This window comes from Spea bombifrons, chromosome 1, assembly GCF_027358695.1.
Source record: "Spea bombifrons isolate aSpeBom1 chromosome 1, aSpeBom1.2.pri, whole genome shotgun sequence".
Lineage (NCBI taxonomy): Eukaryota > Metazoa > Chordata > Amphibia > Anura > Pelobatidae > Spea > Spea bombifrons.
The window spans coordinates 115,273,623-115,345,711 of record NC_071087.1 but is presented as its reverse complement, the minus strand read 5'-3'; the positions used below and the strand labels follow the sequence as shown (position 1 = coordinate 115,345,711).

The 72,089-nt window shown below is 39.3% G+C and overlaps 3 protein-coding genes across 3 annotated transcripts in view; all 3 read right to left on the bottom strand.

Annotated features, from left to right (window-relative positions):
* Window positions 1-34,347: 34,347 nt before the first annotated feature.
* LOC128470150 (olfactory receptor 11A1-like) lies at window positions 34,348-36,473 on the bottom strand. Its single transcript, XM_053452017.1, has 2 exons — window positions 36,450-36,473; window positions 34,348-35,292 (listed from the first exon to the last, which is right to left on the bottom strand). The coding sequence occupies exons 1-2, from the start codon at window positions 36,465-36,467 to the stop codon at window positions 34,348-34,350; spliced, it is 963 nt and encodes a 320-aa protein (XP_053307992.1). The 5' UTR covers window positions 36,468-36,473.
* Window positions 36,474-45,315: 8,842 nt separating this feature from the next.
* Window positions 45,316-60,183, bottom strand: LOC128500393 (dehydrogenase/reductase SDR family member 4-like). Its single transcript, XM_053469535.1, has 8 exons — window positions 60,032-60,183; window positions 54,069-54,246; window positions 53,575-53,676; window positions 53,361-53,431; window positions 50,768-50,819; window positions 48,996-49,130; window positions 47,293-47,345; window positions 45,316-45,523 (listed from the first exon to the last, which is right to left on the bottom strand). Exons 1-8 carry the CDS (start codon window positions 60,145-60,147, stop codon window positions 45,409-45,411), a joined length of 822 nt encoding a protein of 273 aa, XP_053325510.1. The 5' UTR covers window positions 60,148-60,183; the 3' UTR covers window positions 45,316-45,408.
* Window positions 60,184-71,325: 11,142 nt separating this feature from the next.
* The window catches only part of LOC128470048 (olfactory receptor 5I1-like), a 924-nt gene continuing 160 nt past the window's right edge, over window positions 71,326-72,089 (bottom strand). The window contains exon 1 of the mRNA XM_053451912.1: window positions 71,326-72,089. This exon is cut by the window's right edge and continues 160 nt beyond it. Coding sequence (XP_053307887.1) covers window positions 71,326-72,089 — 764 coding nt within the window.

The window sequence follows — 72,089 nt, the reverse complement described above, 5'->3', positions numbered from 1 at the left end:
TCAGAGATTTCTATTTTCAGAGAAGATGAATTTTTTAGTCCATCTTTATGTATGGTAACATTTTATTGATATTCTTTGTAATGTATGTAAAGTTGTTCCTAAAAATTTCAAGTGGCACACATTCTCCTTTAAAGTACTGGTAAATGATATTAACATTCAATTAACTATAGTGGTACTAGTATTAATGGTTTTAGTAATAATATTTGAATATTACACATTTTGATTATTATAATTCAAGCAAAAGACATATTGTATACATATAATATACACAATTATAATATTATCATAAGTGTTATTTAATTGGAGGTAGTATATAATGCTATGTGTCAAAAAAGGGGCAAGTTTGGCTATCTAGAATGTTTTAATTCCTGCTCTAAGGTTTATCGTGCTTACTTTTTTTAATGTAACATATAATCCTCAAACCTTCTTGTTTTAGGTTATGACCTCTTGCCTTAGCATTCGTCCTCACAACCTGACCTTAAACTATCACTTAATGCAACTGAAGGTTTCTCTTATAATCTATTATGTACCAATTAATCGTAGCAGACTGTGGCAACGTGTCTAAAGAGAAAGCTGAGGGGATTCTTACAGAGCTTACCTTTTAGGTGTTCTTTTGCAGAAACGTCAACAGTTAAATTACTCTACACTTCTGTTTTTTTTTTCTTTAGAATTCAACAGTTATCTAGCAAACAGGAATTTACTGTCTTGCCAAATTTATAGCACAAGGAAAGAGAGGCCATCCTTAAGCAGCCTCAAGGATTTTAACCCTGCCACCAGCCTGACACTGATCAAATAAGACACACAGACCTTTTAAATGAGGCCAAAAACACAATGAAAGACAAACACCCAGTTTCTCTGATGATATTCCCATTTTCATAGAAACATTTATATTGTGTTATGCAGCTTAGAATTCTCTATTAGCCCTGAAATCTATTAATTGAGCATTTGAAGCAATATAAGGAAAAACATAATTACATACACATACTATAGTAGCACTCAAACATACATACGCTGTTAAAATTGTAAGATAAACTGGTGATTGATACTGTTATTACACTTACACAAAATATTCATATATTAACCTTTAAGCAAATAAACCTGTGCAGATCTGTCAATTCTCTGTTATGTTTTTTTCTAAATGTTTAGTTACACTACACAACACAGAAAGATTCAGAAACCATTTTCAGTTTCTATGACAATAACATAATAATAATAGTGTGTGTCATGTGACAAGCATCCCCCAAAAATGTTATTGAGTCAAAATGTAACATGATTGAATAATCAATTTTAGGGTGGCTTTGGGTATTCAAGCATACCCATAATTATGTTTTTTAATGCTGTATTTAGTTTTACAAGTGTGAAATTTAGAAGGATAGGTTTAATGTCACAATTGTCAGAGACAATAAAGGGTTCATAGGGAGTATTTTAATACAAGCACCCTATGGTACCCGCTGATCCTTGTTGAACCAACAAGGAGACAAAGGAAAGAGAACAATGTAAGTTTACAGAACATTTGTAATTATGTGTAATATATATATATATATATATATATATATATATATACATACTGTACAATACATAATATGCTTCAGAATTTGTATTTTTTATGTCCTCATGATATGCCATGACAGTTTGGAAAAACAGGGGTTTAATAACCCTTGGCATCTTAATACTACATGATAGTTTTGCATCTGCAGGGCTATGCACTTGCTGATGCACGGGAGATCAGGTTACACTTTATTTTCTTGGCTTATTAAATATGTGCCAATGTTGTGATTAAATTAAAATATACCCACCAAAAATATAATTTGCGTGTGTGGTTTCAGTTCCATGTCCACTATTAAATTGATAACACCTGCAGATCAAGTAATTACAAGAGAAATTAACTTTACTAATATAGGGTAAAATAAATCAAAAAAAGCTCTAATGTTTTTTGTAAAATAGAACTGGTCTTCTTTACATTCACTGTTTGTGTGAGACATGGGACCTCCTAAATATTTTTACTTAGGATTCCTATACTCATGGAGCTACCTCTGATTAAGTGCTTTGAAACCTTGCGATAAAGTGATCTGTCAAGCTACAAAGAGGAATAATGTCAGGAGTCACAATATTAAACATCTCTGTTGCAGAGCTCACTTTAGTGAAATGTACGCATTGCTATAGGCTACATCAGTGCACATGCAGCAGTATTACTGAAAGCTGCTTATTAATGCCACACTTTATCAACTGCTCAGTATAGCTGTTTATTACATGAACAATGCTATTATACAGATAACAACAGAATTGGAATTGTTTTGCGTATTTCGTGTATTGATTAATTACTTTTTAGTTTGGCATTTAAGGGGCTTTTTAGGGGTATTTAGCAATGAGGGTATCCCGACTTCAGAAATATAAATATATCCTGAAAAGGGAACTCAGATAAAACTGTTTTTTCTTTGCATGTGTCCTGATTTGGTTAGGCCCAAAACTCTCTGGATTCGAACCAGAGTCTAGAGCTGAAGCACAGTTTCTGGCCATTTTTTCTCTTTCTCCAGGAAAGTGAGTGGCATTTTCCTAAATAGGCTATCTGGACTAAGCCTCTCAACATGCACAGATCTCCCTGCCTTTACACAAAGCTACTTCCCCAGAAGAGAAAATGATCCTGGTAGCCTACACTGGGAAGCTCCCAGGTATGGCTTTGTCACACCACATTTTGCTTGGCAGCTTCGTAGTATATTATTAACTTTTTAAAGCACAAACATGAATATAGACTACAGCTGAAATATTAGCCAACATAATGTTAACTAGATATGATTAATCTGAATATATCAATAAATAACACATTAAATGAAAACACAACTGTTTTTTGTAGCTTCTTTTATTCTATACTTATGAAATGAAATCTCAGCAGCAAGGTTTCAGAAAAGTACCTCGACTTTCACACATACAAGGGCATAAATATCAAGAGCATTGGAATGACTTATGGAATGTCTACAAGTAGAATTAAACTTTGACCTGATAGGTGAATCATCTTTTTTTCATGCAGCCTTACGTATTTGTCAACCTAGATATTGTGTAGGAATATAGGTCAAAGAGCTCAGATTTTGTTGGTTTAAATTCAAGTAACTCTAGGGATATTGCTAGTTGACCTTCTTTGACTTTTCATAGATTGCATTTTACCAGAAATAGTTACATGAAAGAAAAGAACTGTATGGATCGGACAGCTGAAACTGTAGGTTTGTATTAAATGCCAGGAAATGGTATTATTGTGCTGGAGACATATGGAGCCATATTAAAAAAAATCTCAAACAACACTAGTCAATGTAAACATAAACATTTATGAACTCAACCTTGTAATATACAAAGTCTTTGTAGTATTTTTGTACTTGTGCAAATTGGCACCAGGTACACAGTTGTGTCTATCAAGTGGTAGACTTAGTTGACCTTAACTCAATTGACAAGAATTGACTGCGGTCACATGATCTCTCATGTTAACATTCTCAAAAACATATTTGCTAAGTTGTGAGTCTGCATGCAACTTTAATTTGTGAGCCCCAAAGAAGGCCATGTGAGCTGAATGAAAACTTCCACATCCTTGCCTAAAACACCCATAATTTAGCGCAAACAACAAGCTCCCAACAATAAAGAATAATTAAATATATGAACGTCAAAAAAAAAAAAAAAATGAGGGGGTGATTACCATTAAATTCTATGTTTCTATGATATTTTGCCAGCTGCATTAATGACAGCCCTGCTTGTCATCTAGAAATGTCACATGTAAAGTTCTGCTTTGCCATATGTGGGATGTATAACTAACTTATTGATTGTCTATTGTTACACAGCGCAGACACAATAGGCTAATGTTTTGCATATAGGGAAAAGAAAAAAGTGTCGGTGCGCTAAGCTAGTCTCAGGCTCAAATAATACAAATTGAAAAAGAAAGAGTGATACTCAGCGCTTAAAATGAAAATGCCAGATATCTGGTGTAATGACACAACTTAAACAAGTATAGTACCTTGGTGCTGCAGAACCAACACACTGACCACAAGTGTGTAAAGGATAATACACAAAACAAAGAAATAAAGTGCTGCGCAAAATTTACAAACAACACCACAATATGTGCGAAAATTAAATAATACTTAAATTCATTAAAGTGGATTCTTCAATAGGTTCCTCTGTTGAGAAGCCCATAGAGCCCCTTCTGGGGAATGGAGTTTCTTCTTTGTACCGGTGTACCAGAAAAGACCGGAGGAGAAAGAGTTAAAAAAGTAGTAGCTTTAATATAAATAAAAAAATATAGTATCTTACATATAAGAACACTTTAACGCTCCCGTGGGAAGGACCGGAATAATGCTGTGTTATAGCAGGAACAGTTTAGTTCTCTCAGGATTCCTCTGTGTCCACTTCCTCAATGGGCGTATTCAGCACAACGCGTTTCACCAATCGGCTTCCTCGGCTTCCTCAGGTGCAACACCTGATGCACCTGAGGAAGCCGATTGGTGAAACGCGTTGTGCTGAATACGCCCATTGAGGAAGTGGACACAGAGGAATCCTGAGAGAACTAAACTGTTCCTGCTATAACACAGCATTATTCCGGTCCTTCCCACGGGAGCGTTAAAGTGTTCTTATATGTAAGATACTATATTTTTTTATTTATATTAAAGCTACTACTTTTTTAACTCTTTCTCCTCCGGTCTTTTCTGGTACACCGGTACAAAGAAGAAACTCCATTCCCCAGAAGGGGCTCTATGGGCTTCTCAACAGAGGAACCTATTGAAGAATCCACTTTAATGAATTTAAGTATTATTTAATTTTCGCACATATTGTGGTGTCGTTTGTAAATTTTGCGCAGCACTTTATTTCTTTGTTTTGTCAAATAATACAAATGTGTAATACGAGGCCTACCAAACAGGTGTAAGCATGCTGCAAAAACAGTGTATTGGCTGTACAATGTATACAAGAAACAAAAACTGTCTGCGCTTCTTACCCTAATAAAGTTGGCAACAAATATATAAACATAATATAAATGAGAGGTTTTGGTTATATGAATTGGCCAAAGCATAATTAAGCTCACCCGCCACGTCAAGGCACACTCTCAATAGGGTGAGAACCTGCTCTCACCTCCTACATAGTGGGCACACAAAGCAGTTTATACTGCTACCAAAACCTTATTAATGTGTTGGGGGAGGTGCAATTAAAACTAAGTAAGGTTAGCATGTTAAATGTATGAGTGACCAATGTGGTCATGCAATTACAATTATCAATATAACACGTAATATTTATAGTAGTACAGTGATGTTTTGCATATTCATAAAAATATATTGTAGTGTAATGTACCAGCAAATACGTATCTTTGTTTCTAGAGAGCTGTCTACTTTGTAACATAAAAGAACATTTTGATCTATTATTATAAGAATAACTTCACCCATGCTCATTCTGTCTTAATTTCTCAGCAACAGCCTTGAACTATATTCCCTGTACAAATTAACACCAAAGTAAAAGTACTTTCTATTTCCATTCTGCCACAATCTGCAACTATGAACCTGAATTTTAGAATGGTAGAAATGTTTCATTCGTTTAGATATAATTCAAGACAACTCGACTTCGCAGTTCAACTCAATTTTCTCAAATTAAATAAAATTTCAATGTGTCAGTCACAAGCAAATGAACTGGGCCTATTTCTCTTACCCTTTCTGTGGTCAAATTACAAATTTTAATCTATATGTAGATAATGGTGAACAAAAACCCTGAAGAAATGTCAAGAGTGTGGAGGTTATTACGAGCTAACTTTTAATTACTGTCCATCATTCTTCGAAAGCTGCTATAACCTAATAAATGAAGTGGCAACATTCAGTGAAATGCAACACAGAGCTTTTAAATGATTGAAATCAAAACTGTCTCCCTTTAAAATGGTAAACACCAATACTTATAGAGTTTAAAACATAATATACTGCCAGATTCAAATAAGGATATAAGCATCATAAATATACTCAGCAATATACTTTTGCATTTCCGAATAAATAACTTTATTTTTCTTTTGAACCATTTTCCAAAACTATAATAATTTATTAGAGAGCTTTTTGCACTTCTGTGATCTTGCATGAATATAAGACTTGTGCACAAAGTGTAAAATTGCTTCAGACAAATGTTTTGCTTTTTTATTTATTTTTTAAAACACATTATGTTGTTGGATGGTTTTTTTTCTTTATGTCAAAACAAAATGCCACATTCTGGGCTCATATTTCAACAAGATTTGCTTCAAGCAGCAGCATCTTAAGGCTTAGGAAGATATCCAGGCCCAATTTTGCATTGCAGGACCACTAACACCACCAACAATAGTAGCTCTGCCCCAATAGATATACACATTCAGCAGAATGCTATGAGATTAATTTTCCATTCATTTTGGAAATAATGTTTCCATAAACAGAGTGAGGAAGGTGATAGAGCAGCAGCAGGGCAATAGGCAGGCAGAGACATCTAACCAAAAAGGCATATGGGACTGAATTTTTCCAAAAAAAATTACCATTTTGATAAATTGTTCAATCTGAGTAAGGAAAGTGATACAACAGCAGCAGGGCAATGGGCAGGCATTGGCAGAAAGACACATGCAGACACATTGCATACGGAGCTGAATTTCCTTCACAAAATTGACCATTTTTATGAATTGATTCCTCAATGTACTGCCATTCAGGGACACTTACTTTGACAAGTGCATTGCATCAAAGCAATGCTTGGCACTGCAGAAAACATATTTGCCAGTGCACTTTTCAGTATTCATGTAAACATTCACTGGCTACAGAAAAAGGTTGCACTTCTATGCATGTTAGGTATCTCTTTTTTATTGATTTCTCAAGAAGCAGGAACATGTATAAATTACTAATCTTATATAATAAACTGCAAACAATTTTATACATTTCTTAATGAATAAATCATTTGACAATTTCAACATGATGTGCCACGTGACGATTCTCCTGAGAGCTCTTATTCTGGGACAATACATTGTCCTGGATTGAGGCTGATCGTGACCATAGACAAGGAGTCCTATTGTGGGACTGTCTCAGGCTATCCGGGACAAGTGGTCACCCTAAGTTAAGGTGATGGAGTAGCAGCACTAGAACCACAGTTTGAATCTTGTGTTGGGTAAACTAATTGGGGCAGATTTACTTTGACGAAAGCCATCTGCTTTACCAGGAATGGGGGGCTATGTAAGCTGGTGGGTGGGCATGAAAGCCATTGCTGGGCCACCAAGGAGAGTACTTGCCAATTTTAAACTTCGCCCCAGGCGGCGTTAAGTCTTCGGCCAGCCCTGCCTAAACCTAAGAACTGGTTGTGCCATCTTTGCCAGCAACAACTGCAATCACGTTTTGCGATAACTGGCAAAGAGTCTTATAATGCTGTAGATTAATTTTGGCCCACTCTTCTGGCAGAATTGTGTTGGAGGGTTTTTGTACGGCTGAAATGGCCAACATGTACACATAACAAATCAGGAGATCAGAGCATACCCAAATTTGGTTAATTCATTTATTTAGAAACTCAGGGAGAATCACTTTTTCACATAGGGTCACGTAAGTTTTTTTTTGTTCTAAACATGGTCATTTTAAAAACTGCTTTTTTTGTGTTTACCCAGGTTATCTTTGTCTAATATTAAAATTAGTCTGATGATCTGAAACATTATGCAAAATGTGAAATATTTATACATTGTTATTATTAGTGTCTGACTCCACCTCCCTTTTACTGAGAATGTCCTGTTTTTGCTTCATCTCATACACCCTATGGACGAGCATGTGTTTCAACCTTCAGGTGTAATCTGTCCTTCAAGTTTACCGGTGCCATTTTTTCCCTGGCTTGTCAGCGCCATCTTTGTGCCCAAGCAATTTGTTATTGCCATGTTTGTCCCCAGACAATTTGATATTACCATCTTTGTCCCCAAACAGCTTATCAGTGCCATTTTGGGCCTCAGCAGGTTGTCAGTGACATCTTTGTCCTCATACAGCATTACACTAAATATGTCTCTATATATATGTCTCTATATGTCTCACTAAATATGTTTTGACTGTAAAGAAGCTGCCAAGTGAGAGGGGCAAAATCATAGCTAGCTCATTTTGCGCCCGAGGCAATAATGGAAAATTGCCCCCCCACTATATCTTCACAGAGGTTATATTGAGGAAAGTAGATAAGTTAATAACAAGAAAATTAATGCTATTAGAACTGCACAGAGTTACCAAAAATATTAGTTAAACAAATTGCCCCACATTCAGTGATTTAGTCACATTTTGACATTTAAGGTGGTACAGCATAACTTCTATCAATATGTACTGAGCCTGATGGTTTTATACCACAATACCCATCATCACAACAGTATAACGCCTATAATTATATAGTGACTCTGATACTGAGTGTGGTACAATGTATCTCTTATCATTATATAACAAAACAGACAGTGGTGCAGCATAACTCTATACATCACTATATACTGTGCCAGTTGACGGTGAGACACCACAACTCCCATCATTACATTGAGGCAGATGCTAACGGTGGTACAGCATAACTCCCAATATGACATCAGTATATTAATATAACGTTATAATTATATGGGCTGGGCCATTGGTGCCAGCATTCCTAGTTTTTTTTTACACCAAGTAGCTGTAAGTAAAACATGTGTCTAATAAATATACATTATAAATTGCATTATAAAAGGACTGGCTACACCATGAATGCATAATTCCATTTTTAAGTGCAAACAAAGTTAGAATTAAAATAAACAAAAACAGAAAACTACCAAAGTGTAACTAAGTGAAAATGCATATTAATAGTCATTGACCTACATAGCAGGCATAGATTACAGGTCACACACCCCAAAGTCTAGCCCTGGCACCCAGATTGCATCCACAGGACTTTCCTTAGCACCCGAATTGCATCCACAGGACTTGCCCAGCAACCAGATTACATCCACAACACTGGCCGCAGCACTCAGATCGCATCCACAGAACTTGCTCAGCATCCAAGTTACATCCAAAGGACTTGCCTAGCACCCATGTTGCACTCATAGGACTTGACCAGCACTCAGGTTGCACAGATAGGAGTTGTCCCAAGACCCAGATTCACGGGACTTTCTCTGCACTCAGTTTGCATCCAGGGGACTTGATGCTCAGCACCAAGGTTGCAGCCATATGACTTGCCACAGCTGCACTCATAGGACATTCTGCAGCACCCAGATTGCATCCATAGGACTTGCTCAGCACTCAAGTAACATCCAAGGGACTTGCCCAGCACCCAGATTGCACACATGGGACATGCCACCTTTTTTTTTCTCCTCCTCATGTATGTTTATTTATTTATTATTATTATTATTATCTCCCCTTCTCACTATCGTCTACTCCACTCCCTTTTTCTTATTCACTTACTTTGCTAACGTCTCACTCATCCATGACAGTGTGCGCGGCTTTGCTGCTCAGGGCCAGGATATGACGTCATATTCTGATGCTCAGCATCAGGCCTTGGCACAGTGACCACGACAGAGGCCTTGCACTCCTACCACCGCAGTCAGGGCCACACAGTGGCAAGTGGCAGCAGGTAGAGGGGCACAGAGTGGTTGCTGAAATTTCAGTGACTGCTCTGCGTCCCTTTTCGGTCCTCCGTTGCCTGGATGCAGTGCACTCTGTGCACCCGCCTCAGCGTGGACCCAGGATGATCTGGCCCAAAGTATAGTGCTTTGACTTAAATTCTCGGTCACATCCTTGAACTTCTCCATCTCTCACTGAGAATGCCCTTTTCCTGCAACATCTCATGCACCCTGTGAACAAGTTTTTAATTGTTATTTTTAAGGGTTAACTTGTTCTTTACCCTTGGAAAAGCTGCCTTTACCACCAGATCCACCACATGTGCCATGCAATTCTAAAGAAAGGCATGCCGTCAACATAGTAGCATTACAAATGTAATGTAGATATGGATGGTCTATCCAGATGCCTTGGATATATCATTCTTCAACAGTGATACACTGTAGCGGTACTGTCAGGATTCCAGCTTGGACAATGTAATATCTATAACTACTGCCATGCCTATCTACAGCCACTAGTGGCCAACCTTCCCTCTCTGGAGCACCCATTACTAATTTCTGATTAGCTGAGCTAATTTACCTGGGTGTACCCCTGCCATTTTATACCTGTTCTGCCCTTCAGTCTGGACCTTTACATCATGGTGTATACAGCTTTGCTGTTTCTCTGCTAACTGGCCATGTGCTGCTCCTAGTAGTCCTGACCTTGCACTTGGCTTCTGATTTGGCTGTTGCTCCTGCGATCTCCTGGTGTTGACTTGGCTTGCCTGATTATGTGTGCCCTGCCTGAGGGCTCGCTGCTATGTGTCCAGTGCCCTGTCTGTGGGCTTCCAGCCGTGTTTCAGCCATGTGCCTTGTCTTAACCAGTCCTGTTTCCCCTGTTCTGCCAGCACACTCTAATATCTGTGTGTGTATATATATATATATATATATATATATATATATATATATATATATATATACACATACACATAGCTTCGGGTGTTTTTATTTGCCTGTCTGTATCTACCAAGCAGTTATGGTCTATCCTGGGGTACAAACAGAGCCCCTGGTATCCCCTGCAATTGGGCTTCTACCCAACCTGCTTGCCCGAGTCCTGACAGGTACAAAGTAAAGGCATCCAAATAACATGATGTGTCATGAAAACACATGTTCTTCAAAGCCCAGATTCCTTCTTTGTAAAATAGTCTTGGGTAGTTTTGGAAACCCTTTGCAGACACCTGGGCATCAAACTTCCCTTTTCCTCATCTTATCTTCCTTAATTGGACAGCCAGAGGAGCCTATTAACAATGATCCTGTTACAGTTCCTACGACAAATAATTTTTGCAGCCCTCAGTTACCACCCTAAAAGCATGGCAGCTGTGTCATTGCCTTCCAATACACGTAATGTGGGTGGTTATATTTGGAACCTCAAGGCTCATTGGATAGCCCTTTCTCATATATTGCAAATTCCATCTTGCAGTACAGACGAGTAGCTGGTAAGGACATAAAACAAAGCAAGGATTCAGCGCATACCCAGTGAATACAATCCAAAATACATCTACCTAAGGCATAAATATTGGGGATTCTATAACACTATATGGTCATATATTGATTAGCACACCACTATGTCAAAGTGGGGCCGCATTTTTAACACAGACTCTCATGCAATTTAAAGCCTAAGTAGCTGCTGAGACAGCCCTCTACTAAGCTGGGAACAAAGAAAAGGAATCCCAGCACTCCAAACAGCTTCCAATCATTATTTAGATAAAGCAATGTTTTTGCCAAAGAGTGCCTTTGTCAAGTTCTGTTAATAATAAGGTGCATATCCTGGCACATAATTTAGGAGGATTTTGTGCAAAATGCTTATTATACCTAATGCTTGTAAAAAGTTAAAATTGTGCAGTCTTCTCTGTACCTTCCATGAGAATCACATTTTAACATTGATGTTACAAAAAGCATTGTGGTGAGTGTTATGCTGAGGATTTAAATAGGCCATGGCACTTTCAGGCTAATGATCAATAAATGAAGTCATGCGGCCATCTGCTTGATACACACTCCTGAAAAATACACCCTTACATTGACTCATACCTAATATGTAAAATGCAAACTACCCTAGATCAGGATATGTAAGGACATTATATAAAGAGTTGAATGGGACCTACAGTACTCTCTCTCATATTGGCAAATAATAGCAGATGAGACATAAATCGGAAAACCTCCACCCCTGTTAGTAGATGAGCTGCAATTTTAGAAAAAAAAACTACAAATGTATGTTTTTAATTTCAATCATCCAACAAAAGCACAAGGATTGTATGTTTTTCTTACTATTTTCTTTTTTATATATTCAAAGCCTATGATATTCTTTAGTCATCTTTAAACAATGTTGGGAATGACCCAAGAATAAAAACATGATAATGCCAGAATCATAATCCGCACTTCTGGATCCAATTACTACATATTTTCTTTAGGGGATTTTTTGGCAGTTTATAAAAGTCAACTAGTGCATCCAGTATTGGCAGCAATGGCTGCGCTGACTTTGTAAAAAATTCAGTCATTGCATTACTGCTTCTCACCTTTCACAACTGGCACCATATCAAAACCAGAATCAATTTTAAAAATGTTCACTTTTTTGTACCATTTAACATATTAGCCAGATTAGCTCACTCTCTGTCAGTTTTAGTTCCCGTAACAAATTCTAAAATCCTTTGTATTTTAATATCTTCCTATTTATTCTTCTCTTAATAATGTATTCTTTTGTCAAATACAGATGTAGGAGGGAAAAAAAGAGTTGTATTTTCTTGGGCATACATTATATTATATATCAGCAAACCAAAAATGGTTCTAACAATTTGCAGATGCTTTGGTAAAATATGTATATTTTTCTAAAGAACATTATACAGCATCTGCAATGAATTGTTGAAATTTTATCATAAGGGTTTTATTTTACATTTTAAGCAGCACAAACCAAAGTCCACTGGTCTTTTGTTAAGGAAATTACAGTTTATTCCATAATTAAATTGAGTCAGCTATGTGGTCTCCTCTGAAGTGTTTTAGTGATGCACATAAGATATATATGGGATTAACAGTGAGCATACGTCCAGTGAGTTAGAGGTGTGCCTAGACCACGAGAAATGCACCTATTTTAGGTAGGATAGGGCCCTACCTCTCAGAAAGGAGAAGGGAGAGAGATAGCAAAGAGAAAAGACATGGGATATAGATCAGGGAGAAAAGAAGGAGTGAAAAATGAGAGAGGGGCGGATGGACTGAAACAATAACAAACATGTCCTGAGGGAGGGGGTCCTGATGTTGGTATTTATACCCCCTAAGACCCCTCCCACAAAAACAGACAGAAAACCTGATATATATATATAATTCCAGTTTGTTAAAAGTTTACTTAGACTTTGCTAGCATTTGGTGGCATTGCTTAACTTAAACACTTGGGTTAGCCTTCCGCAATACTTAGCTGGAATGTTTGGCCGTTCCTCCTAACAGGACTGGTATAACTCAGTCAGCTTGATGGGCCTCCTTACTCGGACATGCTTTTTCAGTTCAGTCCACACATTTTCTGTGAGATTCAGGTCAGGGCTTTGATGGCCACTCAATACTTTTGTCTGTAAGCCATTGCATTACAACTTAGAAGGTATGCTTAGGAACAAATACAATTGCATACACTCACTTGAAAAGCTGAAATTCAATTTAACCCCACCTTCCTACTAGGGTCAAGATTGGAGGTGAGTAGGAAGGTTAAGTTCTAAACAACATAAGGGTTAATTATTTTATTTTCCAACCAACACAACCCAAATTGCTTTGCCACTGTCTGCGTGTGAGGGTCAGAAAAGTAAATGCTTATTGTGACATCCAAAAAGTCTAAAAATTTACATATTAGGTCCTGGAACTAGGGTGACCACATTGGCCATGTTTTACAAGACATTGTGACCTCACTGGGAGTATTGTGTACAGTACTGGAGACCTATCTCCAAAAGGATATAGATAAATTGGAGAAAATTCAGAGAAGGGCTACTAAAATGGTTCATGGATTGCAGGATAAAATTTACGGGGAAAGGTAAAAGGATCTTAACATATATAGCCTGGAAGAAAGACGGGACATTGGGCATATGATAGAAACATGAGGGAGTCTAATAGATTCCTCCTTTCATCATATTGGCCTCTCTCCCACTCACTCTGGCTCTGTTTAGCACTTATTATTGTCAGAAAACATTGATGAGCTTGGATCACAGTACAGAAAGATTCAGTTTATTGACTGGAGAGATCAGTCTGTGTTTGCAAGGGAAATTCCAAATAATGCTGTTGAAGTTTGGGCAGGAATTCTTCAGTACTAAAATGTAGCGGGGGAATGAGTATTTCATGGCTTTGCGTTGTATGCCTTGACGTGCATGTCGCTTCCAATCAGCAATGCTTTTGTTGAGAGAATATTTTTTATGGTAACAAAACAACGAAATCGACTTGGTTTGAAGATGATGGAAGCCATTGTATTTATCAGAAGCTGCTTAGTGTTTAAAGGTAAATGTTGTTGCGATTTTGCAATAACCTCTATGTTAAGAACATGAATTATGATGTGTTGTATGGTACCATGTAACCAGAAGTCATCTCACTCTTGATTTAACTAATAACTATATACGTGGAGCATATTGAGATATACCACAATGTAATTTGTTAAATACCGTATTTTTCGCTCTATAAGACGCACCTGCTGATAAGACGCACCTAGATTTTAGAGGAGAAAAAAAAGGAAAAAATATTTTGAGCTAAAAAATGGGCTTAAATATTTATTACAATAACTGAATAACTTAACATGAACAATAGCCAACAGCAGCATTAAGAACCATCATTACCAATCCACAGATTCCACACATACCAATCCACACATATACCAATCCACAGATTCCACACATACCAATCCACTCTCACTGTCACTCAGTCTTACTGAATGATTTCCTACCTTCTTTTCTACCTCTTTTCTTCTTACAGCAGTCTTCTTCTTACAGCAATCCTCCTCTTCGCTCCTCTTCTTCTGTCTTCTTCCGGGTCAGAGGGCACTGTGGGCGCGGCTTCAGTGCCGCCGGGGTTTGTTGTCAGATCCCGGCGGCACTGAAGCCGCGCCCACAGCAGCAGTTGCCGCGCGGATCGCAAGGGAGCAGTATCGGAGGTCTTTAACAGACCTCCGGCTCCCTTGAGTGATATTAAGCCGGTTCAAGGGAACCGGCTTAAAATCACTCAAGGGAGCCGGAGGTCTGTTAAAGACCTCCGATACCGCTCTCTTGCAAGCCTGCTCCTCCTACTGCGGCGGACATTACTGTCCGTCTCTGGAGGGGTGCCGGGTGCCGGCAAGTTGGCACCCCCTGATGAGCGGCACCCGGTGAGCTTTTGGTGAGTATATGCCCCCCCCCTCCCTGCCTGCATCTTCGCTCCATAAGACGCGGCTGATTTTTCATCCTACTTTGGGAGGAAAAAAACTGCGTCTTATGGAGCGAAAAATACGGTATATTTTTTGTAAAAGGTGTAAATTGCCATGTTTTTATTTGGCTATATTTTGATATTTTGGCTTTTTTCAATTTCTCGCCTAGCTTTTTCTGGCCTTTCTTAACAATGTGACTGGCTTAATTCAATTTCTTCTATCTAGCAACCCTGCATAAAACAGGATTACCTTTTTTTCACTTGTTGTGTAGTCCTTATGATACACAGACTAACACACCCCTTGCACATGCACTGGAGCTGTTTTCATCCTATTGGATTTCTTGTTTTGGTAAACACGGTTCAGACGCTGTGAACTACTTTTAAGCCTGACCTGGCTATAGCACTGTTGGACATATTTCCACAAAGCTCTTCCTAAAATTGCCAAGTTACATTCCAGTAGCAACTAAGATATGTACCTCTAGGCACTGGAAGAAGTGTTAATTTGAATATATCCCCGATATAACTTCAAGCACTAGGTTCTGTGGACTTCTTCTCATATCCCTCTACAAAGAACTAGTTTTTTTTTTTTACTGTAACTACTATGTATGGCTTGTCTGGACATCTGCATCTCTTCTCCACATGTCCTCCAAGAGTATTGTGAAAGTATATATATATATATATATATATATATATATATATATATATATATATAAGCAAAAAGAGACTGTATTTTTGATGACATGTGGAAAGGGCCATGCAATCCTGCAAAAGAACAGGTTTCTTTTATAAATAACAAAGAAACTTTTGTCCTCAAGCACTGTAAGTATCAAAGCTAGTACTGTAAAAAATAAATAGTAAGGTACATGCACATGTACAAGCATGAGGTTCTTTCTTATGTTAGCAAGTAGGGTGTCAGAAACATAGTTCAACTAAGAAACTAAAACTAGGGTCCTTGCTGACAAAAGTCTTGTATAGGGTTCATACAGGGGCTTAACTAGAGCCAAGCAGATTATAAGTACCACCCTAACCCCCAAACACTGTCTGTGTCATCATTGACCTCAAACAGTTTGTCTGTGCCTTCTTCTATGCAACATACACTCTGGCACACATACATAAACACACTTTTACGCACAAAGTTATACATGCTAACACACATACATTTACGCATACACATCCATGCTCATACGCAAGCACAACACATACACATCCATACTTGTACATACAAACACTATCACATACAGATTAATGTTAACACACACACCTATACATACATATTCATGCTTATATACACTTATACATACATATTCATGCTCCAATACACTCATACATATACATTCATGCTCAGATTTACATAGACATCCATGCTCACATATATATATACGTCAGTACACACTTTCTTACCTCTCTTACAGCCTTGGTTCCACTGCTCACACATCCCCAGTTTCACCACGATGTCACGTGATGTAACGGGACCCTTTTTCTTCCCTGAATCCCCGTGCTGGTTCAACATTGTTTAGAAGGGCCCTTCTTACCTGGAACGGAAGGTCAGAAGGGAGCTTTCTAAACAATTTTGGACCACATGGAGAGACAGGAACTGGTGGTCGCAGGGGTCACCTCGGGCCCCCCAGATGGTGGCCCCCGTTGCAGTTGCAGTATGTCATAATTGCAAGACATATTAAATTAAGTTAATATTTCTGACCGCAAGGGAGATCAACCTTTTGTTAGATATAATTATAAGATGAATAAATCTTAGGCTCAAATTATAACTCCCTAGACTCTTATACTTATTTTGTCTCAGTGTACAACATGGGCATAACAAAATGAATCCAGCAAGAGACAAAAGACTTCAGTACATTATATCTTACAGCCCTCTCATCTGATTTAGCAGGGTTTGTGGGTTTTGACCTGCATGTCATAATGAAAATGTGAAATAGATATATAAATCAGGCAACATTGGTTTTGCTACACATTTATAATATCATTTATTCCATATTGATTTAAAAATGTCTGTCTCTTTTAGATCCCTCTGCGTTCAGCTTCATATCTTGTCACGTTTACTAATGAAATTGCAATGCTGTGTACAGATCACATAGCCAATTTTACTTACTGCACAGACAAAATCAATAAGGTTGTACATCTGAAATTAGGGAAGGTTTGTATTGCCTATAGATGTCCTTTGAATTAATTATACCTTTTAAATTAAATTGCTTTGGCTGAGGATAGCCATAAAAACTTTAATTTTCTTAATTAACTATTTACTGGGAAATTGGGTGTAAATGAAACAAGTAATGTTTAAAAGTCAAGAAGTCAGAGAGTATATGTATAAAAAGTACAATATTATACGTCATTTTAGGTTTACAGGACTGACTCAGACTGGACTATTGTTTAGATGACACAGCACTTAATATCATAAAACATCCAGCTGGTGGGACTTTACCACCAAAAGTTTCACGCATTGCTGAAACCCCATATCCTAGCCCTGTTTTTTCCTTTATCGAAAGGGGTTATATAGCGGAGGAACATTTACATGCACATGTGGTAACAATTCCAAAGCCTGGTAAAATACTGGATAGATTCCCCAAACTTTAGATGCGTATATCTTGTTAATTGTGATGTTAAGATTTATGTGAAAAAATCTAGCTAAAAGAGTAAGTCATTTTCTACCAACATTATTACACCTTGACCAGGTAGGTTTCCTGTCAGGATGCCTGTCAGTAGGACATTCTTTAATATCATTTGGAAATGCTCCTGGTTTAAGTTGTCTTGCTTATTGGTATTTGATGGTATTTGATGCAGAGAAATCCTTTCATAGGCTACACTAGCTTTTCCTGTTATCAGTTTTCTATTCCCATTTAACTTTCCTCCATCGATGGTAAAGGCTCTTATGGCTTTGTCTAGCTTCCCATAACCTTGTTTATCAATGGTTTAAGATGACAAATGGTACTCGTCAGGGCTGCCCTTTTTCCCCCTTGCCCTTCACGTTGGCCCTAGATACTTAAGCAGTACAGTTTAGGGCTTGCCCCAGAAGGTGAAGTTCCATTTGAAGTAGGCTGTGAGACCATACTAGGGTTATTTGCAAATGATATTCTGGCCTCTTTGTCTAAGCCAGAGGTTTCTCTCCTTTGTCCTGTTATATTTATTTAAATACTACGCTTGAGCATCCTACCATAAGATCAACATGTACAAATCCCAAACATTATGAATGGCAGTCTTATAGATGTGCCTTAGAAGCTACATTTGATTTTAAGTGGAGTCTGTGGCCTACTCCCTCCAGGGGGGATGGGCAATGTCACTTGCTGCTTCTAGCTCTGCTGATGAAGGTGAAGACAGCAAGGCATCATCTCAGCTGATACGGCCCACTGTGTACTCAGTCCCCAACCTTCAATGCACCCCAGGGGAGGCTCCACTGCAGCAGTCCATTGTTTCATGCTGAGATGTCCCTTCCTGTGCCCATAGCTGGCCCCTCCACAGGTTGCCAGTCCAAGGGTGAGTGCTTTGTTTCTTCTCCCATACCTCCCAAAGTGCCTGTACATGCAGGTTCTGTGGGGGAGGGAAAAGTGCTATCTCAGTGCATGGAATCAGGGATATCCTTTAGGCTGTTAAACAGGGTTCTGCCCCAGCTGAGGCTGTTGTCACCCTCTTAATTTTGGAGCACCTATGCTCTTATGGGGGATGTCATGATCCCTCCTCCCACTCCTGTTGTGGTTCCTCCTTCTGTGTCCCCCTTCCATTAATAAAAACACTAGTTTCAGTTTCTGGGGCACCTGTAGTTCCCCATGCTACCCAAGTGGAGTGCTCTGTAAAGCCCCTTAAGGAAAAACAACTGATTAAGCTCACGGGCACAGCTTGCAGCGAGGTTTAAGTGTGCTTTGAGGACCTCCTAGTGGAGTACTTTAAGCAGGAGGTTCGTGAAAAGATAGCTTATGTTGTTTTTTTCCTCTTTTCCCCTTGAATATATTCAACTTAGATAAGAGGGGAGCACGGAGGTTGTGGTTGCTCTGATGCTTCCCTGGCTCAAATGTTATGTGACGTGGCAGCAGTTAGCCTTTTGTTATCAGTTTTTTCTGTTGGCTTTGGTATTATAAGTAAACCTGTTGTTTTAGTCCACCCTACCTAAGAACTAAAAATCTGCCCTCCAGTACCCTGTTCTGGTAACTGAGAAGCTACGCAAGCAGGTAGCATTAGGTTGGATGGCAGGCCCGTTCCAAGTTTCCCCATTACGCAACCCGGGTATTTACCTAGTAACATGTGGTCCCAGAGAAGCAGGCAGGTAAATTTTGCTTTATACACTACCTGTCTTTCCCGAAGGTAGAGTCGGTCAACAATGGCATAAACCCAGAGCTTTGTTTATTATATGTAATTTGATCATACAGTTCATTGGATCAGGACAATGGATCCCGGGGCTCTTATGGCAAAAATGGACATTGAGTCTGCTTTTCCAATCCCCTCTGTCCATCTATTGGGATGTCAATGGCAGGGCAGTATCTTCATAGACTTGTGCCTCCGTATAGGGTCCTCCATTTCATGCTTCTATTTCAAAGCTTTTAGTTCATTCCTGGAATGGGTGGTTTGAGAGGAATCTAAATTATTTCTTACGTGTCGGCCCTTTCGGCTGTGCGCTTTGACTGCTGACAACCATCCAACAGGTGATGGATTGTTTCAGAGTTCTATTGGCACCAGAAAAGACCAAGCACTCTTCACCAACCATCAAGTTTTTGGGCATAGAGATGGATTCCATCTCTGTAGAATGCCATTAGTCAAAGGAGGAATCAGAGGACTTTACGTTTGAGGTCATGAAGATGAGGTCTTTTCATGGGGTTAGTTGTGCCAACTTCAGTATCACCTCAATAAGCAAACTTCACTTGCCCCATTATCCCCATGGGTTGAGTTTTCTGCCAGAGTCTGTCCCAAGTAACAGCTGGCATTAGGTTACCTCACCACTCACTCTGAGCATAAGCCGGACTTATATACTACTGCTGCTCCTCCTCTCTCACCTTCTGTACTCTGTGAGATCAAAGCTTATTTTTCCTAATTAGTGTCTGGCTTGAGTCCTGCCCTGTTCCTCAATGCCCTTCCTTACTGTGTGGAATACATTTTTGTGTAATATGGATGGGAGATTTGCTAGATGTGAAGGTTTGCTTGGTCTGTCTCTGTGCCCTGAGCACACATAGAGGGGTTAATTCTCTGAATCTGCTCAAGTCTGATAACAGAGGGGTTAATTATCTGAAACCGCTCATGTCTGTAATGATTGTATGTCTATTGTTTATTAAGAGAACAGACAGGGTAATCTGTGGCTCTGATTACAGCAACCAAATAGATTGTGTCTCCCTGGTGCCGGCTTTGGCATGTTGCAGACAAAGTGGATAGATTATTGAGAGGGGTTGGTGAGGATCCAGCTCTCTTGGTGAACATTGGCCTCAGGGACATGTTAAGAGGAAGATGGAGAGTCCTAAAAAGGTAATTTTAGGGATTTAGGATGTAAGATTAAGAAACGTCACTTCAATGTATTATTCTCAGAGATACTACCTTTCCCATCCGCTACACCAGAAAGACAGCGGGAGATTAGGCAGCTAAATGCATGACTGACATCTTGGTGTAAGAAGGAAGTTAAGAATAAAAGCTGATTTTGCTTTGGGGTGATGGATTGCACCTGAATGCAAGATGGTCCAATGTGCTTGGGGAAAGGGGATGGCTAGACAGTTGGAGGAGATTTTAAACTAGGAATGGGGGGTAATAACTACGGGGCTAGACAATATAGAAAGGGAAGGTGTTCTAGCTAGTAACCAGATGGGTGGATCTGGGGGCTTGGTTTGTTAGGGAGAAGCACAAATTTTGACCCCCCCAAAACAAGGACATGAGGTGCCTGCAGCATGTGTATTAAAGGCAGACAACACAATAGAGCAGCAGTTAATGCTAACAGGAAGTTTGGTTGCATAGGAGAGGTATTAGCAGTAGAAGGACGTGACCGTGCCATTTTACAGAGCACTGCTGAGACTTCAATTGGAGTATTGTGTACAGTACTGGAATCCTTAACTCCAGAATGTTATAGATATGTTGGAGAAAGTTCAGAGAAGGGCTACTAAAATGGTTCATGGATTACAGAATAAAACTTACAAGGAAAGGTTAAATGATCTTAACATATATAGCCTGGAAGAAAGATGTGACAGTGGGTATACGATTGAAACATTTATCAACACGATAAATGAAGAGAGTTTACTTAAAAGAAGAAATACTACCACAACAAGAAGACATAGTCTTAAGCTAGAGGGGCAAATGTTTAAAAGTAATATCAGAAAGTATTACTTTACTAAAAGGGATGCATGGAATAGCCTTCCAACAGAAATGGTAGTTGTTAATACAGTGGAGGCGTTTACCCCCTTAGGGACAAATGAGGTGCCAGGCACGTCACGCAAAAATATATACCGTATTTGCTCGATTATAAGACGAGGTTTTTTTCAGAGCAAATGCTCTGAAAAATACCCCTCGTCTTATAATCGGGGTCGTCTTCTAATCAGACCTCAAATAGAGGTCTGATTATGAGACTAAGATCCAGATCCCCCGCACCGCTGCAGGGGACCTGGATCCTCCTGTCGTCGCCCCCCCCAATTTAACGCCCCCCCACACACACACTTACCGGTGCTTCCGGAGGTGAAGTTGGCAGCGGGGGTTTGTATGCGTCCGTCGCAAATACCTTCCCCGACTGTCAGGGATCAGAGTTCCCCGCACCGGCCGGGGAAGGTATTTGCGACGGACGCATACAAACCCCCGCTGCCAACTCCACCTCCTTCCGGCTGCCGCGGAATGAGACGTCAACCTGCTGCCCCGGCAATACAGCAGGAAATTGGAAGCACCGGTAAGTAAGTAAGTAAGTGTGTGTGTGTGTGTGTGTGTGTGTGTGTAGGGCATTTCTGGAATGCCTTATACCCCTATATGCCACTCTGGCACTTAGGGGGTTAAAAGGCATATTATGGGGCAGAGTGGCATATAGGGAGGTATAAGGCATTTCAGGAGGCAGAGTGGCGTTAAGGGGGCATTTAATAGTGCACTCTGCCTCCTGAAATGCCTTATACCTCCCTATATGCCACTCTGCCCCATAATATGCCTTTTAACCCCCTATATGGCAGAGTGGCATATAGGGGTATAAGGCATTTCTGGAGGCAGAGTGCTCTATATAATGCCTTTTAACTCCCTTAATGCCACTCTGCCTCCTGGAATGCCTTATACCTCCCTATATGCCACTCTGCCCCATAATATGCATTTTAACCCCCTAAATGCCAGAATGGGATATAGGGGTATAAGGCATTTCTGGAGGCAGAGTGGCACATAGGGGGTCAAAAGGCATACCATGGGGCACAGTGGCATATAGAGGGTTAAAAGGCATATCATGGGCCACAGTGCCATATTGGTGTGGCAAGCCTGGGGGCAGATGTGCATAACTGGGGGACAGGTTGGAAAATACAAGAAATAAAAACAAAAAAAAATATTTTTCTCAATCATAGCTTTTATTAAAAAAAATAGTTTACATGAATTAACATTTACTGGTAAAACTTTTTTCCTTTAGGGTCGTCTTATATTCAGGCTTTTTCTTTTTTTCCTAAGTTAATATTCAGATTTTGGGGGGTCGTCTTATAATCAGGGTCGTCTTATAATCGAGCAAATACGGTATATAATGTAAAATGTATTTTATGTGTATGTGATGGTGTGTATGTGTGAATCAGTGTGTATGTGAGATATATTTATATTTAATGTAAAATGTATCTATGTGTATGTGACAATGTATCTATGTGAATCAGTGCGTATGTGAGATTTATATAGGGTTGAATTTTGGTTACGCATCTTAGTAATTGTAGTATTAGGTGATGCTAAGCTGGGAATTAATGACCAAATGACCAGAACAGTTTTTGTGCTTTTGCTATGACTTTATTTAACTCTGATTGCCCACTAACTCATTTAGTCAACCCCCCACCTTATATATTGGGTTTTTTTCAGCACAAGTGGGGCTTTATTTTGAAATAATAATTATATATATAAACCAGCACTTAGTACGAAAAATATCTTAAAATACGGGGAAAATTAGGAAAAAAAGAAAATATTTTCACAGTTTCATCTATACAAACTATATATAACCAGTGGGTATTTGTCCTGTTTCTGGAAACACCTCATATGTGTCACGTACAAGTAGTAAGAGACACCGTGGTCAGGTAGGACTCCAGGACAGAACAAGTTCAGACAAGCCGAGGTCAGGATTCCAGAGAGCAGGATAACCGACAAACGTAGCCAAGGTCAGGATTCAGGAGATCAGGATAAACAATAAATGAGCCGAGGTCAGGATTCAGGATAACAACATAGTCAGGCAAGCCAGGGTCAAAACACGGGAATCAGGAAGGTAAACGCTATTTGGGCACTAGCACAAGGCATAGACAACCATCAGAAGGCAAGGTGTAGCTGGTCTGAGGAGCTTAAATAGGGAACCACAGAGGAAGTACAAATATCCCATCAACCCATCATGACATTACTTACGGTGTCCGGGAATCGCGACCATTTTGAGTGTGGTCTAATCTCCCTTCATAAAGACCTACAGTTAGTGAGTTCGCCACTAGAGGGCACGCGAGCAGAACGCTGTGCAGCTGGAGGTCAGCCTCTCCTACGTGGCTCTTCAGAAGACGGTAGCGGAAGCGACCGTGCGGTGGAGGGGGGTCTCCCTCTCCCACGCGGCAGCTGTTGCGGCAGCGTGGGAACCGGGGACAGGTGAGTAACAATATGCCTGATATTTTCATTAACTTTGGCACTTACAGGGTTAAATATAAATGACGCGCATCACTGTTTCTAAACAAGATTTTTTTAAGATATGGTATGTTTGGAGTTGGGCCTCTATTGCGGCCAGAAAAAGAAAAACATATTTTTTGAAAGTTTCCAATTTCCAAAAACTAGACAGCTCAGGGAATGCATGGTAAACCGGCAATTGGTTGATGCCAGAGGAGGCCCCTGCAGTCGTTTGCACGGCCCTTTAACTCATGACGGTGAACCTACAGATTTCCGCTCTCGTTAACCCCTGTGATGCTGCGTAGGTAAGGTAGGCTAGATAGGGAAGATACCAGGGAGATTAGTAAACGAAGATGAACACGAAGATTTTTCGTGTTGTGTGTCTTTGTAAACATTTGCACAAGTTTAGTATTAACCACCTAAAATGCCACGTTCGACAGTCTCAAGGAGTTATCAGGCAGAAAGGAAAAGTTGTGACAGGTCCCAAGCAACACACAACCCACTTCCCTGAAGCTGAAAATTCGATCGCTGGTTTACTGGTCTTTGCGTGTTGAGCCTGCAGAATCGCTCCCGTGGGAGTGATCAAACGCTCGGGGGGATTTAGGGTGGCTGTGCTGGACAGTAGCAGTGCCCCCACGATCACCACGATTGTGGCGATTGGATATGTCACAGAACCAATAAGCCCACTTGGGCATGGCATACCTGGTAGGTCACCAGATGCAAAGGGGTTAAGTATGTCATAGGTGTTTAATACATTTGTAGCCTTTTGAAATCCAGCAATATCAGCCATGCCCCTGTCATATAATACCAAACATCATGGACACCTCGAAATCTCTCCATGGGCTTTTTAAAATGGTTTAAATGTATGTACCGTATTTGCTCGATTATAAGACAAGGTGTTTTTCAGAGCAAATGCTCTGAAAAATACCCCTTGTCTTATAATCGAGGTCGTCTTCCAATCAGACCTCAAATAGCTGAAAAAAATGTCCTCTGGGGCCAGGCTGCTTACTGGTGCTTTGGTCACGAGCAGCGTCTCTTGTACTAGCAGCAGGAGAAAAGGAACCCAGTAGAGTCGTCACATGACTCTGCCCCTTCTTCTTCCTCTGGGGGCGGGACAAGAGAAATTGCAGAGGAAAGCAGCCAGGCCCCTGCACAAGTCTACGAGTGAGAGATCTGCAGTTCAGGTAAGGGGTGGGGGAGGGTTTATGAGCAAGTATGTGTAATTAATGGAATTAATGAGTATTTAAATGTTTGTGAATGACTGTGTGTGTTATAGCATGGATGTGTAAGGGGGGGTAGCATGGCATAGGGAGGCTGTAATCACACTCCTATCATCCCCAGGTTCCGGCATGTACTGGCTGTCTGGGCTTGATAGGAGTGTGATTGCTGTTAGCAGATTAAAAGGCACATCATGGGGCAGGTTGGCAAATAGGGGGTATAAGGCATTTCTGGGGGCAGAGTGGCAAGCCTGGGGGCAGATGTGCATAACTGGGGGGCAGGTTGGCAAATAAAAGGAAATAAAAACAAAATATATTTTTCTCAATCATGAGCTTTTATTAAATATGAAAAAATAGTTTACATTAATATTTACTAGTAACCTTTTTTCCAATAGGGTAGTCTTATATTCAGGCTTTTTCTTTCTTTTCCTAAATTAATATTTTGATTGTGGGGGGTTGTCTTATAATCCAGCAAATACATTTATTTTGGTGACTTTTTCACTTGGTAAAACAAAGTGGTGCAATCATGTTAATGATCATGAGGCTTAACAGGTGTCTGTTGTCATCAGATAATTCCATCTAGATATCTCTATGAGCAGAGCGTTATTGGTAGTCTTTGTTTTTTAGTAATCCATGGATACAATGGTGGATGACGAAATAGCAGAAACGTTATTTTGCAGTACTTCAGTTGTATAAAATAAATCAAAACACAGTTGTCATAATATAAAATGTATGTTCTTATGCAGTACTGCCATCATGTGGCTCATTCATAATATCTATTTTTAATAAATTTTAGAGTGATTTCATTTAAGCAAATAATGTTGTACAACCAATTAATCACCAAAATGTCATATGTTATCAATATATGATGACCACAGTTACCAGATGAATCCCACAAATACAAAGCATTTTGATTTTACTATATCCAGTCAATATTAAACTCATACTGCAATTATAAGAGAGTTATAATATCCAGAAATCAGATTCTGGTACAGATTCTAACATAAAAAAAAACCAAAAGGATCGATCCAGCACTTGAAAAAAAAACTTCCAGCTTTATTTAATTTACTAAATGATTAAAAAGCATAATTCACACCTAAGTGCATAGGAAACCCCAAATCTGACGCGTTTCAAGCGGCACCCCGCTCTTTATCACAGATTCTAACATACACACACTGTAGTATATAATATTTATGCGTGTATTACTTTTTTCTATATAAAAGGCATAATAAATGATGACATAGAATCGTTTTTGCGTCTCACATCAATGTTTAGAGCAATCTATTGTCCCTTTTATCTTAGACATCATAACTGTACCATTAGGTGACCAAGGTATTTTTTTAAAAAAAAATTAAAATGAAGACTGCCACACTGTTTTCAGCAAAAGCTTCTTGTGTTCTTTCTACCAGTGATTTTGCCTCAAAGCCTTAAGGTGAAAAAGCAGACTCTTGGAATTCCACCTTATGGAGCCGACTCCATCATATAGATTCCGAGTTTAAGGTAAACTGTGCATCCTATTACAAGATCTATTGGTATACAAAAAAAAGTAAATTAATTTACACTAATGAAGATCACAGTACACTATATGTTGCTAAAGTACTCTGAAAGGCCACGATAATGCAGCAGAGGGCTGGGAAAAGAAGACAATGAACAAAAAGTGGCGCTACAGAGAAGGAGCCAGAGAAGTAGACACATGGAAGTAGTTGTCAGAGCAGGTAGGGAGACATTGCTAGAGTGTGTGAAACAAAATGTTAGAGTATAAATGAGAGTCAGCGACAACTTTAGTTTCCAAATAAAAATATCCCTGATACCCCAATCGAAAACATGCAGAACCCCCTAGATGAGGTAGGTGGTAGTCAAAGTGACTCCTGGAGATAAGCAAACACACCCAATGCATGTTTCACCTATGCAACTGCTAGCTTTTCTGATTAAATTGACCCATTTTTTTAAACCATCGGAGTTCATATCTGATGGTTCTCTTTAGCTCAGTAGGTATCTTTTTGTTTGTGTTACTTGCAGGCACCTCAGTTTGTATTATTTATAGCAAGAATAAGTATAGAAATCACACTGCTCACTTAATGTTAGAGATTTTTTAGCTTGCCATTAGTTAGTTACAGTGAAAAGAAAAAATGTTGGTGCGCTAAGCTATTCTCAGGCTCAAATTATACAAATGTGTAATACGATGCCTACCAAACAGCATGAGCATGCTGCAAATACTGTATTGGCTGTACAGTGTATACAAAAAACTAAAACTGCGCTTCTCACCCTAATATAGTTGGCAACTTTATTAGGGTGAGAAGCACAGACAGTTTTTGTTTTTTGTATTAGTTACATAAGATTAAAGCCAGTGTAATCTTTTTATACCCTTGATGATTTTTTCTTGCTTTAATTGTTACATTTATGAATTATATGTACATTATGAGTTATGCAATGCAATTTGTATTGCAACACCATATATACTGTAGAAATCTACATTATAGACATTATATGTACATAGTCCACATGCCATCACTATCTCTATAATTGCTGTTTTTACATTGTTACTACATGGTACAGAATATTGTACTAACTGTATATGTGCAGCCCCCATCTGTGTGTTTAACAAGCCTATGGCTCCCATAATTAGGTAGTGTAATTGGTCCATTTTAAAGTATACTGTATATGCTCCAGGGCCACACTTTGGAGTATAAGATACATCTTATACAATTACCTAAAATCATCCTTTAAATGACTTAAGCCCTAAACAAAATCTTAGTGGAATGCAATAAAGCAGTCATGGTAGATAGTCAATTCCAGTGTTTGCTTTCAATGTACGCAGAAAGGTGAAGCTTTCAACATATGCAAATCAATTGTCAAATTATGTAAATAAGCATTATTACATAGCTATTACTGAAGTCAAGAAAAAGTGCTGAAACAAAGCTGACTCTATGTCTCACACTACTGCTGACTTTGCATCTAGGAATTCAAAGAGATATGTTCATTAAATGGTTGAATATATTCTATAGAACCAAGATTAACAGCAAAGCTTGAACAATAATATTCTGTATATATAAGCAAAATATAACTGTAAACACATAATTAACATACAATGTATCATACTACACAAAGCTACATGTGACATCCCTACTACAACGTGGACAATTGTTGTTTTGCTATCTACTATTCAGTTCCTAATGTATTTGCCCTACTCAGTTCCATGACTAAGGGTGCAGGCTTTTGTACAGGCTGTCCTATCTAAGCAGAAAGAATTCAATGACAGACTCCATCCATGCAACTTGGGTATCATTTTGGCCCTGCAATAATGGCGTAATTTCATAAAACTGGTCAAAATTTTGGTCACCATTTTTACAGACCACAAAACTTGGAGTACTTCAGCAAGGCCAAAAGATTGACCCGTAGACAAGCCAGATGGTCCCTGTCCATCTCCTTAATCTATTGTTCATCCTTCACGGATCATAGCTTCTTTATTCAAAACATTTTTGGCTTCCCAGACTGTGGCTCCAGTCCACAGTAAGTGGCCTCCCTGCACTTTGTTTGCTTCCGAATCTGAGAGGATTAATGTTTTAACCTGGGCCCATACACCCCGCTCTATGGGACATCCTAGTCCTCAACAAATCCTATACATCATCTTCCGACACTTTTTGTTGCCTGAACTCAATTCTGATTGTGCAGAATATCTAGCACGATGTATTCCCTGTGCCACCAGCAAAACTTCCCACTCCAGAACAGCAGAATGTCTACAGTCTCTGTCCATCCCTAATCATCCTTGGACCCATCTGGGAATGGATTTTATTGTGGATTTTCCACCCTCAGAGGGTCATTCTAGTGGTGGTGAATCGTATTTCTGAAATGACTTATTTTATTCCATTGCCTAAACTACTCTCAGCTTCTGAATTGCTTCCTATTCTTGTGAGAAAAATCATTCATCTGCATCAGGGGCGTCCAACGTGCGGCCCCCCGGACTTCGAGGTGTGCGTCAGACCACATTCAAAGCGGCCGCCCAGCTGCGAAGTTCAAAGCACTGCCATGCGGCTGTAAGACCAGCAGTTTTGAACACGTGATGTTTGAGGGGGGGGCCCACAGAAGATGTTCCTCGTGGCAAGGAGAGGGTCATCACATTGGAGGAGAGCAGGAATTTTTTTTTTTAAAAAGTGTAAGTATTACCAATGGACATGATAGAAGTGTAATTTCTGCTAGCTTTAGCTACTGTGGCTGCTTGTGGATGATAGGAGTGTCATTGCTATATTAAATATATATGATTACTAACAGCAATCACACTCCTATCATGCCCAGGCAGCCAGTACATGCATATAACCTATAGCCTCCCTGTGCCCTGCCCCCCTACTTAGACATTCATGCTATCACATGCATATTCATCACAAACATTCATTCCCTCATTCACCTGAACTGCAGATCTTCCGGTGCCGCTCGCAGATTTAGACGGGGCGCTGTCGCCCTCTGTGTTGCTTGCAGTCTGTTTGAACTTCTCTTGACCTGCCCAGGGGAACAGGAATGCATTCACGTGACTCCGCTGTGTTCCTGCGCCCCCTCGACGGAGCAAGAGATGCTGCTGAGCAACACAGAGAGAAGCAGCAGGGCCCCTGCGGATGATTGTTTTCGGTGTTTTTTTGTTTTTGTTTCGGCATTTTGCCAATAATGCTATTTTCGGTCGATACGTTTCGGCCACCTATATATATCGGTGCATCCCTACTGTCTTGGTGTATGTCTGAGTGCCGGTGTGGCAGAGCCTGTCCTGGTGTGTGTGTTTGGGTGCAGGTGTGGCAGAACATGTCCTGGTGTGTGTGTGTCTGGGTGTCGGCGTGGCAGAGCCTGTCCTGGTGTGTGTGTGGGTGTTTGGGTGTCGATGTGGCAGAGCCTGTCCTGGTGTGTGTTTGGGTGTCGGCGTGGCAGAGCCTGTCCTGGTGTGTGTGTTTGGGCTTCTGTGTGGAAGAGCCTGTCCTGGTGTGTGTGTTTGGGCTTTTGTGTGGCAGAACCTGTCCTGGTGTGTATTTGGTCATCTGTTCCCTGTTTCAGCCATCTTAAATCCAGCTTTTACCCACAGTGTGCTCCAGCCTTGTGCAGTTTAATTTGGCTAAACTTGTTTTAAATGGTTTGTGGACTGACTTTGTTTTACTGTTTAAGTCATTTAGTATTGATAGCATGACATATAAAGGTTGATCAAAAAACTGTTTATCCACTGCTTTTTTCATTATTGCCAAATTAACCCTGTATTAATATGCATTATAAAGCTAAAAGGACATATTTTCTCTCAGTGAAAAATTAGTGAGGCCCACGCACACATACATTTCTGATGAAGTGGCCCATTGCAGAAAAAACTTGGACACCCCTGATCTACATGGTCTTCCTATGCAAATAGTTTCTGATTACGATGTCTAGTTTACAGCTCTTTTTTGAAAAACATTCTGTTTAGCAGTGGGGATCCCCTGGCCTTCTCTTCTGCTTACCACCATCAAACTAATGGGATCACTGAGAGGACTAATCAGTCACTGGAACAGTTTCTCCGGCTGTTCGTGGATCAATACCAATTTGACTGGATGGACCCAAATCCTTCCCTGGGCTGAATTAGCCAGGAATGATGAAGCTTCTAAATTCTCTTCTTTGTTTTGCAATTTTTGGATAACACCCTTCAACATTGTCTCTCATTCATCAAAACCCCAGTTTTGCCAGTGGGCCATTAATTTCCTAATTGCTAACTCTCTGGGCTACTGTTCAACAGGCATTGCCTAAATCTTCAGTGCACTATAAACAACAGGCTAATTGCTCTCGCTGCCTAGCTTTGACCTAGTCCAGAGGCGATAGAGTGTGGCTATCCATCAAGAAAATCAAACTCTATGAAGCCTGCACCTCACATATTACCGTATTTGCTCGATTATAAGACGACCCCCCAAAATCTGAATATTAACTTAGGAAAAAAAAGAAAAAGCCTGAATATAAGACGACCCCAAAGGAAAAAAGTTTTACCAGTAAATGTTAATTCATGTAAACTATTTTTTTTAATAAAAGCTATGATTGAGAAAAATATTTATTTTGTTTTTATTTCTTGTATTTTCCAACCTGTCCCCCAGTTACGCACATCTGCCCCCAGGCTTGCCACCCCAATATGGCACTGTGGCCCATGATATGCCTTTTAACCCTCTATATGCCACTGTGCCCCATGGTATGCCTTTTGACCCCCTATGTGCCACTCTGCCTCCAGAAATGCCTTATACCCCTATATCCCATCCTGGCATTTAGGGGGTTAAAATGCATATTATGGGGCAGAGTGGCATATAGGGAGGTATAAATCATTTCAGGAGGCAGAGTGCTCTATTAAATGCCCCCTTAACGCCACTCCAGAAATGCCCTATGCCCCCATTTAACACACACACACACACACTATACCCCCATTTAACTAACACACACACACACACACACACACTCTCTCTCTCTCCCCCCCTTTCCCCTCTCTCACCCCCCTTCCCCCTCTCTCACCCCCCTCTCACACCCCCCTCTCACCCCTCTCTCCCCCCCTCTCTCCCCTCTCAGCCCTCTCTTACCGGTGCTTCCAGCCGGGGCAGCGGGTTGATGTCACCTTCCGCTGCAGCCGCAAGGAGGTGGAGTTGGCAGCGGGGGTTTGTATGCGTCCGTCTCGTATACTTTCCCCGGCTGTCAGAGGTCAGAGATCAGGGAACTCTGGTCTCTGACAGTCGGGGAAGGTCTACGCGAAGGACGCAGACAACCCCCGCTGCTAGCCACACCTCCTTCCGGCTGCAGCGGACGTTGTCTACGCGGATCGCGTAGACGTCAACCCGCTGCCCCGGCAATACAGCAGGAAGCACCGGTAAGTGTGTGTATGATTGGGGGAGGGTGAGACAGGAGGATCCAGGTCCCCTGCAGCGGTGCGGGGGATCTGGATCTTAGTCTCCTAATCAGACCTCTATTTGAGGTCTGATTAGAAGACGACCCCGATTAGAAGACGAGGGGTATTTTTCAGAGCATTTGCTCTGAAAAAAACCTCGTCTTATAATCGAGCAAATACGGTATTTTATGTATTGTAAGATATATTAGTTGTTTACATCATGTTTGTATGTTAATTAGGATTAATAAGGCAAGTATATATGTCCAAAGAAGAAACAATATAGCTCACGCACTTTATAATAAGATTTTGATCCTACTACGGGATCTTTTTCAAGCCATAAGAAATGTCATAGCAGTCCAACTGTATGACCACATGATTACAAAAGGTGCAACTCTTGCCCAATTTTAAATTAACAAGTAAAGTGATATGCATACTTTTAAAGTGATAATCACAACTATAATGTGCAATGCATCAAAAATACATATTTCAATGAAAACATCTATATATCTTCATTTTTTTAATATTTAATATTCAATTATAAAAAACTAGTTAGTCACCAGCAAGTTATTTTACAATCAATGTTTTGTAATTATGAGGGACTTCAAAACTTTTCAAACGTTTCTTGTAATTCAACCTTACTATATAGTTATAACAGAAAAAAATATAATTTTGTGTAACTACCCAACTCCATATAATAGTATTTTCGAGATTATATGTATCTAAACCATCAAAAACACAGATTGTAATTCAAGTACAGTGTGGAGAGGCATTCAACATATTATTAAATGTGTACTTTTCAGTAATGGGAGCTGCATTTATCATTCATGTAGAGGAACTAATTGTACTACTATATATAAAAACCATGAATTTTATATTATTTATTACCACCAGACCAAAACATTTATCATCTAATGAAATATGTATATACCGTATATTGATCTCTAATTGATCATAAATACAGAATTAAACTAAACTCTCTATTCATTCCATTGGACTCTAAACAATTCAATTCATGAATCCACATTTTTTTTCAAGTAATTTCTCTATCCCCACCTCTTGGCATCTGCGATACAAATGCGTAATTCATTAGGTATATGTTTATATTCTATAAAATGTTGTGGCACTAGTAAATTTTTTTTTTATTATTTTACTAATAAATTTATGTTTAGAGACTTGGATTTTATTTTTTTTATTGTTTCCCCAATATATATTGTATTAAGATTACATAATAACATACAGAATACACAACAAATGAGGAATAACATGAACACATCCTGCTAATGTTATACCATTTCACCTGGCATGGGTATTTAAATCTATTACCTTTAATCATATACAGTTACGCTGTATATGTGTGCTCCCAAAATATTCCCTTCTCATGTTATTGTTAATCATTATACCCGTGCCCTTATTCTTGACACAAACTTCTTTTTTTTAGTTTTTCTTCTCTATTGTTGTATTTATTTTGCTGTTTTTCTTTACATATGTCTTATATATGTTTTTGGCATTATCTTTATTACACCAAGCTTAACACCAATAATTCTTCTGGTCACTCCTGGCCATGGCATACCAATACAAATTTAAAAGACGTGTTCTTATCTTGACCTTTGTCTATTGTGAAAGGCATATTAAATTAAGTTGTGGATTACATTTAATGTTTAAGAGTCCAAACATGACTGATATTATTTGATGGCTGTTCGTCAAGCTATAGTAAGTGTTGTGGAAGTGAAAACCTGTGTAGTATTCATATACTTTACTACTTTTTATGCACTATTTGACCATGCAAATAAAAATAAAAGATATACAGTAAGAAATAATAAGCAGATTTCTGATTGCCTCTCATGACTAGAAAAATGTCCACTTCCAAGCATAGACAAGAAAAACATCCTTTTAAACTGAAACAGAAAATTGTGCATGGTGCTTCAAACCTGTTTTCTTCTTGTTTGCCAGACTGGTAAAATGTAGATGTGTCCATATTCATGGGAATATCAGGCCAGGAGAATAGTGCAGTTATAATCCCTTTTTTGACAACAAATAATGCATCTTTAATCATCGGATTATGTTTAGTAATTTAGAATTGTGTGCAAGGATGCTGATTTATAGAAGCCATAACTAGGGTTTTTGGCACCTTGAGCAGGGTCAGATGTCCTTCCCTGTGCTGATGTCACAGGGACATTGCTACAGTGCAGCTCATGCAAGCCTCTAACCTTGCAGCACCGGGGAAAGCACCCCTCACACCATATGTAATTTAAGGCCCTATAAATTTATGTCAGTTTCCTTTTAGGTCATTTAAGGTTTCCTTCAGGATGGCATACCAGGAAGAGGTTTTTAGTAATTTCAGCTACCAGACATGTGACATACAGAAGTCTTGACAACGGAAAATGTCTGACTGTTAAGTTTGGGGAGCTCATTAACCACTGCAGATTTGTGAAATAAACAACAAATGTCACATTCAAGAAAACTTGGAAACTGAGATATACATGTTTATCAGTTCAAATAAAGTTGAGTCTTTTAGTTGTTGAGTCAATTTAAGCAATATTTATTTTCTGCTTTTTTTTTTCCTGTTCTTTGAGGTACATTTAGAATTTTGGTAGACACATCATGTTCTTTAACAAGGTGCTTAATGCGTTGTGAATTTCCTGATTCCTAAGGCTATATACAATGGGATTTAAGAGAGGCGTTACTACTGTATATAGCAAAGATAAAGCTTTGCTTATGTTAAATATTTCTTCTTGGGAAGGAAATACATACATTGTGATCAAAGTTCCATAATATGTAGACACAACTGCAAGGTGAGAGCTGCAGGTTGAAAAGGCTTTCTTCCTGCCTGTAGCTGAGGGTATCATGAAAATAGTCAAGATTATAATAATATATGTCGTAATAATGAAAACAAAGGGGAACAGTGTAACCACAGCAGCAAATAAAAAGGATTCAACTTCTACTAAGGCTGTGTCTGAGCATGATAGCTTAATAAGAGGTGTAAGGTCACAAAAGAAATTATCTATTACATTAGGGCCACAATAATTTAATTTACACAGTAAAATCAAGGTTATCATTGATATAATGAAGCCAGAGAACCATGCACATGATACCAAGTGCACGCAAAATTGAACATCCATCAGAGATGTGTAGCGTAGTGGGTTGCATATGGCCAAATATCGGTCATAAGACATGATTGCAAAAAGCATACATTCAGTGGTTGCCATAGAACTAAAGACATAATATTGTGTGAAACACACAGGTAAAGAAATTGCAACATCTTCTGACAACAAATTGTGTAACATGTATGGAACAATATTGGTGGTGAAAGCAACTTCTGATAATGAAAGATTGCTAAGAAAGAAGTACATTGGAGATTGAAGACGGTTGCTCATTGACACCAGTATAATGATCAGGATATTTCCAGACAGTGTTAAAATATATGTGATTACAAATATAATTGATAAAAGTGTCTTTAAATGTTGTAGGCCTTCAAACCCAAGAAGCAGAAATTCTGTGACTGTTTCATTTTCCAGAAGTGTTGCCTATATTTTTAAGCATAGATAATTATTGTCTGTTGATATAAACAGTGAACATTGAATGTCTTAAAAAATGCAAGCAAAATAAATAAATTAACTATGTACTACACATGTGCAAATGGTTTCGGAAACATTTCTCATTTTTGGCCCATTTGTTTTTGGGCAACAAATTATGTTTCCTGCCATTTTGCCAAAGAGAAAAGATAGAGGAGAGAAGATAAAAGAGGATAAAAAGCGAGAAGATGAAGAACAAGAAGATGCGGAAATGGAAGCAGAAGAGGACATTGTTGGCAGAGAAGGTAGGGAAAAATTTAAGGAACATGACAGAGAGAGCGAATGAGGGTGTGAGAGAATGTGAGTGAAAGGGCCCACAAATTTCCCTGGCATTGTTTTTGTGGCTTTGTACGAATCTGAATGCAGAAATCTACTATGTACACACTCATTGACAAAAGTAATATATCTTGGTTAGTAACTTGTACATTCCCTTCTTAACAGCTTTCATAGATAAGTGGTCTATGGGTACATAATGAAACCATCAAACCAGTGTATTCTGTATACGCTAATTAGTTGTTTAATTAAAATAAGGGACAATCTTTTCAAGATGTGTAGCTTTTTGTCTAAAACAACCAGGAAACCAGACAGATAAAGTGAATGTTCGGTACTTGTACCATAATTGGTCAGATCAGCTACGATAGCTTACGTCTATACTAAGTGGTGCTGCAATTATGCAAATGTGTGCTAGTGAAATTAAATATGTTATGTCAACAAAATTAACTACCCCTCATTTTGAGATGACCTTACATGATATATATAGATAAAACTTTGAATTACAGCTCACCAGTTTACCTATGTGGTATTTGGGTTCACCTTGTCTGAACTGACCTTGCTTAGTGGTTAGCTAAATATTTGTGATAAAATGTTTCACTGCAACTCATCTACACAATTTAGTGACTCAAGCATATATTGGCAAGTTTGTATGCATCTTATGTTAAAAGTAAAAAATATAGAATAAATATTTCCAAGTGATAAGTGTACAAAATTAGTTTGAGAATTGGATAGCTTTGCAATTGGAAAAAAATGGTTATAACTGTTTTAAAGGATAGTCAAAATTATATAGAAAAACAAAAACGAAAATTTAGAAACAAAAAGCATTTTAAACTCACGTTGTTTTTCAAGTTCATTTTTAACATTTTCCTTTTTGTTATAAATGGTTATACATCGGTGCCCATACACGTAAACCTTCTGTTAACTTCTTATGCTGTTCCTTTTTCCTTTACATTCTGAGAACACGTGATGTTCAAACATCCCAGATACTTTTTGGCTCTAAAAGTCAGTAGAATATCTTTACAGGTGCAAACACCATCTCTGTTTTCTCTTCATGACCACTCCATTCATGCAAAAACTAAATAAAACCTTTAAGACTCTCAGTAGGGAATAGTGATAAAATGTGCAGGGAACACATTTAAGTCTCCAAAACACATAGGTAATCTAGATGGATCCACATCTGGATTCTCCTGGGGAGAGTTGCAATTGTATATAATATTAGAACTGGTAAAATTATTCTATTTTTTGGTGGACAGAAAAACTATATGCACTTGGATAAATCACATGCTATTTCTATAACATTCTCAGTTATAGCCTTGACCCCTTATTAATAGTAGACCAACCGAGTACATCTGATATAAAGCCCAAGTTCCTTATTAGATCATAGATTCATAACAAAATACCTGCAACTTAATAGGTTACATCTTGGTCTTCTTGAATTATGGGTTTGCAGATATGAAATCATGTAGAGAAGCTAATGGTGGATTCATTATTATTCTATTATTACCTCTGCATACAGGCTAATCATCTAGGCTGGTTGCTTGTAAAGACAGACTGGCTGTCACCACCTTACAGTTTTTACTGATGGATGCCATAATAAAAAATTCCAAATGCATCCACATCAGAGACTGCCAGTTATTGAGATCACAGGTAAACTTATTATCAGCACACAGAGAATCGTAGTCAGTGTAGCTCATGGACTAGACTTGATCATAGTCATAGACAAGCCAAATGTTGGTACATTAACAGATATCTACAAAAAGTACAGTAGCTCAGAGACTAGAGAAATCAATGGTTAGAACATGTACATCCAAAGAAGAATAGAGCGCCCACAGTGCAGCAAGGTTGGATCCTAGAATGGGCACTGGTATCCACCAGGGACTATATAAAAGTGCTTCTGTGTTATGCAGTGACATGTTGCCCATAAAGATTGCAGGTTTTCCGAATCATTGTATCAAAAACGTAGTATATAAATCTTATTAATAAGGAATATATATTTTTTATAATACAAAGGTTTTATTTGAGGTATCACATGAACTGCATGTATTTCAGGGTGTACAAAAAAGTGATTTTAGCATGTCAGGAGCACGTGAGCACTGCCCCCAATGCCCCTGCTGGTCACAACAAAGGGGTAAAATTGCAAGTGAAATATGTGTGTGGCACAATTATCAGCATCCCCATGAATTCATATGAGAAAACTATATTTGAAGTATATTGACGTATTGAAATTTCACATTTTTAATGGGTGACTAGGAACAGGAAATTGTTCAACCAGGGACATAAATATCAGGTAGTTATTTGTCAAAATGGGAAAGACCAAGGAAAATAGCTGTGATGTGTGGCAAAAGGTTGTTGAGGTTCATAAAATGGGAAATGGTTATAAGAAAATAGCCCATTTCCTCCATCAGGGCAATAATTAAGAAGTTCCAGATCTGGAACTGGTATGAATCGGCTGCGAGCTGGATTCCTCCCACCGCCGGCGCCTAATGAAGTTAAAGGGGCCGGCCTGCACACACTGTGCCGCCCAATGGCCGTGCCTCAGCTCTTTGCCCCACCCCTTTTAAGACGTGGGATGAAGTGCTGAGGCACGGTCATTGGGCGGCGCGGTGTGTGCAGGCCGGCCCCTTTAGCAAAAATACCCCTACTTTTTTGAAGTATGTAATTGCTATCAAGGCCACATATCAAAACTTCACAGAACAGAGAAATAGGCATCTTCTCATATTTGACAGACAATGACTAAAATAGACACATGAGGTGTTTCCAAGCTCAATAAAGGTAAATGAAGATATTATGAGTTTTATTTTGTTTGTTTAAACTGGGTACATAATTTATAATGGCCGAGAACAGCTTATATAAATATGAGTTTAGGGTCCAATGTTGGAAAAAACCTTACCCTGAATTACTTAAAAAGTCCAGTTCATAAATGTCCACAAACTGCACATACCTTCCCAGCACTGAAATGCATTTACATTACGTTTTGTCTTAGCATGCTGTACAACTGGTGTTAATAAAGAACTACCACAAGATGGCACCATATAAGAACATAAGAATGCAGTCTTTTCCAGTTGATTCCTTATTCATTCCTTTTCAGTTGTGAGTAAAAATATAAAAACATTCGGCCTATATAACACTACATGTTATCTTGTTTAAAGTCTTGTAAACATACATGGTATAAATGAGACGATTGCACAGCAAGCAAAATTAAATTTTATGATTGACTTTAAAGAAAGCCATCCGCTCCACCAGGTTTGGGTAGAACTGTGTTATCTGTTGCAGAGAAAATCCTCCTGCTTTGTACACTGGTTGGTGGGGAGTAAAGCAGCTGCTGGGACACTAGATATCAGCTTTCTTGTCCCAGTAACTTAGAGGGTTAGTACCCTGTTTCCCCAAAAATAAGACATACCCATAAAATAAGCCGTAGGATTTCTAAGCATTTGCGCAATATAAGCCATAACCCGAAAATAAGACATAGTGATAGGCGTGGCTATGCAGCGTCCCGGCTCGGAGCGGTAAAGAAGACGGGCAGCCCTTCTCATCTGCCCCATCGTGACAGCTGCTATCTCGGAGGTGACCGGAGAGGTGCGGACAGCCCCATCAACAAGGTCGTCTCCCCCTGTCAGGTCTATATTTGAATAAATGTAGATTGTTGTACCATACTTATTAAAAATAAGACATCTCCTGAAAATAAGCCATAGCGTGTCTTCTTGAGGAAAAATAAATATAAGACTTATTTTCGGGGAAACACAGTAGTAGGAGGTAGTGACCGGATTTTTAAAATTAAATCCAGGGACTTTTTTTTTAATTGGCAAATGGGAAAAAAAATATTTTCTTAGCATATTTTCTTTAAACTATATATGCAGTGTATTTGGTATGTGTATATGAAGTGCACATTTTGTCCATGAGATAAAAAAAATACTTGAGATGAGAATCTTTTGGGCAGAGCTGGATTAAGAGCATCATGAGCCTGATGCTGAGTACTAAAATAGACAGAATCTTAACTCCTCAACACCCATGTGTACTCTATAAAGATGACATCAGTCCTGGGCAGATAATATAGGATAGAATCTTATGTGTTGGGACTGGGAGTATATCAGTACACTAAAAAAGTCATCATACAGACAATTTAATGCTAATCCTTTTTAATAAAATATGCAGATTGAAATAGAGTAAATAACACACAACCTTTACTGTTCCTCTCACTGATTTCTGGGCTTAGAATGTTTTGTCCTCTGAAGTGACTACAAATTCAGGAGCGCGTTTTATTTCTGAATAAGTAAAAATTAAATAGTTCAATTTATTCCTGCAGTAAGTAAAGTGCCAAAAAAAAGATGACACACCAGGACAGGCTCTGCCACACCGACACCCAAACACACACACACACATACGAGGACAGTCTCTGCCACACCGACCCACAAAAACACACACATCAGGACAGTCTCTGCCACACCGACACCCAAACACACACACCAGGACAGGCTCTGCCACATTGACACCCAAACACACACACCAGAACAGGCTCTGCCACACTGACTCCCAAACACACACCAGCATAGGCTCTGCCACATCAAGACCCAAACACGCACACCAGGACAGGCTCTACCACACCGACACCTAAACACACACACCAGGACAGGCTCTTTCACCGACACCCAAACACACACACAAGGACAGGCTCTGGCACACTGACACCCAAACACACACCAGAACAGGCTCTGCCACACTGACACCCGAACACACATATCAACACAGGGTCTGCCACACAGACACCCAAACACACACACCAGGAGATGCTCAGCCACACCAACACCCAAACACACACACCAGGACAGGCTGTGCCACACCGACATCCACACACACCAGGACAGACTGAGCCACACTGACACCCAAACACACACCAGGACAGGCTCTGCCACACCGACACCCAAAAGCAAACATCAGTGCAGGCTCTTCCACATTGACACCAGACACACACATCAGGACAGGCTCTGCAACACGGATACCCAAACCCACACTCACCAGGACAGGCTCTGCACACTGACACCAACATCCAGATGGGCTAAGCTACAACAATAAAAAAAATATATTTTTCTCACTGCTTTGTCATTGACCCTCCCGTTTTTGTCTTTTTGCCCCTTGTGTATCACCCCCAACCAGCACCAATATTGACTTATGCAATGGCCCCAACTGCCCCCTTTGTATTGATGCTGCCAGCCTGGATAAAATGCTGTACTGCAGTATGGGGGATGTATATATGAGTAATTGGTTCCCTTCCATGAGTCTATACATCCCCCATACTGCGGGGCAGCATTTTACCTAGGCTAGTCAGCAATATCTAAAAGTTATTCCACTGTACTGGAAACATGCCCCTAGCTAGCCCCACATTGTATATTTATCACAGCTCCCTTTAGTATTGATTTATGTGATGCCAACACCCCCTTGTGAATTAATGCACCACACCCTTGCATATTGCCCCCCCTTTAGTATCCATAGGTCCTGCCCAACACCCAGATTGGAAGCATAGGGCTTGCCATCTTTGCCCTCAAACAGCCTGCCTGTGGCATCCTAACCTCCAACAGCCTCCATGTGACATCCTAGTCTCAGACAGCCTCCGTGCAGCATCCTAGCCTCTGCCTGTGCCATGCTCACCCCCACATACACATCACAAACATATTCATTAATTTACTCATTCACAAACATTTATTCACTCATTCGTATATTCATTTATAGATATTCATACACTCATTCAGATATGCATTCATACACTTATTCACAGATACTCATTCATTCCCTCAATCACATATACTCATTAATCCCCCCACCTTCTTACACAAACTGCTGATCTGCCTGTGCCACTCGCAGACTTCCGCAGGGGCTGCCGCCTCACTCTGTGTTGCTTGCAACTTCTCTTGTGCCGCCCCCGGAGGAAGCAGGAACAGAGCAGGGTCATGTCACGTGACGTAAATTCATGTGACTCCGCTGGGTTCCTGCTTCCCCTGGGTGGGAAAATAGACGCTGCTTGTACAGGTATAGATCAATTGGAATTCACATAAAAACTCACCATTAAAGCTATAGATAAAACCCTAGGGCTGCAACTAACAATTATTTTCATAATCGATATTAATTCACACCTATACTATTTTTTTCATATTTAATAAAAACTGATTGAGAAAAATGCATTTCTTGTTTTTATTTTCCAACCTGTCTCCCAGCTATGCCACTCTGCCCCCAGCTATGCCTTACACCCCCCAGCTATGCCTCATACCCCCCAGCTATGCCTTATGCCGCCTATATGCCACTCTGCCCCTCTGATATGGCTTATATGCCCCTAAATGCCACTCTGCCCCCCAGATATGCCTTATACCTCCCTATATCCGACTGTACCCCTGATATGCCTTATACCTCCAGATTTGTGAATGTGCCCCCTGATATGCCTTGTACTTCCAGATATGCCACTGTGCCCCCTGATATGTCTTATACCTCCAAATATGCCACATGCCCTGCTGGTATGCCACTCTGCCCCCTCAGACTTGCCCCCTGATATGCCTTATACTTGCAGATATGCCACAGTGCCCCCTGATATGTCTTATACCTCCAAATATGCCACATGCCCAGCTGGTATGCCACTCTGCCCCCACCCCCAGACTTGCCCCCATACTCAAGAATCCCTGGTGTCTAGTGGTGTCTGTGTGATGCACGTAGATAAACCTCTGCTGCAGGCACTTTCGCTGGAGCTTCTATGACTGAGCGCCAGAAGGTCATGTAACGCTGGTGCGCCATCATAGAAGTGGAGGGCAATAGCGGAGGATGTCTGTGCGCATTGCATCGAATCTATGATTCACGCGAACACCTTTACAGTCACTCAATCATTTATTCTCTCACACTAATTCACACAAATCATTTACACATATTCATTAATGCATTCTCACAAATGCATTAATTATCTCCCTCATTCAGACAATTCATCCACACATTTGTTCATACTCTCACTCATTCAGACAATTCATCCACACATTAATTAATCCATTCTCTCACTTATTCACACAGTTCATCCACACATCCACACATTAATTCATACTCTCACTCATTCACACAATTCATCCACACATTCTTTCATTCTCTCACTCATTCACACAATTCATCCACACATTAATTCATTAATTCTCTCACTCATTATCAATTTCAATATTCTTATTACCCTCTTTCTCACTATCTACCCCCTTTCCCTCCCTTCTCACTTTCCACCCCCTCTCCCTCCTTACCTTCCAGAAGTCCTACGGTGGGAGCACGTGGCCCCTGTCTCCCTGCTGTGCCACGGCACGTGCTGCTTCACTGCTGAGCGCCGGAATATGGTGTCATATTTCGACGCTTAGCATGACATGCCGGCACCGCGACTGAGCTAGAGGCCTCGCAGAGGAGACTGAGGGGCGCCGAGTGGTTGCTGAAAACTTAATGAGCTACTGCTCTGCTCCCCTCTCCTCCATATAAAAAAAAAACAGCATTTCAATTCCGGAATTCCGAGATTATGCCAATTTAAGTATCCATTAATTTAAGATATTTAGAAGATAACTAGTCTCTGAGATTCAAATTTCACATTATATGATGTCTGGAGTGACTGGGCCATAAACTAACCCTTTAAGGCCTACAGATTTCCCTGGGTCAATGACCAGATCAACTTTTCCATTTTTGATATTTGATATATCCATGCAAGTTGTATGTTGTTTATAAAGGGAAAGTTTAATATTAAGATACACATAAAAAGGAAAAAAAAGAAAATTCCACCATTTTCCTATAATTTTGACAGTCTGCTGTGTACTTCTGCAAGATAATTTTTGTTTAGCAAAATCACCTGAGTAAAGTGATATCACTGATGCATAGGTTTATCGGGTTGTTTGGGAATAAAAGGACGCATTTGAGACATACGCATTTCAATTTTTTTACTTGAAATTTTGTCATATTTCAAATATGATGACTATACTGGACACCAAAATTTCTCCACACTAAAGGTATGGGGCATTTTAAACACATACATGTTGAATAATAATTTTAATAATAATAATAAAAATTTAAAAAAATATAAAAAATAGCATATTTTTGAAAGACAGGGACTCCAGGGTATTTAAAATTGTGTCAGTTTAAAAGGTTTCACACACTAATAGTACCATCAGTCTTTGTCAAAGTTTGTGGTAGTAATTTGGTTTAACTTCAGGTATCAAAATTAATCCACTGTATGTATGGTTCATTTTACATAATAAAAAACATTTATATTTCTAACTCCCAACGTAACACTAACTCACTCATCCCAACCAGATGCCCACCTAAACAACTAAACATAAAAACAAGATACCCACAAATAAAAAGAAATAAAAACAGGGCAATAGCTCAAAGTTTCAAAGGTTAAATTAAAATAGTTTTTAAAAAGCTTTAAAATTTAAATAGGGGACACATGGTTAAAAATGCAAAACAAATAGTGTAAAAGAACACTGATCACAGTTTATTATAGAAAGGGGTAATTTTAATACATGTAATACATTTTTAAGAGTATCTGTACCTGTACTATCACTCTCTGTACCTCACGGTCAGCATGAGAGGTTACAGAGAGTGACCATAAAAACAAGGTCAGTGTTTAATAACATTGACTTTGTCATGTGATTATCAGTGATTGCTGTGATTGGTTAATCATAGGGGTCAGCTGACCCCAGGATGACTGATCGGGTCAAGGAATTAACACAGAGCACTGATAAGTATTAAACTCACATTTATCTTAACTGCATGATGAGTTAACTCATCATAAGGATGCGAAGAACATGGTGCTTATGACTAGTTAACTGGTTAAAGATGCAAAGAGGTTAGACGTACTTGAGAATGGAATCTAGTTTTACTATGAACATCTATGTTCTTACTTTAAAATAGAATTCAACCATTTATGTTATTAAAAAAAGGGGCCCCAAAGGGGCCGCGACCCACAGGTTGAGAACCGCTGATTTAGAGGAACTAGTGGCATAGCTATGCTGCTGCTCCTACAAAGTGGAAGAAGCAACACATCTACTATAGAAATTACTGTAATATGTACCACTTGATCCATTTTCCTGTGACTCATAACCTAAATCAAGGTCATCTTCGTTATCAACAACTTTGTCTGACCATATGCTTTTCCACTTGGGAACAAGGGGATGTAAGGCCCAGTCCTGCTGCAAGAGTAAACCTTTCATTTTCTTTCTTCTGCACCAAAAGTAGATCTGCTGCTATAATCTGCAGTGCCTGTACATCTTTGCTCTGAAGAGTGCTTGCAGTAGTGGTGGCACCAGTGATGTTATGGTGGCACTGGTAGTAGTTTTATTCCATGCCTTACCATAGAATAGCTTACAAGCAATGTTCATCATATCCCAGGATAATAAGAGAGAGAGATAATAAGAGAGAGATAATAAAATATGGGAAGAAATGGGACAGAATGTGAGAAAAGACAACAAAAAGGAGGAGAGATAAAGAGGAAGAGGAGGATAAATGAAGAGGGAGAAGAGAAAAGGGAGAGAGAGGGAAAGAGAAGAGATAAAGAGAACAAAGAAAGATACATGGGGAAAGGTGTAGCACAGTGAAGAAAAGGACACATGGTGCTATGAGCAAGCACAAGGGGCTGAGCCAAGGGAGCGACAAAACAAGGTTTTGGGCAGTCCTCATGAATACCGTGCAAACTGATTAGGAAAAACTGTTTTATTTTAATTTGCTTATATAGAAGCATTATATGCTTGTATAGAAAATCATAAATGCATGTCTTCCAGCTGTTTCTTTATTGCATTGTATTTAAAGTCTCCCAAGAATACCTCCTGTTACGGCAATGTTTTCTCCATTAATATATGTGGCATCTTTGGAGCACAGAAATGAAGCAACACTGGCACATTCTTCTGGTTCTCCAAACCTAGTAACATAATCAAATATTAAATAAGAATTCATAATGTTGGTTATAAAATTATAAAAAGGTTAACTTTTTTACATTTGCTATACACAATTGAGAAATCCTTACTTGTATGAAAAGTAAGGTTTGCACAATCCAGCAGCTTTTGAGGGACAATGGATTGTACTGTTGTTACTTGTACTGTTAGAGAGGGAGAACCAGCTGCAGGAGGTGATACCCCACTGACATTGATCTAGGGTGGCTAGCTTTTCCTTCTTAACTCAGATAAACCCCCGTCCTGCATCCAGTTAGAGGCAGCACACTGAGAGGGGATGTCAGAAGCTTCAGTTTTGCTGACTCACTGAAACCAGTACCATATCTGTATCATGGATATGCCTCTTAACAACATCATTAAGGAAAAGGTGGGGGAGATCACTTGGGCGGGCATACCTGTAAACACTGTTGCAGGGTATAAATAACTGAAGAACTGAACAATTTTTTTATTATAATATCAAAAGTAAATAAGGCAAAATAAACTTATATAAAACATATATGTGAAATAGTAACTAATACAAAATATAGCAGCTGGCTAACACAAATGTTGACTATGGCAGTCGATGGGGCATATGAAAAAACCCAAAGCCAGTAGCTAAAGGGGGGCGAGGGGAGCGGTCCACCGAGGGTGCCACTCATCAGGGGGGTGCTGTGACGGCTGCCTAACATGGGCCTGCAGCTCACTGCTGTGGTGCACGCACACTGTGTGAGGAAACTCTTTCCCCGCACAGCGGAGGCAAAAAAGTGGGCAGGGAAAGAGTTCCCTCACACAGTGTGCGGGCGCCAAAGAAGTGAGCTGCAGCTCTGTGTTAGGCGGTCGTCAGGCTGCATAGACGTCTGCGCCCCCCCCCCAGTGATTACCGGACCAGTGAAATCTTCAAGAGAGGTAAAGGGGTGCGGGAAAATGAATGAATGAAGTAAGTAATTAGGGGCAGAGATGGCACAGGCAGACTGCTTCAGGGGCAGAGGTGGCACAGCTAGGCTGCTTCAGGGTAGAGGTGGCACAACCAGGCTGCTTCGGGGCAGACATGTCACAGGCACGCTGTTTTAGGGGCAGAGGTGGCACAGCCAGGCTGTTTTATGGGCAGAGGTGGCACAGCCAGGTTGTTTTAGGGTCAGCCTTGGCACATGGAGGCTGTTTTAGGGGCAGCGGTGGCACAGGCAGGCTGTTTTAGGGGCAGCGGTAGCACAGCCAGGCTGTTTTAGGGGCAGCCTTGGCACGTGGAGGCTGTTTTAGGGGCAGCGGTGGCACAGAAAGGCTGTTTTAGGGGCAGAGGCCTACATAGTAATGGGAGTTATGCTGTACCAAATCTGTTCAATAAATGTTATTTATTTAAACTTATTTAATTCATTTACAAGTTAATATTTTTTTTTTTTTAGATTTCTATTTTGTTCCCAGTAGACATACAGTTTACAAATTTGTGAAATAAATATTCTTGCCAACATTATTTTTTTTTGTGTAGAGGGGGTGCCACATACAGTATTCCCCCCCGGGGGCCAAATACTCTAGGTGCGCCCCTGCCCAAAGCTTTCCATCATATGAAAGCATTCTGAAGATCCTGTTCCGATGCTGTATAAATAAATAAAGGGACACTGTGTGCTTATAGGAATTGACATTCCCACTTCTTCCACGTGATGTCTCCAACGTAAATATAGATTTCAATGAATACATCATTTAGTGCACTACAGTTTCTTAGTCTCTTAAAAAATGTTTAACTGTGTGTACTGCTTAATCATACCTTTGAACACCAACAGGTATTATCATCTTTTCCAATTCTTCAGTCTTTTTAATCTGTAAAAAATACATATTATTTTCAAAAGAATAGTTAATATAGTTAATAAATCAGATGGTATGATAGTTTACATTAAATGTGGCGCATGTAAAATGTTTTGTCAGTTATAGAGAAAAATAAAAATGAAAATATGTTATAGTCAGAAAAATGAGTATTAGTTAGACTTATGCGTTCGGAATCATAAGAATTGCAGATTTACCGAATTGTGTTATATTTATACAAAGCCTCGAAAATAAGTCCACATTCATTCACACTCTCTCACCCTCTCATTATCATTCACTTTCTTTCTCACACTCTCTAAATGCTTCCCTTCCTTCTCTGCCGACCACTTTCACTTTTGCATCTTCTTCATCTTCTATCTTCTGCCTTTTTTTCTCTGTTCTCTTCTCTATTCTGTCCTCAATCCTTGATCTTCAATCTGCTATCTTCTTTCTTTTTCCACATCTCTGAGTGAACTTCCACCAAAATAGAGGTGCTTGCAGTGATGTCATCCCCTAATTCTGTAATCAGGGAAGAGGAATGCACCGAAAGTGCCAAGTAAGAGCAATATGGAGGCTCTTTTTGTGATGTTCTCTTCCCCAATTGGAGGATGGGTGAGAGGACATCACCGTAAGTGCTGCCATTTTGGAAGTTCTTGCCAGGTTATGTCTGTGGAGATGCAGATGAAGAAAGAAGATAGCAAACTGAAGATAAAAAAGAGAAGAGAAGCGAGTAAATAAGGGAGAAGACAGAAGATGGAGAAGATGATGCGGAAGGGGAAGTAGTTGGCAACGAAGGTAGGGAAACATTTAGAGAGTGTGAGCATGAACAAGAATGAGAGTGTGAGAGAGTGAATGTGGGCACTGGGCAATTAATTTTTTCAAAAATGCCTCCGAATTGGAAAACGAATGGGCCAAAAATGAACAAAAAAATCAGAATAGTTTTTGGCCCATTTGCACATGTCAAGGATTAGTATTAGGTTATTTTGGGAGCTGAACCTCACCATCACTATGTGCAAATATGAGGGCCAATAACAGGAAATTTGTACAGTTCATCAATTCTTTATTTTCTCTAATGAAATTTTTATTGAGACATAAAAAAATGTATGTTTTTTGACAAAAGAATTGCAATCTTACAATGTTATTTTTTTAACTGAAAAAGGGGGTAACACTAACAAGAACCATAAGTTATTTAAAAAGAACCATGAGTGATAAAGATCTAAAATATAAGGTTCAATTTAATCTTTTTTAACCACATATTCAGTTCTAAGCAGTTAAAATAAAGGTTACATGTGACTGTATAACCTTGTATTTTGAATCTAGTTATTACTCATTATTCTTTAAATAATTTTCAACTGGAAACAAGACAGTGTGCTACCATCATGCAAAGGGGAGGAGGGAGTGAAGGAAAAATTAAAGAAGGCAATTAAGAAGGGAATTGAGTATTAGATGAATTAAAAAGGTGCAGGAAAACAAATGTGAAAAGGGAAATTTAAAAAAAAATGAATGCAAAGAGAGAAAGCAGATGGCTGCTCCAATGGTTTGTACACACAATGTGTTTCTTAAATATCTATTTGACTAATTTTTAATCTTTAAACAGCATTACACTGATTGTATTTAACTGTAATATGTAGCCTATGAGTAATGGCCAATTATTTTTACAAAACTTACCACATCACTGAATTTAGTATTGATCAGTCCCAGTGCTAGACCATTTACTCTGATATTCATGGGGCGCAAAGCCTGAGCCAAAACATTGGTCATTCCAAGTAGGGTTGTCTTAGATATTGCATAAGGGCCTACATACTATAATAAATAAAATAGTACATTATATATTGTTTTAATAATCATTATTTTAAATTATAAAGCATTGATAACATATTATAAAAAACACATTAATTATACCAACAAAATGGCTACATAACAATACTATGAAAGTTTTAGACAGGTGTGAAAAAATATAAAAATGCTTTCAAAAATAGCCACCCTTGGCACTCAAAATAGCATCAATTCTTCTAGGTTCTTCAGTTTTTTTAAGGAACTCGGCAGGCAAGTTGTACCAAACATCTTGGAGATTTAGGCAGCCTCAATTGCTTCTCTCTTCATATAATCCCAGACAGATTTGGTGATGTTGAGATCAGAGCTCTGTGGGGGCCAAACCAGAACTCCTTGTTCGTCTTTACATTGAAAATAATTCTTAATTACTTTGGCTGTATGTTTGGGGTCGTTGTCACGCTGCAGAAAAAAATTGGGGCCAATCAGATGCCTCCTTGATGTTATTGCATGATGGATAAGTGACTGCTTGTACTTCTTAGCATTGGGAGTCCATTAGTTCTGACCAAATACCCAACTACATTTGCAAAAATGCAGCCCCAAACCTTCAAGGAAACCTTCACCATGCTTCACTGTTGCCTACAAAGACTCTTTTTTTGTACTGCTCTATATCCCTTCGGTGAACAAACTGCCTTATGCTATAACCAAATGTATAAAATTTTGATTCATCAATCCAGAATGCTGCCATTGTCCAGACTGGTGCATTTGAATTCCTACAAGTTGCAATGTAATTAAATTTCCATATTTCATCAATTTGTACAAAGTAAATAAAAATAAAGTGATAAGCTCTGAATGTTCCTTCAAATGAATGAATGTTCTCTCACACTTTCCTTCACTTAGGATTAGGGGAGAGGTTGTGCCAGGAAGCTCCATCATTTTGCCCTAAGATAACCTCTCATGAACTTCCTCAAAGCTGGCGGAGCTTCCGGTGACATCCTCTGCCCGATTGGACAATGTTTCCGGAAGCGCCATCATTTTCATTAAAGTTCATCTGGAGGTTTTGTCCGGATGAAGAAAGAAGAGGGAAGAGAGAAAATGAAAAGAATGCTAGAGCAGATCTATGACTCACAGAAGCAGACACAGTCAGCGTAGAAAGTAAGGAAACATTCAGAGTGCGTGAGAGAGTGAATGAGCATGTGAGAAATCTCACTTTCAAATTTAAGATGCCTCCTGGTTTTGATCCAAGATGAATGCGCAGGAAACAGAGTTTATTGTTCAAAAACAAATAGTGGGAAAAAATAGTCTGCATTATTTTTGGTCCATTTGCACATATCTACTATTTCTCTGTACCCCAGTTCCTGTGTTTTTGTGAATAATTGAGCAGCTTGGCCTTGTTTTAACATCAGAGGTATGGCTTTTAAGCCACATGTCTTCCATGAAGACAGGAACGGGCGAATATTTGCGGAATACAAAGATTTTTTTTTTTTTGCCGAAGACGAGCACGAAGACGAACACGAAGACGAACACGAAGACCTCCCTGGTGCCCAAGTCTAGTAATAAACATATAAACATGTCTATTTCTTTTTAAGAATTTTCACTTTACAACATTTTTCACACAAAAGACTCTTGCACAGTATTGATTATTAGGACCTTTTTTTTATAGTACTTACCGGATGAGGTATATAACCAATAAATGAAGAACAGATAATAATTATTCCAGCTCTATAAAAAAAAAATATTGCTTTAGAAGTTAAATATATATATATAAATATATTTGTAATCATATATAATTATGTGTATCAGAAAAAAGTAATTAACTCTAAAGTATTTAAACCAGATTATTAACTTAAGTATTGTGCATCCATGATGGTGATAATGGTGTGTGCTGTTCCTGCGTCTATGAATGAAAACATCTACCTTATGGTACATCCCAGAATTGGCTACCCAGCACTCTCCTTTCGGGGGGGGGTGGCTTCCTGAAGGGGCAGTGCTATTCACCTGTAGATGTAATACTAGTTGCAGGGCTAGCCCAAACAGTCTTAAATGGGTGAAGAGCAGGATGGGAAGTAGGGACAGGGAGTAGTCAGGTTCAAACACTATTCCCCTACACCAGTGATGGCGAACGCGTGGCACGCGTGCCGCTGTTGGCACGCCGAGCCGTCTCTGTGGGCACGCCGTGACTACAGTCATACACTGTAGTCACGGCGTCGGCTCCCGCGTAGGGCCGGCCTTTGAGGTGTGCGACCTGTGCGACCGCACAGGGTGTCACACTCCAGGGGGCGCCGCTGCGGGGTCCGACGCCGCCGCTCATCAGGGGGGTGCCAACTTGCGGCACCCGGCACCCCTCCAGAGACGGACAGTAATGTCCGCCGCTGGAGGAGCAGGCTCGCAAGGGAGCGGTATCGAAGGTCTTTAACAGATCTCCGGCTCCCTTGAGTGATTTTAAGCCGGGTTGAACCCGGCTTAAAATCACTCAAGGGAGCCGGAGGTCTGTTAAAGACCTCCGATACCGCTCCCTTGTGATCCGCGCGGCAACAGCTGCTGTGCGCCAGGGTTTGTTGTCAGATTTCGGCGCACAGCACTGAAGCCGCGCCCACCGCTGTCCGTGCCCTCTGACCCGGAAGAAGACAGAAGAACTGAAGAAGAGGAGCGAAGAGGAGGAAAAGAAGCTGAAAGAAGAAAGGAAAGGTAGGAAAGCATTAAGTGAGAGTGGATTGGTATGTGTGTGGATTAGTATATATGTGTGGATGGGTATATGTGTGGATTAGTATATATGTGTGGATTGGTGTATATGTGTGGATTGGTGTATATGTGTGGATTGGTGTATATGTGTGGTTTGGTGTATATGTGTGGTTTGGTGTATATGTGTGGTTTAGTATATATGTGTGGATTGGTATATATGCGTGGTTTGGTGTATATGTGTGGATTAGTATATATGTGTGGATTAGTATATATGTGTGGATTGGTATATATGTGTGGATTGGTGTATATGTGTGGATTAGTATATATGTGTGGTTTGGTATATATGTGTGGTTTGGTAAATATGTGTGGTTTGGTATATATGTGTGGATTGGTATATATGTGTGGTTTGGTATATATGTATGATTTGGTATATATGTGTGGTTTGGTATATATGTGTGGATTGGTATATATGTGTGGATTGGTATATATGTGTGGATTGGTATATATGTGTGGATTAGTATATATGTGTGGATTGGTGTATATGTGTGGATTAGTATATATGTGTGGTTTGGAGTATGTGTGTGGATGAGTATGTGTGTGGATGAGTATGTGTGTGGATTGGTATATGTGTGGATTGGTAAGTGTGTGAGAGTGATGGGTGTTATGCTGTACCATTTCCAATGTCTTTTTCATGACCTAATTATGCTCTAAAAGTACATCATAACTCCCATCACTCTATACTGTTCCATACAGTGGCAGATCTGGGAGGCAGAGGCCTTGCACCCCCACCGCAGGACTCCTGAAAGGTAAGTGAACTTCAAAGAGGGAGAGGGTAGATAGTTAGGAGGGGGTAGATAGGGAGAAGCGAGTGAGACAGGGGAAAGGGGGTAGATAGGGAGAAGGGAGTGAGAAGGGGTAGATAGGGGAGAAGGGAGGGAGAAGGGGTAGATAGGGCAGAAGGGAGTGAGAAGGGGTAGATAGGGCAATCATACTCCTATCATGCCAAGTCTGCGAGTACATCCTGGAATCTGGATATGCCTGGGCATGATAGGAATGTGATTGCTGTTCCGGCGCTCAGCTGTGAAGCGCGCACCACTGGAAGACGGACGCCTTCCGCTCCCACCGCAGATATTGGAAAGAGCTAATACTTAATTCTCTGTTGTTATTTTTTAAGCTCAATAGTTTGCATCTCTTGTTTCCCACAGTCCTCTGAAATGTCCCCTGGGTCCCACTGCCTTTCCTAAAATAATCTCTTTCTATTAATATGTTATATTGATGCATACTGTTGTGTATAGTTATTTTGTACCGAAAAAACGTCCTCTTCATGTTTAATATGCAGTGTTGGCACTTTGAGGTCTGCAACTTGTTTTGATGCACAAAAATGGGCACACAGGCCCAAAAACGTTCGCCATCACTGCCCTACACAGAGAAAGCAGCAAGAGACACAGAGACCCAGGGATGCAGCAGTTACCATTAAATAAAAAATCTATATTCAGAAAATGTATCCCTACTACTGTAAACATTTCATTAAAAAGTTATGTATGAAAAGACATTCCACTGAAAGACTCTGAGCACACTCACCCTTGTTTTTGCATGTGTGGTACAACAAGCTTTATCATTAGAAAGGTTGAGATAACGTTCACTTCAAACACCTATTTGTGGGGAACAGTCAGAAAGAGTAACAGTGAATTTTAAAAGTTGCTGTTTTTTTTACATCATTCAGTACAGGGTCTTGTAAGTTCTTACAATAATTTACATGGGGTATTTTATTTTTTTATCAATATTTAACACAAACCTTTTTCCACATCTCTTCAGTGGTTTCCATAAGTGGACCAACGAATGGATTTACAGCAGCATTACAGATGAGAATGTCAATTTTACCATATAGTTCCAGGGCCTTGAAAATAAATCATTATAATAACTTGAAATGATGTTTTATATTAATGGTTCTAAGTTGCAATGTTAAATGTCTCCTATGAAGTTATGGGTTATGACTGACCACAGGCACTAATTACAAACAGAAATCTAAAGATTAAGGCACAACAATTTCCATATTTAAAAAACCTAAACAAAGATAAATAATGTGTCAGAAACACTGGTACTAAAAGGGTTGGCTTGTGAAAAAAAATATAATTTGAACTGGCATGGTCATCATTAAAATCATACTATGGCCTGTATGCAGTAGCAATCTTGATCAGTCTTGGAACAATAGGAATCACCGACTATGTACACAACTAAGACATAAGTCTATTAACTTTTGGACTCATGAAACAGACTAGTTCTTCTTACCTTTTCCACTAATTGCTTCCGTTCTTCTTCATTACCCACATGACAAACTATTCCAATAACACTCAGACCCTCATTCTTAAGTTTCTCCACAGCTGTATCCACATTTTTCTGAATGCGACTAGACAAGATGACATGAGCACCATCTTGTGCCAAGCGACGTGCCATAGCCAGTCCAATACTAAAAAAAAGAAGCATATATTGGACTCTCCAATGTAAATGGCAACAAATATACAAAAATGGTTTTGCTTTGAAGGGGAGAGTTCTGTTTGGAAGGTAAATGGAACCAACAGTATGCTATAAAGGGTTAGAGAATAATCATTTATGCCCAATGTTACACAAAACCTTCTAGTCTTTTTTCTATTTCTATAGCACACAGCAGAGATTCTGCTTTGACAGAGTTGTAATGGGATTTAAGCAATGCACCCTGACAAGGGGTATAATGCCCCTGTTGCGCATATTAAGGGAGGGATAGTTATCTAGCGCATTACATAGGATACTATAAATGGCTGGATGCAGAATTATTATTGTATTGTATTGATTTATCATTTTAGTCCCCATCCACTATACTATAAAAAAAAAACACTCCAACAAAAGTACAACACAATAAAAGTTTAGTTCAAGAAGGATATTCTGGATCTTTACAGTGAAGGAAAAAAATATTTGATCCCTGCTGATTTTGTACATTTGCCCAGTGACAAAAACATGATCAGTCTATAATTGTAATGGTAAGGAACAGCCAAACTCACTAACAAGTTTACTGTAATGTCAAAGAGTCATACACCATGGCGAAGCTGATCACAGCACAAGGTAGTTATACTGCATCAGAAAGTCTCTCCCAGGCAGAAATTTCAAAGCAGACAGGAGTTTACAGATGTTCTGTACAAGCTCTTTAAAAAAGAAGTTCAAAGAAACATTGAGACCACAAAGAAATGTTGAGCACCATAGATGCTGTGGTCAGCATCAGAGGAAAGACACACAGTGCTTACTTCCCTTTGTAATCAGAAGATGTCCAGCAGTGCCACCAGCTCAGACTTAGCAGAAAACAGTGGGGCCCTGGATAACTGTCCAGAGAAGTCTAGTCAGAAGTGGTCTTCATTAAATAATTGTGGCCAAAAAGCCATACCTCGGATGTGGAAGCAAGGTCAAGCCTATTCATGAAAACACAATAAATGTTGTGTAGAAAAAGTGCAGGAGGTGCTCTGCTCTGATGAGTCAAAATTTGAAATGTTTGGCTGTAGTAGAAGGCAATTTGTTCATCAAAGGGCTGGAGGGCAGTGCAAGAATGTGTGGAGGTGTTTGCAATAAAGCATGGTGGAGGTTCTTTGCAAGTTTTTGGCTGTATTTCTGCAAATTGAGTTGGGACTTTGGTCAAAATTAATGGTTTTCTTAATGCTACAGTACAGCCAGATACTTAATGATGCATTACCATCAGGGAGGCACCTATTTGGCCCCAAATTTACTCTACAGCATGACAACGTTCCATTGAGTCATTAAGAACTATCTTCAGCGTAAAGAAGAACAAGAGGTCACAGAAGTGATGGTAGGGCCCCCACAGAACCCTGATCTCAACATCATCACGTCTGTCTAGGATTACATGAAGAGAGAGAAGCAACTGAGGCTGTCTAAATCCACAAAGAACTGTTATTAGTCCTCCAAGATATTTGTAACATCCTACATACTGAGTTCCTTAAAAATCTATGTTCAAATGTACCTAGAAGATTTGATGGTGTTTGGAAGCAAAGGGTGGTCACACCAAATATTGATTAGATTTCAATTTGTCTTCTGTTCACTCATTTTATGTTAAATGATACAAATAAACTATTAACGTGTCTATGTTTTTAAAGCATTCTTACATTATAGTATTTTGTAGTATCACAACTGCCTAAAACTCTTTCATATATATATATATACACACACACACACAAACATATAGTCAATCCCCTAAAACTTGAACCCTCCACCATAATAAATTTACTATGCAACTGTAGGCTATCCATAATTAAATAAAGTCATTAAGGACATAAACATAAACAACACTTATGGTGAACCTAAATAAATCCAGTGTATTAAATCTGTCAAAAAGGAATTTGGTATAAGTCTGCACCAGTAAGGAAACTAGAAAACAAAGTCATAGGTAAATTATCATTCAAGCCCACTGGGGAGTCACAATCCAAAAGGTTTCCCTTTGAAGCAATCTCTTTGATCAATTGCCTCCTCTCCATTATAGTGAATTGTGCGAAATTCCTGATTATGGTTATACTTTCCTTTTTCTTTTTTATTGGCGAGTACAAAAAAAATTGATATGTCTGTGAAAAGCAGTGACTCCAGTTTTCCCTGGGTTTGGCAGAGTAATCAGGCAACTCCTGGTATACAAGTCCCTTAATGCTTAAAGTCAGACCTACCAAAAACCACAGCAGCAGCATCAGGTTTTAGTTACTACCAAGGACTAATGGATGGGTCATATCCTGGTGATTTGGTCGCTGACAGAAGAAATTAATCTACCACTATCACAAACATTGTTAGCACCCCCAGAGCAAAGATGATCAGGCATAGTCAGATGAAAGCAGCAGATCTATTTTTGGTCCTGAAGAAAGTGAGGAAGAAGAGGGAAGGTCTACACTAGCAACAGAAGTGGACCTTGTGCTCAAGTAGAAAAGGATATGGTCGGCAACAATGGTGTTGATGATGATGACTTGGATTTAGATTATGAGTTAAACTTGTAGGAGTCAAGCCACACAACTTCCACCAGGGTAAGGTGGTGATCTCACAAATTATGATATGAACAAACACCTACATACACATTACAGTGCAGCTTTTCCGGGGTTAACTTGTAGCATTGGCACTAAGAACAAACCAACAACAGATGCCACGAGCAGCAGAAAATGGTGTGGAGAGGCCTCAGCTTTCTCTAAGAGTGGGAATTTTTCCCAGAGACAGGTGGGCAGGGACATCCACTGCACCGGCCTACACTAGAACACTTTTGGACTTTCCATTCAAAGGGCTTGTCAAAGCAGCAGTCGAATAAACCAACATAACTGCTTGGTCAGCTTATTGCTGTCAGAGGTACTTCCTTCTCTATGAGGCCGTCGCTCCCCCAATCACCTCCCCTTTCACACCCCCTTCAGCAGAACTGTAGTGCAATCCCTCTAGCAGTCTTGTGATTCATTGTTGAAGGATGAGCTATACAAGGCAGCTGCACAAACCATCCACTTCACCTCATACGGTTTGTGGTGTAGGCAAATTGGATGATTCTACACCATGCTGAGGTTATGGATGAGCAGCACAGCACACATCAGCTCACATTTTGGCAGCTCTTAGAAAGACAATCACCACAAAAACATTGGCACTCTTATAGAAAAAAGTAAAATCCAAGTCCAAATGGAAACAGATTTTGTAGCTTTATTGTGGTCTATAGTCTTAAAAAAAAGAAATTCAATAACATATAGAATGTAAGAGGCTCATCGCTCTGTGATAATCCAGGCTAAAAAAGTAAAAAAAATAGATTAGAAAATAAAATATGTTTTACTAGTTTAAAAACGTGTTAAACAAGCAAGTGACACATTTAAGCTAAACACTCATTGACGTAGCCATATCAATTGACTGTAAGGTAGTGTTGTGAAAGAAGGCCCCAGGCGAGAGCATGGAGCAAGAAGGGCGCATGACTGAGGGGACGACAGGCAGCCCTCTCCCCCTCCCGTTTTCCTGTTTTTTAGTAAATTTGCTGAGTCAGCTAGGGGGGCCGGCGGTCAATGTTGATTGACGGCCCTGAGCTGACGATTGATAGGTGTGCATCACCTTACTGTGCTTAGGGGTGGGGGTCACTATATATATGGGAGCCCACCCTGTTTAGGTCACTTTTTCGATTGACCAGGAAAGCTTTCCCTCCCTCCCACCCCTCTTTTTTCTGTTTCTTGGCGGTTGGTTATCAAGCTGGCATAGGGCAAGGGTTAACCACCTTAGGTGTGGTTTGACCCGTGGTGCACAGGCCCTCGGCCTAAGTGCAGGACACTCCTTGGGCTTGTGCCTTGGTGAATCCTAGCCGTGACAATGGCTGCCGTGCAGGGGACGCCAGTGGTCTCTACGTTTTTACGGTTTTACGTCTGTGCCAGCCGGTTTGGTTGTTTACAATTTAGGGTTATGATTTGTAGCCTTTATATTTGGTTTACAATTGTTAGTTTTAAGGCTTGCACGTGTCATAAGTAAGTCGGGTGGTGCGGCACGTGCATTGCTATATTGTTATATGGTGTTTACAAATAAAGTTCATTTTGCTATGAATAAAGTTATTTATATCTGTGTCACGGTGTGGAAAGCGTAAAGCAGACTGCACCGTGGCCTTATTTTTCCATAGTTGACTATAATAAAGCATTATATTATTTACTTTGTGTTTGTGTATTTATTGTGGGAAGGGGGGTAAAAGAGGGTGTCGCATTGGCGCTACCTCAGTCATGATTCAAGCCACCTGATGGCAGCAGAGAAAATAGCTATATTCATGAAACTCAAATGAAACTCAAATGTGTTAACATAAATCTAAAACAAAATACATGATATAACATCCACAAAATCAATATAATTAAACATATAAAATGAATATTTACAATGTAAAGTATAATCTATAATAAATTATAGGCAAAAAAAACTTTCTTCAAATAATACAGTTAACCTAAAATTATCTGGATGGTCATAATTCTTTATGGAATGCATTGTCTGTGGCCGTCTTTTGAGAATGAACCGAATGTGCAGTGTTAACCGTTTAACTGCATAGTCACACAATGCCTCTGATATTCTTCGCACATTATATGTTATTGACTTTTATTTGGGACTTGGATTGTGCTTTATTTCCACAGTTAGAAATGGGGGACCTTGGGGGTTTGTGTTGTGTTGTGAAGGATATACTACACCTAGTGGTAAGGACAGCTACTCCAACGGACGGGCAGTGTAGGCTTTGAAAACTGATTAAAAAGTGCTGTAAAATTCACAGCAGCAGTATAAGTAGCGCAATCCCCATATCAAATGTTTTGTGTATATTATATGTTTTATAACAGTGACCTATTTTAGTATATGTTTTTCTACATACTTGTATTTGTGTTTTATGTGTCACACATTCCCTAAAAGAATAACCCTATAAGAGGGTCATAATTTCTTACACTGGGAAGATTGGCAACTGTTTTGAATCTTGACTTTTTCTTACTGTAGAATAATGGACTTCCCAGATTGATAGACAGCAACAAATGCTTCTTTAAGATCATTGTTGAGTTCTTTCCCTCTTGACATGCAAACTGCTACAACTTTGACTTTTATAGAGGTAGTCACACTTGCTTATGATCAATTAATAAAGGGCATTTGATTAATAGCACTTGTCTGCTACTTAGCATCTTAATTCCTATAGAAGCAGTAATGGTGTACTTTTCACGTATGGCTTTTCCATTTTAGCTTTATTTTTGTTCAATAAATCATGACATGATGTTGTATTTACCTAATTTTTAGACCTGGCAAATGATCTTGTCTAAACGTATTATCACTTCTGTTGGGCTGATTAAATTTTGTACCGGATGTCATGTGACTACGTGTCACACATCTTAGGCAACATATGTGTGTGTTTGTATGTGAAAAAGAAACAGGGATCATCACGAATCTCTATTAAGCAAAAGAAAGATAACAACTCCCCCTACCACCCATTATATTGTATTAAAGGATCTATGCCCAATGGGATGAAGGGATTCAAATACATTAAATTCCATTTAAAGAGAGACATGTAACCTCAGTCGAATGTGGCTGGCCATGTTAACCCCTAACACCAAATTTTAGTGAATAGACGTCATAGAGTTTTGTAAGTAATAGGAATTGCAAAATTCTAAGAAGCAGATTTAATTAGCTTCAAAAGGGCACCAACACACTTTCAGGGCCTATGATATGCCCTTCACTAAAAATAATACCAGATCCATGTAATCGCATCTAAGACATACCCGTATGTAGATCCTGTCACAATAGCCACTTTTCCATTGAGACCTTTCTCATTTCCAGTTCCAGATGTTATATCAACCTTTGCCTGGTTACAGGGATGGATTTTCTTCGAAAGCATCTTCGTTCATATGATTCAAACGTTTGTGTTAATATCTGTTACAATCAAAATCACACTTTCTTTTTAAAATGTTCTGTTCTTGTTTTTAAATATAAAGTAGAAGTGTTTATATATATATATATATATATATATATAGTATCTCACAAAAGTGAGTACACCTCTCACATTTTTGTAAATATTTTATTATATCTTTTCATGTGACAACACTGAAGAAATGACACTCTGCTACAACATAAAGCAGTGAGTGTACAGCCTGTATAACAGTGTAAATTTGCTGTCCCCTCAAAATAACTCAACACACAGCCATTAATGTCTAAACCTTGGTAATAAAAGTGAGTACACCCCTAAGTGGAAATGTCCAAATTGGGCCCAAAGTGTCTACATTTTGTATGGCCACCATTATTTTCCAGCACTGTCCTAACCCTCTTGGGCATGGAGTTCACCAGAGCTTCACAGGTTGCCACTGGTGTCCTCTTCCACTACTCCATGACGACATCACGGAGCTGATGGATGCTAGAGACCTTGCGCTCCCCCACCTTATGTTTGAGGATGCCCCACAGATGCTTAAAAGGGTTTAGGTCTGGGGACATGGCTGGCCAGTCCATCACCTTTACCCTCCGCTTCTATAGCAAGGCAGTGGTCGTTTTGGAGGTGTGTTTGGGGTCGTTATCATGTTGGAATACTGCACTGTGGCCCAGTCTCCAAAGAGAGGGGATCATGCTCTGCTTCAGTATGTCACAGTACATGTTAGCATCCATGGTTCCCTCAATGAACTGTAGCTCCCCAGTGCCGACAGCACTCATGCAGGCCCAGACCATGACACTCCCACCACCATGCTTGACTGTAGGCAAGACACACTTGTCTTTGTACTCCTCACCTACTTGCCGTCTCATTGGACCACAGGACATTTTTCCAGTAATACATGTCCTTAGTCTGCTTGTCTTCAGCAAACTGCAGGATTTCTTGTGCATCATCTTTAAAAGAGGCTTCTGGGACAAGAGCCATGCAGACCAATTTGATGCAGTGTGCGGCACCCCCACCCCTTCAACCTTTGTAGCAATGCTGGCAGCACTCATACGTCTATTTCCCAAAGAAAACCTCTAGATATGACGCTGAGCATGTGCACTCAACTTCTTTGGTCGACCATGGCGAGGCCTGTTCTGAGTGGAACCTGTCCTGTTAAACCGCTATATCGTCTTGCCCACCGTGCTGCATCTCAGTTTCAGGGTCTTGGCAATCTTCTTATAGCCTAGGCCATCTTTACGTAGAGTAACAATTCTTTTTTTTCAGATCCTTGGAGAGTTCTTTGCCATGAGGTGCCATGTTGAACTTCCAGTGACGAGTATGAGAAAGTGTGAGAGCGAAAACACCAAATTTAACACACCTGCTCCCCATTCACACCTGAGACCTTGTAACACTAACGAGTCACATCACACCCAATTTGCACATTTCCACTTTGGTTGTGTACTCACTTTCGTTGCCAAGGCTTAGACATTAATGGATGTGTGTTGAGTTATTTTGAGGGGACAGCACAGTTACACTGTTATACAGGCCGAACACTCACTACTTTATATTGTAGCAGAGTGTCCTTTCTTCAGTGTTGTCACATGAAACGATATAATAAAATATTTACCAAAAAAAGGGAGGGGTGTACTCAGTTTTGTGAGATACTGTATATTGAAAAGGAAAGACATAAAAAGCAGAATTAAAAAAAAGAAATAAAAACGTTTTCTTTCTTATTACATGCCACTAGTACTTATACAAATCGCAGCAAGCTATGATTAACAAAAAAAAAAAAAAAACAATAATAGAAAAAGTAGTTTCAATCCCTCCATATTTGATTTCTTTTGGTTATTTAAACCACTATATCAGTTGGTTGTATATTTTTGCTGCATATATATATAAGTCTGAGATTGTATTATTTGGTTTTTTTTCTTTTCATTTTCTAATTGAGTAAAAGTTTTCCTGGATATTATACTAAACCTTTTTCCATACAAGAAAAGGTACAGAAATGTATATAGTCACTAACAAAATACATAGGTGCACATATTTGTATTGATCGTACCTTAAATCCTCCCTTTATTACATATTACATGCTACTGACTGTATTGCAATGAAAAATAAATGCTGCATGGAAATATATAAGTGAAATCACAGTGATAAATTATAAAATAATTGGAAGATGCCAAAGCAATGTGTATTTATTGTATACTTTATATTTAAGCCTTAAAAACATAATATACAGCATTCCTCCATACATGTTTGTATATTGGTCCATGTTATGTTAGTTTAAAAATAATTAAAACAAGAAGAATAAGATAATCACAAGCACTTTGCATTCAATCGAAAAGCTGAGGCTTGCGACAAATTATTATAAGTAAATTTTATGAAAGCTAATGATTCTTTAGTTTCATCATATCATTTTTTTTATTTCGTTGGAAATTCGATAGATGTGATTTAAAGTTTGCCTTTTTAATGTCATAAATGCTATAACTCTAAATAGTTTTTTCAGAGAGAGAGCGTATACATACACACATATACACCAGCAGAGCTATTCTAAGTTATAATGAAGAAACTTGAAATGTCTTACCTTTGACACTGCTTCTAGTATAGTAGTAGAAATAATACTGCAGCGCACTTGTCTTAAGCCATATAAATATTCATGCACACTAACTAGAGCTGACAGGAATCATATTGCGAAATAAATGGATCACTAACAGTTTTGCCTGAAGCTGTAATTATCTACCTGTGCATTACATTAGGCAGTAATTGACATCTTAATATTATAACTCGCTTTATGCCAATTAATAATTTGGAAACTTGTAAAAATAAATGCAAGTACATTAAAAAATTGTAATGTTATAACAATTAAAACACTGTGTTATGCAATGGATTCATCTTTATTCATGGAGCTAAAAGTAAGCAGGCATTTCAGTTATGAAAAAGGAATCTCAAACAATCACAACTGTGTAAGTTTGAAAATATAGTATGTATAGTCTTTTGGATGTAGATTCTTGTTATATTTTTGCATCATCAACATTCCTATACCTAGGAATAATTGTGTAGTTTAACCTGATTTATGTTCTGGTGACCAAATGGCTGAAAAACAATATAATTAGTCCATTATACATTGATCAACCATAGCATTATGACCACTGCCAGGTGAAGTGAATAACACTGATAAACTTGCTATCATAGCACTTGTCACGTGGTGGGATATATTAGGCAGCAAGTGAACATTTAATTCCCAAAGTTGATGTGTTAGAAGCAGAAGAAATGGGCAAGCGTAAGGATTTGTACGACTGTGACAAGGGCCAAATTGTGATAGGTAGATGACTGGGTCAGAGCATCTCCAAATCTGCAGCTTTAATAAATTTGAAATCCGTTATTCTGGATTGTTTTGTTGTTATTCTGTCTCTCACTGTTCTAATAAACCTACAATTAGCATTATAGACTGATCATGTCTTTGTCAGTGGGTAAACGTACAAAATCAGGAGGGGAGCAAATAATGTTTTCCTTTACTGTATGTATGTACTTTAGGTGTGGGGTGTTTCTCCTGTACTTAAAATGTTCAAATACAATTTCTATCAGGGTGATTGCAGTTACAAGTGCGTGTTTTAATCTTGTCCATACACATTCATGTTACCGTTCATGTTGTCTTTTTTCTCACTGCTTATAGGTATCACTCCATACTACATCCAGTTTTATTCATTTTTATCTACAGTATATTCATCTCACCTGTCATAATCACTTATTAGTTGGTAGCCTCCCTTAATTTCATTTCGTCCTCCTCATCATTCATCATTGTCACGCAGGGGAGTTTGTATTTATGGAAGGTTAGTTAAGAGGCTTTTTTCGCTATTCCAGGGGCTTTCAGTCCATTACATCAACTCATAGGTATTTTTGCCGTTGTTTCTTAGCAAGATGCCGCCCACCCGAGTCGAGATTCCCCTCTTTGTTAGAGGTTACATCCCTCGAATAAGTAGTTCATGTGTCTTTGCACTATTAGCTAGGCTGAGCCTATATCAGGTTTTATGTCCAGGCATAACAAGTAGTATATAACATAGCAATTTGATTTACAGAAACAACAGGTGAGAAGGGGTCTGCTCAAATAAGCTTACAATCTATCTGCATTGTTTGCTATGAAGCCCAACCCAAAACCGTGCACATCAAATTATTCCCCGAGCAATAACAATCTCCAGTAACGGTTGATTGTCTCAGGCAGAAGTTAGGGCATCATCCCTCCACAGATCTGGTAAACTTTCTGATTTCTGGATTATTTTAAGGGATTGTTGCCCTTCCACAGGAGACTTTAGAATGCCCCAATCTCATATCGGCCCTATAACATCTTGATACAATAAACCTCCTCCTTTCTCATAAGCCTATTTAAGGATTTATGTGATATACCGCCTTTCCCTATTTGGAGAGCTATACCTATTTGTATTGCTGTTAGCACATTCTTTAAAAAAAAGAGATGGATTTTTGATTTGTCAGCCCCCTCATTCTTCATCATTTCCCAGAATTAATTCTCGCAAACCAGCTTAAGGGTTTTTCCTTAAGTATACTTATCATTATCATAGATAACATCATTCAGGGGCCATTTAAGGGGCATCTTTGATTAGTCGTTTCCTCTGAAATAAGCAGGAATGCGGTCTATAGCCACCAATCTGAATGTAGGAAGTCTATGTTCAAGAGCCACAAGTATTGTTTAACTGATTTGTCAGTCTTGCCATCTGAGGTGGCTGTACTGACAGGTGACCTCAAATTCTATCTCTAAATGTGAGATCTGTCTTCTCCACATATACCAATCTACAAGGACAATTGATCATGTAAATGACATAATCATTAAAGCAAGAAATTCTGTGTTGAATCAGGCATTGGAACTGAATTGAATAAAAAAAAGTGCCAGTCATGTGTGTCTTCATAAGACACACTTTAGGCACCGGAAGCATCTCAATTTAAGATTTCTGTTTCTTGTCTGATCTCACCAAGATATCAGATTAGAGTTGATTTTCTAACAGATCATTGAGGAAAGCCTATAACACACTGGAAGAAAGGGTTCATGTTAGAGAGTCTACCAATTCTGCATAATTTTAACCAGTGTCGTGTTTAATTAATTTAATGCTTTTTAGCCAGTAAAAGAGCTAACCCACAATAGCAATTGCATGACGACTCAAGGAAATGTTATAGTTAATTCATGAAGCCTCCTCTGTATCTCACAATTACCTTTGTGAATCATTGGACTGTGGTTTGTGAAGTGTAAATAATGTGGATTTTATTGCACACTAGGCAAAAAAATAATGACACCTAATATATTATTTACAGGTCACTGGATTTCATTAACATCACAACATCCCAAATTTCTCACGAACATTTGGCCCAATGAATGATGCCACACCTTGTACTTTCAAAAACCAAATGCTGCAAATAATTTAAAAAAATAATATAGAATTAGAAGATGTTTTACCTGTTATGTTTACATATCATATTTTGGCAGTATACCAAATAAGCTTGTTGTTTAATAATGTGATCTACAGATGATTGGATGACAAACTAGGCAATTATGTGAAAAAAGTACACACTCTTGGAATTATATGATTTTACATATCAGGCCATAATAACAATCATCTGTTCCTTAGCATGTCTAAAAATTAGATAAATACAACCTCAGATGAACAACAACAAATTACATATTACACAGTGTCAAGATTTATTCAACAAAAATAAAGCCAAAATGGAGAAGCCATGTGTGAAAAACTAAGTACACATTATGATTCAACATAATCGTTTTCTTTATCAGACTTTCTCAGTCTCTCACACCTTTGTGGAGGAATTTTGGCCTACTCTTCATTGCAACGTTGCTTGAGTTCATTGAGGTTTGCGGGCATTTGTTTATGCACAGCTCTCTTAAGATCTCGCCACAGCTTTTCAATCGGGTTGAGGTCTGCACTTTGACTGGGCCATTGCAACACCTTAATTCATTTTTTTCAGCCATTCTGTTGTAGATTAGTTGAAGTGCTTGGGATCATTGTCCTGTTGCATGACCCAATTTTGGACAAGCTTTTGCTGTTGAACAGATGGCCTCACATTTGACTCTAGAATACCTTGATATACAGAGGAGTTCATGGTCAGCTCAATGACTGTAAGATTACTATGTCACTGCCATTGTGCTTGACAGTTGGTATGAAGTACTTGTGTTGATATTCTTAAGTTTGGTTTTCGCCAAACGTGGCTCTGTGCATTATGACCTAATATCTCCACTTTGGTCTTGTCTGTCCACAGGAAATTGTTCCAGATGCAATTTTGCATTTTGCAAAGTGTAGACTGATGGACTTTAAATTGTTTGGAAATGGCCTTTTAACCCCTCCCAGATAGAAAAAGCAACAACTGCTTCTCTAAGATCATTGCTGATGCCTTTCCTCATTACCAGTGTGAATCCAGCTTATAAGACATGCTTATTACTAAACAAGCATTTATGTGTGAGGATTAGACTTGTGCTTTTGTTTTTGTGCGAACATGAAGACGAACACGGATAGTGCGTTTTTTCCAAAACTGTTTATTCAAGCACAGTGTATACATCAATAAAGCATTTTAGTTCATCATGAAGTAAATGTATTGACATTCCAGAATGAAGACAAATCGAAAAACGAAGAAACAACGGTGGCAGCGGCAAAACGTAGACGAATACGAAGACACACAACACGAAGAATTTTCGTGTTCATCTTCGTGTACTAATCTCCCTGGTTCCTTCCCCATCTAGCCTACCTTATCCACGCAGCATCGCAGGGGTTGACGGAAGAGGAAATCCGTAGGTTCGCCGTCAGGGGTTGAGGGGCGGTGCAAATAACTTTATTGGTCGCCAGCAGGGTCCTCCTCATGGTTGATGCCAGAGGAGGACCGTGCAGGTGACCAATAGACTCACTCGCATGGCCTTTTTAACTCCTGACGGCAAACCTACGGATTTCCGTTAACTCCTGTGATGCTGAGTAGATAACAGGAGCGGAAATCTGTAGGTTCGCTGTCAGGGGTTAACTTGGTGCAACTTGGCCGGCAGAGACCACTGGTCTCCCTGCTCCAATAGTTAAAAGTCCGTACGAATGACCAATAAAGTCGCTTGTACGGACCTTTAACTGTTGGAGCAGGGAGAACAGTGGTCTCTGCCGGCCAAGTTGCTGGACCAGGATTTTAAAAGTCTGTACGAGCGACTCTATTGGTCGCCTGCAGGGGCCTCGTGTGGCATCAACCAATTGGTTGATGCCAGAGGAGGACCCTGCAGGCGACCAATAGGCTCACTCGCACGGCCTTTTTAACTCTTGATGGCGAACCTACGGATTTCTGCTCCCGTTAAGCCCTGCTATGCTGCGTAGATAATGGGAGCGGAAATCTGTATGTTCGCCGTCAGGGGTTAACTTGGCCTGCAGAGACCACTGGTCTCCCTGCTCCAAAAGTCTGTATGAACGACCAATAAAGTCGCTTGTACGGACCTTTAACTGTGGTCTCTGCTGGCCAAGTTGCAGGACCAGGATTTTAAAAGTCTGTACGAGCGACTTTATTGGTCGACAACAGGGGGCTCTTCTGCATTCAACCAATGAAGTACAGGTGTACTTAAATTAAACAATCCTTGAGGAGGGTGTATGTCCTTTTATATCCCTCTCTCCCTCATCCCCTAACAGACAATCATCATAATAGGCAATTTTAGGGATTCCTGTTTCATTTTTTGAGATAGGTTGAGGAACAGATGGGGAAAGATCTTGTCCATGATATTGTCTATTTTATTTTTAAAATGGATAGCAAGGTCATGGGCAGAGAAAAGAGTAGAGTGATCAAAGTGAAAAAAGAGATGTTTGGGGTTGTGGTAGAAGGAGGATATTAACAAAACAACATAACTTCATCTGGAGAGATGAAGACCAGAAGTATATAGTAGTATAGTGTGCAATGTCCTCAAGTAAACATTTTCTCCACAGGCTCTTAGCGGTGTGTGAACATCTTTGGAGATGACAAGTCTGTGTGAAATACCATGGCAAAGGTGGGGACATGAGGGTGGTACACAGTCACAAGAGCAACATCTTCTAAGACTTATGTGGTTATATTGTACTGTGGCGGCATAACTGCAGGAGGAGATGTTTGAAAAGAGAAGCAGAAGTGTGTTTTTTAGTTGCTTGTGGATCCTAATCCACTAGGATTAATATAGGGATATTGGAGGAGACTATGTAAGAGAGCCATATACTATAAATTCATGTTATGTTCCCACTACTCTGCTTTCACCCTTGCTAATGAAACCTGCTTGCCCATTGACTGCCTTCAATTCCCTTCTTCGCCCTATCACAACTACCCCTTACACTAACCTTACTGCTTCTGACTTACATACTTACATACACATACTTCTAAAATAAAATTGAAGCTATTGGATGTTAAATATATGCACAGTCTTTCTGCTGCCATTGCCCTCCTTTTTACTCTTCACCCTCCCATACACGGAATTCTTCTTTCTCTTCTTTTAAACAGAGTCTCTCTTGTCACTGAAGATGACGTTAATGCTCTCCTCTGGATTGCCCTTCCCCGGCCTATCCATCGCCCCTCCCTACCTTTGATCCTTCAAAACCTACTTCTTTATGGATGGCTACAAATGTACGCATAATACCTTCCCTCCCATCTTATCTCATCTGCCTTCCGACAATACTTAAACTAGTGTGGCTGGTCTTTCCCTAATAGTCAAATTGTTATGTTATTTACTAATTGTTATGTCATGTTTACCCATTGTACAGCACTGCGGAATATGGTACTATATAAAACAATAAATATTAATAATATTAATTAATTAATTAATTAATCACAGTGCATTGTAGGTAGAGAGAGGTAGAATGGACGTCAAAATAACAGAAAGTGGAAGAGAGATTTGGTAACACACACTGACAGGGCAGGTAAGCTACTGTAGCTGGACAGTTTTTCTTTCTTGGTGCTGGTAGCACTCAAGTAACAAAGGTAATCAAACAGTGACTATAATGTATCCAGGGTACTTATCTTGCGTCTTCTATTGTGTGTCATTCAATGTGCAGCTTCAGAAATATTCATGTTGCAGGGTTTCCAGGAAGTAATCTCCCAAGAAGGAATTACAGGTATGCTCCACTCAGAATAGGATAAAAAATTAAATTGTATTGTAATCCATATAAAATGTAATAATATACAAAACTACACATCTCCATGTGTGGACAGAATAGCACATCATGTGCAAGGCTAAAAAACTAAGTGATAGCCTTAGAGAAAAAATCACCACCAAGACTCAACATAAGTACCCTGAATACATTATAGTCGCTGATTGATTATCTTTGTTTACTTGAAAGCTACCAGCACCAAGAAAGAAAACCCTCCCAGTATCTATTTTTACCGGAGTATAGGGCACACACTATTTATATAGATTTTGTGCACAGAGCTTTATATAAGGACAAGAACCATGTAACCAGTTTTGTACAGAACAATTTTTTGATGTGCCATTGGGAATGCAACCTCTCTGTAAAAGAGGTTGGATGAGCTTTTCAGCTGGATAGTTCTTTCACTACTGCCAAATATTTATTACATATTCACATATTCACATATTACATATTCACATAACCCTTTTGGATTCATCCATATCATACAAATACTCAAGTAAAATTAAATTTAACAAACCAGACCAGTAGAAATAATGTAACTTGTAATTAATCTGTATTTATATTTCTCTCAGGGTATATGGTGTAAAGCCTGTTCAAACTAGCAAGCCCTTCTTGTGCAGTGTTTAGTAACATGTTTAAATGTGAGACTATGGGCTAATTATGTTTTTCTCTTGCAAGAACCAATATATGCAGTACATGACTGTGCAACATTTACCAGTTAATTTATTTCAGAAATCATTTTGTATAAATGTTCTTGGCATGTTTCTGAAAACATCCTGAGATGGAGGTAGAGAACTGTCTCCAAGCAATGATATCATGTTTTTGTGGCAACAAGTACTGAGTCCAAACTTAACCATAATAGATGGATCCCAACCTTTCCTTTCCTTACGTCAAAATTGTTTTATTGCATAAATAATTAAATAATATAACACATTTTATTATTAAAGGAACCATGCTATAAAGAGTATGTACCAAAAATGAATTATAAAATACATAAAACCTAAAACAATCATAGCCCTTAATCCATTTTGAAGCACATTAGCCACCAACAAGCACTGGGTAACATACTGGGATAACATACTTGCACAAGACAAGGAATTGCATGAAAAAGTATGCAATTCCAAACTAATTGCTCCAATCTGGTTGGCTTCATTAGATGCATCCATCAGGAGAAATGGTCTGTTATGTGGAACCTTGTAGGTTAATTTTATGAAATTCTACTTTACTCTGTTTTGTTTTTCAATTATAGCTGGTATCTTTGGTAACATAGTTTAGTTTTAAATAGAGAAAATTTGATTGCAATTAGTCTATCCTTTCCTAAGCATATCATGTTGTAATTTTATTTGTCTTTGCCACCTATAGTGTTTTAAACAATTTGACAATATTTTTGTTGTCTAATGTTCATGTTGTATTCATATAAAAGATTAGCTTAACCAGTGGCGGAACTACCGGGGTCGCAGGGGTCGCGACTGCGACAGGGCCCTGGAGTTCTGCCAGTCAGGGGGGCCCAATGCCGGCGCTCAGCAGTGAAGCGCCGGCACCCGAGACAAATGCCTCACGCTCCCAACACAAGAGTTGACGGTAAGTGACCTACAAAGGGGGGGTAGGGACGGAGTGGGTAGATTGTGAGAAGGGGGGGGTAGATCGTGAGAAGGGGGGGTAGGGAGGGAGAGGATAGATCGTGAGAAGGGGGGTAGGGAGGCAGAGGGTAGATCGTGAGAAGGGGGTTAGGGAGGGAGAGGGTAGATCGTGAGAAGGGGGGTTAGGGAGGGAGAGGGGAGATCGTGAGAAGGGGGGTAGTGAGGGAGAGGGGAGATCGTGAAAAAGGGATAGATGGGTTGGGGGTGGGAGGGTATGGAGGGCCCTTAACAGATTCTCGCACCGGGGCCCTGAGGTTTCTAGTTACGCCCCTGAGCTTAACACTTGACATTGGTACCCTATTTTTCATGCTCTGTCAAAATTATTAAATTAACATTTAACTGGGGCAATAATAAACCAATAAAAAGAAAATTACTCGAATATAACATTACTAAAATATTCTTTTAAAAATAATTTTATGAACAGAGCCTTTCACTTCTTTATTCCTCAGACTGTAAAGTATAGGGTTCAGCATTGGTATGACAATAGTGTACAGCACAGCAATTTCCTTGTCAGCATTTGATGTAAGTGTTGATGGTTTGAAGTAAGCAAAAATCAGTGTCCCATAAAATAACACTACAACTGTGAGATGAGAGGCACAGGTAGAAAAGGCCTTTTTTTTACCTTCAGCAGAACGAATTTTTAATATGGCGATAATGATAAACAGGTATGAAAGAAAAATAAAGAGAATGCATATCAATCCCAATACAAGATCTGTAAATATAAGTACCATTTGGTTTAAAGCAGTGTCAGAGCACGACAAAGCCAACACTTGTGGGACTTCACAGAAAAAATGGTTGATTTTGTTAGAGTCACAGAAAGACAACCATGAAGTGCTTGATGTATGAAAAGTTGAACTTGTTAAACCAAAAGACCATACGATGGCAGACATACAAATACAGGAACGTTTTCTCATGATACTTTTATATCTTAAGGGATTGCAAATAGCCAGGTAACGATCAAAGGACATAAAGGTCAGAAGTAGGAATTCAGTGTCCATAGCAGCAGTAAACACAAACATCTGAATAACACATCCATGGAAAGATATAACTTTTTTTGAGGAAAAGAAATTAGCCAACATATTGGGTACAGTGGATGTTGTACAGATGGTATCCAAGAGCGATAAATTACCCAGGAAGAAATACATGGGAGTGT

Bases quoted from the DNA above. Each gene is read 5' to 3' on its own strand.
- LOC128500393 (XM_053469535.1), bottom strand. From the start codon at position 60,147: ATGCTTTCGAAGAAAATCCATCCCTGTAACCAGGCAAAGGTTGATATA. The intron at 50,820-53,360 runs GTGAGTGTGCTC...TTTTTTTTATAG, and splicing joins CCACACATGCAAAAACAAGG to AGCTGGAATAATTATTATCT. The intron at 45,524-47,292 runs GTATGATTAAGC...TTATGTTACTAG, and splicing joins ATACCTGTTGGTGTTCAAAG to GTTTGGAGAACCAGAAGAAT.